This window comes from Anabrus simplex, chromosome 3 (genome assembly GCF_040414725.1).
Source record: "Anabrus simplex isolate iqAnaSimp1 chromosome 3, ASM4041472v1, whole genome shotgun sequence".
In the NCBI taxonomy this organism is placed as follows: Eukaryota; Metazoa; Arthropoda; class Insecta; order Orthoptera; family Tettigoniidae; genus Anabrus; species Anabrus simplex.
In genome coordinates this window covers 53,211,617-53,283,705 of record NC_090267.1, presented here as the reverse complement: position 1 = coordinate 53,283,705, position 72,089 = coordinate 53,211,617, and positions in this window count along the sequence as shown.

The window sequence follows — 72,089 nt, the reverse complement described above, 5'->3', positions numbered from 1 at the left end:
TTATTATTATTATTAAAGTATGTCTCATGCATGTAAAAATGTCAACTTAAACAAGGTTTTAAAGACGTAACGGAATATATTCACACTAATTGTGGGCGATTCAACTGCAACTGACTGCTAAGTCGTCTTTGTTCTCCATTTAGTCAGCAGTGTTTCGATTGGCTGATGGATGACAGTTGTTTCCGGACTCGCCCCACAGAGCCCGAGATTCGATAATAAATTTACCCCCCCCCCCCCACCCGAGTCTTAGTTCATTACTGGTACCGGTGCGATATATTCGCTCCTCACACAGTCTATTTAGTTAGTGCAAAATTAGTGATTGACTAGCTGATGTACCCGTGCTTCTCTACGGAATTCTACATTGTGTGCAGATTTTTTTTTTTTTTTTTGCTAGTTGTTTTACGTCGCACCGACACAGATAGGTCTTACGGCGACGATGGGACAGGAAAGGGCTAGGAGTGGGAAGGAAGCGGCCGTGGCCTTAATTAAGGTACAGCCCCAGCATTTGCTTGGTGTGAAAAAGGGAAACCACGGAAAACCATTTTCAGGGCTGCCGACAGTGGGGTTCGAACCTACTATCTCCCGAATACTGGATACTGGCCGCACTTAAGCGACTGCAGCTATCGAGCTCGGTGTGCAGAATTGTAGGTTAGGTAGTGTACACGTTCTGAGCAAGATTGTATTAAAATGCATAGCTCTTAACGTTACCCTAGAAACGCGACGGGGAATTCACCAAACGTCTTTTATCATATGTAGACTGGGTTAGGGATTTTCATTGTATCAGTCACAATCAGGTTGGGGAGTTTTCATTATAGTGGCAGACACTCACTCTCCACCTGCCTTTTTACATCCTCAGAAAGACTGTCTTAGTGGTTTTCCCAAGTGAAATGAACATAGGTCATTACAATGACGTCAGTAGGAATGGCGGGATTAAAAGCAATGCTTTCATATGAAATACTCGATCAAATGAAAAACCACACATTTTCTCATTTATAATCAACAGTACTACGTTGCCCATCTAACCGTCCAAAGTTCCAGAGCTGGAATAACCAAGCCACAGACAGCCGTGATCCGTGAACACTGTCTGTCTTTTTCCAGCGGGGGGGGGGGGGGGTGTCGAATAGTTGAGATTACCAGGGCAAAAACTATGCTATTCTACTAATCTGTTTCCTGGGAGTACCCGACGAGTCGGAAAATCTCAATAAACTACACTGGCGGTGGAAAAATCTGACTTTGAAGCAAATTTTTCCTCAAAGTCAGAGGAGAAATCCCCTCTTCACTGCTAATTTGGAATAATATGAATTTAGAATTTAGTAAAAGTTAAGAGGAAGAAGCTTTTCTTAAAACGGCTCTTTTCAGGGTCGAACAAAAATTGAGGTGCTATAATTTGGAATAGGCCTAAATTGTAATTCTAGACCAGGTCATACTACTACTACTACTACTACTACTACTACTACTACTACTACTACTACTACTACTACTACTAGTAGTAGTAAGTGAGCCTCTGCCTAAAGTGTGCACACTACTAATCCGAAACAGCGTGTTAGAGTAGGGATCGAATAGCTGGAATACTATGATGAACCAGTGTGTTACGTACCAACAGTATCAGAAAATGTATGAACCAGAGAAATGGAATACTAAAGAAGAATGTTTTGTAACTCCCCAGCTATTTCCCGCCAATATTCAGCCAGGCTGTTATACTCATTACGCAGCAGTAATCCCATCTATTGGAGTTGAGTGGCTGCATAATAGACGAAGAACATCACAAGAAACAATGGTCAATGTAATGTTATTCCTGATCAATGTTATGCGCTTTCGATATTGTAGGACTTCACATTTAGTTTTCTTCCGACACTGAAATACCACCCTTATCATAGTCGGTACAGTAAAACTAAACCATAAATGATCGGAAATGGTATTCTTATAACTTTTGTTATGTAGTACTTTTCGATAGGACCAATAACATAGGTATTTAAAAATTAAATTTTAGGCACCTTCCCCTAAACTACAATTTTATCCAGGGTGAATAAAATTGTTTATAGCTTAGGCTATAGTTTCTTATTCCCCGACTTTATATACCGATTTTTATTAAATCCTGTTAATCCATTTTCTAGTGGCTTAGCAACAATAATACAAATTCATGAATATCTGTGTTATTATAGCCGGTACGGTAAAAATGTATGATATAAATGATCAGAAATTTAATAATATGTAACTTTAGTTATGTAGTATTTATCGATAGGGCCACTAATAATATAAATATCTGAGAATGAAATTTTAGGCCTTCCCCTTAACTACATTTCACTCAGCGTCAATAAAATAATGTATAGCCCAGATTGTAGAGACTCATCCTCCAACTTTTCATACCGATTTTCATTAAATTCTCTTCAGCCGTTTTCTCGTGATGCGTGTACAGACAGACAGACAGACAGACAGACAGAAATTACGGAAACATAAAAAGTGCATTTCCTTGTTACTGTGGACATGACCGATACAGAAATTCCTTTTCAAATTTTGAGCAATATAAAGATAAAACTCTTATTTTATATATATAGATACTAAGCAGTAAGCAGTAAACAGAGATGTAAAGTAATTGTTTGAGAGGAAAATGAAATTGAAGCGAAAGTGAAGTTTAGTTTGTTCGAGTTTAGAGAGTTAGTGACATTTGGGAATGACTTACGGATCTTCACGGATACGCAATTACAGACAGCATGACTGACACAGATTTTTAAGTGGTGCGGCGGTATGTGGTAGACCTGAGTAGCCACCGATCCAGGTACTGACCAGGCCCAATGTTCCTGAAAGATGGCAGCTGGGACAATACCGCCCATTTTTTGAGATTTACTAGATTTTTGGTAAGATCATTGCGGGTGTTATAAATTTATAAAAGCATGATGTTTTACAGCTTTTAGTGCAGCACCACCTCGGCTTTCGCTGACTTCTAGTGTTTCGGTAGTGGTGGTGATGATTATTGTTTAATGGCTTGGTAAGGAAGTGAGAACAATTTATGGTGGGTGGTGGTGGTGGACGGGCACCTATCTCTCCGGAGACAGGTTGCTCATACAGATGACGAGGGCCTCACAGAGTTCCTTCCAATGAAGAAACTTCATTCTGAGTTTTTAAAATGTTGATCCAAGTAAAACGAGAATATAAAGAAAAGACAGGTATTACGGCGAAAAGAGGCTCATCCAGGCTTGTTACATCACAATGGGACTGGTGGACACGATGATTATTATTATTATTATTATTATTATTATTATTATTATTATTATTATTATTATTATTATTATTATTATTATTATTATAGCAATGAAATTATCATGAATAATTTAAGCAGAGGTGGTAGTCAGATAAATCTGATTCGAAGACCAATGTCAAGACTGCATTTACCTTTCAAGCCATAAATAAGTTACTTTGTCGATGACATCTGCAGGTGGATAAACACCAAATGAAGTAGTAGATAGTGGATCCCACGAAACTGGATAATACTGCTACTGTGTGTTTTACTTCAGCTGAGCAGGAATTTCGCCCAGCTGTACAGGACCTGGATTACACAATCTTGAGCACAGCAGGGGGCCTACGCTATTCAGCCGACTATAAGCGACTGATTAACGGCTGAACATTTAGACGCAATACTATCGAAGTCTTCAGTCCCATGACGCAAGAAGCCAAGCGATGAGTTCTGAAACTCTCGAACAATGAGGACATCGCCTACGGAATGACAAGATTCGTAGAAGAAAGTAAAATAAATCCTCCAAGCATATAATAGGGGTCAGGCGACAGAAACGAAAGCACAGGCAGAAAAGACAATATAGGCCTACTAGCCCTAGCTGCCAACCAAACTGGCTGTCTACTGTAGCTATGCGTTTGATTTTTGTATATTTAGTCGCATTAACTTTTATACTTGCTATTACAGTATGAACTGTGTTGCACGAACGCTTAATGAAACTATGTCCGTATGAAAGTGCAAATCAATCAATCAATCAATCAATCAATACATACATACATAAATATCTCTTTGTACACCGTTCAGATTAGGATTACATCTATATTTTACCCAGTTCATCCTCCAAAAGAATTCCCTTTTATGACTGTAACGATATGTCAGACATCTCAGGTCAACAGATTCATTTAAGAACTTGTTTTGTAGCAAAATTCCGCTAACCCTAGGCGTCATAAATTTATTACCATGTAAGTGGTATGTCAAGGTATTATTATTGCGGAAGTAATCTATTCGGATCTCCATGTCGTAAGATATCTCGTGACACATTTGGTGTCTAAGAGACAAAATCAATTAACTCAGCCATAGGTCGCCTGGCGGCCATGATTGTCAAGGCGTGAAGTGTAAATGGGCCAAGTGTGGTTAACCTGTTTGAATCCTGTTGATCGAAAAAAAATGTCACCATCAGAATGTTGGCCAGCACGGTAGGAGAGATGGCGGTTTACAATTTTTAATCACTACACAGCGTGCCAAAAGCCCGGATTCATTTCCAAATCTCTCCGCAATGGTCATATGGAGTAAGTGCGTATGACGCCGCTGATGGTGATTCGTCCGTTGGATGAGACGTTAAAGCCTTGGGCGGACCCCTTGGTGCTTTTCGACCAGGAGAAGGCTATATATCGGCACCGAGTTTCACCCTCTCTCTTACTACTATCAGATCATGGCATTCATTTCACCTCATAAATTCATCTGAACAGGTTGACGTGGGAAGTGCATCCGATTGTCAAAACTCGCTACCAAGGTTTATCCACGGTAGCTAGAAGAGAGACGGTAGGTGTCACTGTAGACTGCCGTGGTCGTGACGTCACTGGACTAGCGCTCCCATTGTTGGGCGCGTTAATATCAGTCTATATAATCTTTGGTGTCCGTGATTTCATTCTAAGCAGTGAATTTCAGTGCATTGCTGTTCGTCTGCGGTCTGCGCATTGTTTCTTTAATTATTTAATTACTTTTGAGCCTTGCGAATATTTTGAAAGTCGTGAACTTGTGCATTTGTTCGTGAATGAAGTGAATTCCAGTGTAAATGTCGTGTTTGTACTGTTAAAATGCCGTGCTGTGGCAGGATGTACAAACCATCCCACCCCTAATATACTTTTGTCAAATAAGGCTTATGCTCTACTGGATATTATTGGGGCCATCAAGGACCACGTTAAGTCTTGTTGCATTTGACACTGAACATGGCCTTCTTTAGAGCCCAAATTTCCCTCATTCTTTGTGAGTGGGCAAGCTTACGCTCCTCTGTCCAAGGGGCACAGTGTCTTCCCTTCGGTTGCTCGTCTCGGTTTAGCCCGTTCGTCAATATTATCTTGCGAAAGAGATCTCTGTTAAGGGCGTCTTCAGCTGAGATATGTAGCATTTGCAGGTCTTCTTTGGTATTTCTAAGCCAGGGAATTGTGGTTTCGGGGTTTGAATCAAAAAAGTGGAAGATTTCTTTAGTTAACTTTCTTCCGTCCACTCTTTTCACATGACCGTAAAATCGTGCCCGTCTTTTTCCGATTGTGTCGGTAATTTTCTCTATTTTGCTGTAGACTTCCTTGTCTTTTGATGGATTCCATTTCTGTACTTTGATCCCAAGATTCCTCTCACAATTTTGCGTTCTCTTTTCTCCAGTTCTTCAAGGAGTCCTTTGTTGGCATTTAGAGACAGGGTTTCGGCTGCATATAGAACTACTGGCTTCAGAACTGTTTCATAGTGACGTATCTTGGTGTTTTGGGAAAAGCATTTTTTGTTGTAGATTGTGCGGAATGTTTGGTAGGCTATTTCCAGTTTGCGTACTCGCTCCTTTAGTGCTTCTTTGTCCAGTCCATTTTTCATGATGATCTCACCTGGGTATTTGAATTTGTCTATTCGGGTGATGTCCCCGTATTTCGTATGGAGTTTTGGTGGAGCCTCTTTGATGTTAGTCATTACTTCTGTTTTCTCAAACGATATCTGCAAACCAGTTTGTTCGGCGATTTCGTTTAAAATTTCACCTTGAGTTCTAGCGGTTTCTATGTCGTTTGAGAGAACAGCAATATCATCGGCAAATGCTAAGCAGTCTGTTGCTATCCCCTTGGATTTGGTTCCTATTCTTAATGGACTGTAGTTGGTTTCCTGTAATCTCACCCACCAGGTTCTGATGATCTTTTCAAGAACACAGTAGAAGAGTATCGGGGATAGCCCATCACCTTGTCGGACTCCTGTTTTGATGTCAAAGGAATGCGAGACATCCGTGGAACTTCACCTTGGATTTTGTATCGGTCAGGGTGGCTCTAATTAATGCCAGCAGTTTCAAATCAACTCCAAATTCATTTAAGATGTTTAACAGGACTTCCCGGTCAATGGAGTCGTACGCTTTCTTAAAGTCACAAAGACAGGCACATACTGCTTGGACCTTAGTGATGATCGTTTTGAGATTTTGGATCTGTTCAGCTGTTGAGCGACCTTTTCTGAACCCTCCTTGGTATTCACCTATTTGATGTTCGACTTGTGCTTCCAAACGCTCCAGGATGGCAAATGATAGAATTTTGTAAGTCACGGGTAGCAAATATATTCCTCTGTAGTTGTTGATGTTCTTCATGCTGCCTTTTTTGTGTAATGGATGGATCAAAGCTATTTTCCAATCTTCGGGTAGGGTCTCCTTGTTCCAAATTTCTTCTATTTGCTTTTGCAAGATATCAAGTGATTCCTCAGGGGCATATTTCCATAGTTCTGCTACTACTGAGTCTTCCCCCGGCGCTTTGTTATTTTTGAGACGGGCAATGTGGCGCTTTATTTCATCTCTGTCGGGTGGTCTGGAATCTGGGTACCTGAGTAAGGGTTCCTTGGTCTCAATGGCGCTTTACGGTTTAGAGCGATTAAGTAAATTCTTGAAGTAATCTGCCAGAATGCTGCAATTTTCTTCATTTGACGTCGCCAGTGTGCCGTCCTTTCGCTCAAAGCATAGAGATGATGGTTTATAGCCAGTGAGTTTGCGTTTGAAGGCTCTGTAGTACTGTCTGCTTTCATTCTTCCTAAAGTTTTGTTCTATCTTTTCAATGAGAGATTTTTCGTATTTACGTTTCTCAGTTCTGAACACCCTAGCTGCTTGGGCACGTTGGGTTTTGTAGGTTTCCCAATCATTTTCTGATTTCGTAGAGTAGTACTGTTTCCACGCATTGAGTCTTTCTTGGAGGACTGATTCGCAGGTACCATTCCACCAGGCATGCTTTTCGCTTCTCTTGATTTCTGCAACGTCTTTGGCGGCCTCAACAAGGAGACTTTTGGCGTTGATAAAGTCACAGTCATTTGGTCTAGCCTTCTCCTGGAACTCGTCGACCCTTTGCCGAAGTTTATCATTGTCGAAGCGTGTGATCTGTTTGGTTGTCTTCCTTGTGTTTGCGGGAATTGGTTTGAATTTGATAAGAGGCATATACTGATCTGAGGTCACATTGATGCCTTTCTTTACCTTGACATTCATAATCTCAGGGCTGTTTCTCCTGGAGATTGCAACATGATCAATTTGGAACTCTCCGAGAGCTTGGACAGGAGAACGCCAAGTCATTTGCTTTCTGGGTAGATGGCGAAAGTGGGTCGACATGACCTGCAGCTTGTGATTTTCGCAAATGGACACCAGTCTTTTGCCGCTGGGATTGGTTCTTTTGTGAGCAGGGTAATTTTCTATAACTTTCTTGTACTTCTGTTCACGTCCTAGTTGGGCATTGAAGTCACCCAAAAGAAGCTTGACATGGTGTTTGGGGATTTTGTTTAATTTTTCATCCAGTAGGTCCCAGAAATTATCAACTTCGTCTGGATCAGACTTGTTCTTATCGTTTGTAGGAGCATGTGCGTTAACTAGGGCGTAGGTTTTGTTCGCGCATTTAATTGTGAGTATAGACAATCTGTCATTCACAGGTTCGAAATTTGCAACCGATTTAAGGATCTTGGTTCTAACAGCAAACGCGGTTCCAAGCATCACAGCTCCATTGAGGATTCCTCTTTGCGCTTTGCTCTTGAAAAATCGGTAGCCTTCGGATTCAAAAATCTCTTCATCTGGGTACCTTGTTTCCTGTAGGGCCATTATGGATATCTGTTTTTCGTGCAGAGCTTTGGTGAGGGTTTTCAGCTTGCCAGTTTGTGTAAGTGAATTTATGTTGAAAGTTGCTAGAAAGGTTTTAGATTTTGGCCTGAGTTTTTGACTCTTCGGGGTACACCGAGACGCTCCGACTCGTCTCTTGCATGATGTCGAGTCTCCCCCAGAATCCGAATGAGACTCGTGCGCCGTGGCATTCACGACGAGGGATTTATCCGAAGATTTACCCCCTGGGGTATGTTTCTTGAAATGTTGTGCCATCATGCTTTTTGACTTGACTTTGCTTTGGACGGGTACCCATCCTTTTACAACTAGGGTTGTTAGCCCTAGAGGTTGCTTCAAGATGTTTTCTGGCTTCTGGTCATTTACCAGTCTTCGCCGTAACCCTGGCAAGGGACCAGTTTTTTTTTTTCACGGTGGTATTTTATTTCCCTACTACCCTCTGACTCTGCTGGCGGCAGAGCCAGCGAGCTTCCCCAATTCCAATGGGACGCGCCCGATGGAGGTTACCGGTAAATCCCCAGACGGGTATTATTATTATTATTATTATTATTATTATTATTATTATATATTTTTTTAGGAATAAAAAAGCAATAATGTTAGTACAGCACTTACAATTTTCAGGAAAAGTAACAACATGCAGTATTTAATTTTGTGTATTTAGACTTTAAAATCCACAGTCTGTTTCGGTTAATATTATTTCTTGATTGTTAAGCTCTGATTTATTTAATCTGTACGTGTATAGGATCGGGAACTGTAAATACTAACATTTCCGGTATATTGGAAAATTTAAAATTGATTTTTAAACATATTAGCGAAAGGTCTCACTATTCTGGATTTCAAACTATATCTGCAATATTTACGAATGCACACAAATAAAATAATAAAAATAATAGTGTATGCAATAACTTGGTGGTTTCATTACAACATAAACGCAATTGTGATAAGGAACATAAGCGGGGTGCTCGGCACGCTGATCTGCAGTAAGTTACAGCGCCTGGCAGACGGTCCGCGGTCCGCTGACGTCACACGCTCCTGGCTGGCTGCGCGTGACGTCTACCGTCTCTTTTAGCTACCGTAGGTTTATCTCTCTTCATATCCGAACCCGTAAAAAAAAAAAAAAAAAAGGACAACGGTAGAATACATGCATATAGTAAAATGCTAGTCGGTTTATGTCGCACCGACACAGGTAGGTCTTATGGCGACGACGGGATAGGAAAGGCCTAGAAGTTGGAAGGAAGCGTCCGTGGCCTTAATTAAGGTAAAGCCCCAGCATTTGCCTGGTGTGAAAATGGGGAAACCACGGAAAACCATCTTCAGGGTTGCCGACAGTGGGATTCGAACCCGCTATATCCCGGATGCAAGCTCACAGCCGCGTGCCCCTGACCGCACGGCCAACTCGCCCAGTAGATATAGTAAAATGGAACATGGAAATAAACATTAAGGCAGCCTAAATGGCGTGAAAAATCACCTGCACAACGTAGCCGAGGCCATATATTATTATTATTATTATTATTATTATTATTATTATTATTATTATTATTATTATTATTATTATTATTATTATTCCCTTGCGGACTACGTGACCTTGGCGCAGTGGAGAAATTTGCGCGTCCCAGTGAAGCAGGTAGCCGAGCCACAGGTGAAACTATATCGGATGCATCGAAAGGGGAGTAGCAGCATTTCGGAAGTTGCAAGGGCGGCAGTCTAGATGATTGACTAATACGGCCTAGTAATAATACTAAAAATTGCTTAGCTATATTGATAATGCTACAACGATGAAAGCAACGGGAAATGACAGCCGTACTTAACTCTCGAGAACATGCAGCTCTCTCTGTATGATTGATGTACCGGTAATGGCTACCTCCCGGGTAAATATTCCGGAGGTAAAATAGTTCCCAATTCTGATCTGCGGGTGGGGACTACACGAGAGAGAGGGCAATCATCAGTAAGATGGATACTGACGTTCTGCGAGACGGAGCGTGGAATGTTAGAAGTTTGAATCGTTGTGGTAGGTTAGGGGATCTGAAAAGGGAGATAGAATAAAGTTAGATGCACGTAGTTAGTATTGAAGTACGTTGGCAGGGGAGCAGGATTTTTCCTCAGGCGATTGTAGACTTAACACAAAGTCGAACACGGGAAATGCAGCAGTTGGTTTAATAATGAATAAGAAAATAGGGTAGCGGGTAATTTACTACGACCACCATAGTGAAAGAATTATTGTAGTCCAGACAGACACCACACTAATGCCCATCACAATAGTGCAGGTCTGCAGCGGATGATGAAGATGAAATGGAAAGAATTATGAACAGAGAGAAGATTTAATGAAAATGAAAACCTACAACCTGTTTTCCAGTCATTTGACCGGGTGAAGGATGTAATGAATGAAAGATATATAGGCTGTTATTACAATGGGGTCGCCACTCCAAAGGTGATTTACTAATGCGTGATAAATGCTATGAAATGATAATTGAGAGTGTTGCTGGAATGAAACATGACAGGGAAACCGGAGTACCCGGAGAAAAACCTGTCCCGCCTTCGCTTTGTCCAGCACAAATCTAACATGAAGTGCCTGGGATTTAAACCATGGTATCCAGCGGTGAGAGGCCGACGCGCTGCCGTCTCAGCCACGGAGGCTCAGAGAAGATTTAATACAATATGTAAAAGATGACGATAATCTAATTGTGATGGGAAACTGGAATGCAGTGGTACGTCAAGGAAGAGATGGTAATGCAGTAGGAGAATATGGATTGAGACAAAGGAATAAAAGAGGAAGTCGGCTGGTTGAGTTCTACCACCGATCATAATTTAGTTCCTCGCTAATACTTGGGGTTCAAACACCCACAAATGAACGGCTGTATACGTGGACGAGACCTAGAGACACTGGAAGGTATCAAACACATAATTATTAGGCAGAGATTCAGAAACCAGGTGTAGGATTGTAAGATTCAGGAGCAAAAGTGAACTCTGACCACAACTTGTCGCCATCTGAAGTTAAAGAAATTGATAAAAGGAAGAAATGCAAGGAGATGGGACTTTTTCTTTTTACAATTGCCTTTTCGCCGCACCGACACAGATGACAACGATGGGGCAGGAAAGGGCTATGAGTGGGAAGGAAGTGGCCGTGGCCTTAATTAAAATACATCTGCCTGGTGCGAAAATGGTAAACGAAGGAAAACCATCTTCAAGGCTGTCGACAGTGGGGTTCGAACCCACTACCTACCGGATGCAATCTCACAGCTGCGCGCCCCTAACCGCACGGCCAACTCACCCGGTCCAGTGGGGTTCCAGCCCACTGTCTCTCAAATGCAAGCTCACAGATGCGCGCCCCTAACCGTACGCCCAACTCGCTCGGTATTATTATTATTATTATTATTATTATTATTATTATTATTATTATAATAACTTACGTTTCGCTGCAAACTGTAATCAAATCAGTGTCACATATCAGGTAATGAGTGATTGTCTTAAAACTAGGGAACGACTTAACTGGTTTATAACGTCTACATTGCCTAACCACATACTAGATGAACTCAAATTGTATTACCAACGCACTCAAATGTCAAACAATATATCGACGAATAACTGCGAGGTTTTATGACATAAATGGGTGATTCCATTATTCACGATCTTCTCTTTTTCTTCAAAGGCCGTTGCTGGCTGATCTAATGCCACAAGCTACAGAATGGGTACGTGCAGTTTCTATTAATGGAAACGTAACCATACATGAAGAAGCCTTTACTCCATCATTCACTGTTCAATTATAAAAATGCAAAAGTCACACATGCCGTTAGTTACATCTCCAAAAAATACACAGTTCAAGAAATTAGGGGAACATGTTTTTGAACGCTTGCCATGCTCCACAAAACAATATCTCACACCCAGGTATATTAGCAACTAAACCTTCATTCTTTACCGTTAAAGTATACAAAATAACATCGATGGATTCGCGTTCATTTTCAGAGCACAAACGGAAATGTCCAAACAGGGGCGACAACAAAGTGATAACTAGTGCTCGGATGTTTAGGAAAAGTCATATTTTTTCTTTGTCTCTATTTTCTTGCCTGATTGGATTTTGGTGCAAATCAGGTGATTATTGTCACAATTAAGTGACTTATTAGTCATATAATAGCATATTATGGCTATTTTTGTCATAAGGTCATATTTTGAGCTATTTTCGTAGAAACGTCTACATTTCGGCGGTTTGACGACAACTAATAATAATAATGTTATTTGCTTTACGTCCCACTAACTACTTTTTAAGGTCTTCGGAGACGCCGAGGTGCCGGAATTTAGTCCCGCAGGAGTTCTTTTACGTGCCAGTAAATCTACCGACACGGGGCTGTCGTATTTGAGCACCTTCAAATACCACCGGACTGAGCCAGGATCGAACCTGCCAAGTTGGGGTTAGAAGGCCAGCGCCTTAACCGTCTGAGCCACTCAGCCCGGCTTGACAACTGGAGCTGTGCAGAGTCATTTTCATCTTGTCGAATGCGAAGTAGTATTAACAAAACTCCTTCTCGGTATCACATCTGCAGTTAATACAAGTGGAATACTCTGCCTCTTCTATCACGATTGCGGGGCGTCGGGTTCGATTCCGGTACTGCCAGAAATTTAAGAATGGCAGGAGGGCTGGTATGTGGTTAAAGTGGTGCATGCAGCTCACCTCCATTGGGGGTGTGCCTGAAAAGAGATGCACCACCTCGGGATGAGGACACGAGCTTGCATTTTGCATCGAGATTGCGCAGGAATTGATTTCCAACAATTTGTCAGAAAGTCTGGCATATATTAAGTCGAACATTGGAATTATATCGAGTGCAATTACTCGCTTAAAGCTGCTAGCTTAGACATTCATGCAGGTATTGAAATTGTGAGAAGTGTTGAACTTTCAGTACAACAATCACATGGACTTCTAAATTTTGTGTGATCTGACAATCGTTATAGGTATGCATTCACAAATGTTTGGTAAGTGAATCAAGGACAGTAGACTGTGAATAAATGCTAAAGATGTATATTCATATAAATTAATACGGAAGTAAGAATCAAGAATTTAGTTAACAAATATGTCTCAAAGGAATTGCCGTTTCGATTTATAACTTATTTTGAATGGCCATATTTAGATTAATAATTTTGGTGTCATATTTCGTCACTTTTGAGGTCATATTTTGTCATTTTTACGTCATATTTCGTCACTTTTAAGGTCATATCTTGTCATTTTTACGTCATATTTCGTCACTTTTGAGGTCATATCTGCTTGCTTATTTGGGATATTTTTAGGTCTTAAACTTCTGAGCCCTAGTGATAACAGTCCTCCAGGGTGGATTTTTATCACAGTTGGAGGGCTTCAGTATGGTGTATGTCCTCCACGAGGATTTATCACAGCTTGGCACCTACGTGGCATGCTCATTATAAGTCGACGGAGGTCAAGTTGCGGTATCAGGTCCCATTCTTCAATGAGAGCCTGTTCGAGGTCTTGAAGAGTCTGTGGTGGAACAGGACGCCTACGAACACTTCTGTCAAGCCTATCCCACACATGCTCGATGGGATTAAGGTCAGGACTCACTGCTGGCCATTCCATCTCTTGAATGTCCAGTTCTCGCAAGACAGCTCTGGCGATGCGCGCTACATGAGCCCTGTCATATGTCATGCATGAGTACGAATTCAACGCCAACAGCGTATGCAGCAACCAACACATGCTGTAGCAGTATCTGCTCGATGTACCCTACAGCGGTAGGATCATCACGGACGACGACGAGATCCGTACGGCCATCATTATGAGCATGATAAAGATCGTCCAATGGTTACTGATAAATAATGAAAGAGATCCACTCAATGCGAATACGGAGAGAAAAACGTTCAGAACTAGTTATATATGGCAGATCAAAATAGTCAGGAAAAAAATAATTGCACAAATCTGTCGAATTATTAAATAAGGAATGTAACACACATTGGAGAAAATTATTCCTACGAGGTAGGAAAAATAAAACAAGGAAAAAAAGATACGAAGCAACCCACATATAGTCCAAGAGCACACAATATGGTTACTTCAACTTCTGATGACATTTTTATAAGCGTCATCTGGGCCCTGAATTAGTTACAGGACTTAAACATTAGTGGGCCGTGATTAGCTCAGTGGCTTAGCTGCTGGTTTCCCACCCGGAAGGCTGAGGTTCGAATCCCGGTCGATTCTGGATCGAGATTCTCATCTCAAGAATCACATGGAGTCCGGAAGGGCATCTGGTCTTAAACCGCCGGCAGAAACCAAAATGAGCCCGGCTGGCACCAGCGACCGCAAGAAACAACTAGGGATAAGCTGAAGAATGTTTTTTATATAACATATATTTATAGATAATAAAGTGAATGCCGACCGACACAATATGCATGGACTGTAAATTCAGAAAAGTATTATTTTCTCACCAATTGCTGGTAACTCGAAAGTAGCCGGAAATGAGAATTCTAAAGAAAAAGAATACTGTCCACCTCCAACAACGCTATCAGAGCGCGTACAGTATACTGTACTTCCTGACTTAACTGCCATTACAATGGTATCAATGTATAGAAATTACTCTCAAATTATTGCAGACATTTTCGAAGTAAAATGCGGTGCAAGAACATTACGAGTTACACTGTACTTAATAATAATAATAATAATAATAATAATAATAATAATAATAATAATAATAATAATAATAATAATAATAATAATAATAATAATCGTACGGGAAGGAGGTGGTTGTGTTTCTCCTATTCTGTGGTGTGATCAATTTCGACGTTATACAGATAGATATAAACGAGCAGTAATTCCTGTAACACCTCCACCCCCATACAAGGAAACATTGCGAGGCCAGCTGTCTGTGGTCTTAAGGTGTACGTCACTTCTGTTTCCTCATATTGCGACAGACGACTCTTTATTCTGCCTTCACAGTCGTGCGCAATTCCATTTCCAAGTTTTACAGTTTCTCTTTACACTTATATTAGGGATACGTTGGGATAGTCTTCAACGATAAAGAACGGGTTATATCGCCTTTTAGAACTTGCGTACTTCAGTCGCAGGAAACAGTAGAAACGAGGATACCAGAGAATTCCAAATTTCTTAAGCAGAAATAAATATCCCATGAAAAGAAAATCTATGAACTATTCTCGACTGTTCGCTCGGAAGAGAATGAGGTCAGAAAATACTTCTACGTCGTTTTCGGGGCAGGCTTTTGTTAGCAGTTCAAGATTTGTCTGTACCGACCTTCAGTGCAAAATAAAGGACGGTCTCAAAATCTCAGCCTCAAAATATATTCCACCCATGAAATTACATGGTTAGATGGGAACTTTACCATTACTGCTACATTTTACAATTATGTTTGGTGGTGCATGTACTCTTATTGTTCAGCCACACGTTTCCTAGATCTGCTATTATTTAACCGCGTATATAAGTACAGTTATTTCCAAGCATACGCGCCAATAAGAGAAGAATTCGCAGTGTATGAATGGGTGGTAGAGGCGACTGTACAACTGGCTCTTTAGTTTTCTCACATGTAGTCCTGTTTTCGGTAAGTTCGTATTTAAAACATTGGATCTTTATTGTCCCGTCAACATTATTACTTTTAACGTGCTCATTTATTTCTGGGACAAACGTCCTTGCACGCAACGTCCATTTTTTGACACATACTTTGTAATATTTCGAGGAGATGTCCTGTAGCGTTATTTGAAGGAGACAAAAAATGCGTTACTAGCCTTGAAAGACTTCGCATCTAACTCCATATCAGTTTGGACACCTATTGCTTCAAGTGCCAAAAATGCAATGACATTCCATTCTTCCTAGTATCTTTAAATTTTCTAACTATAATTTGCTGCTGTCTTCTTAATTTGGTTAGTGGAACGTAACCGACCCTTGTTCACGAATGCAATTATTTCACGCAGATTATTCCGAAATATCTTGTACACACGGGCGGTTGCAGCCATGCTCCTGTTCAATTCTTTAATTTCCCAATAGATATTTGTCATTTTGACGATTAAAAATCGTTCTTCCACACCGCGACGATCTTTGCTAGGCGGTGAAGTTTCACGTGCATTTGGAACTGACACCATCTTTATGCTATGGTGAGTCACATGTAGATGCATCATTATCATACCGAAGTGTGTCACACTCCTCCAGCACAACAAGCCCTCTAGTGATAGCTTTCAATATTCTGAATAATTCATGTGTAACATGTTCATCATCAATATAGATTTGTTTATCGTTATACAGGAATTCATCCTTTACCTTTTCTACCAAGAAATTTATCACAGCGAATGGGCCATGCCCCTTTTAATACGCACGCAATAATAAAATATACTGCCTTTCTTCTGTCAAGGGATTATAGGGGTTGCATACGACCTAGGGGTAACATACAATGTACTCCCAAATATCTGGCTTTTTGAGAGGTTCCGATATCTAGTGCTTCATGCATGTTCATTTCAACCTGATCCAAAGCCTCTGCCGCAGTATCACTGCATTTTGAAGTGGGAAAGTCAAGGAGTTTCCTTTTTAGTTCAGAAGGGGTCTTCTGTTTACATGTAAAGAAAAGCAAGAAAGCATGTAGTTTTTTGGGCCACGGGATCCGTTGAATAATAGTGAACCACCGGGACATGATTTAACCATAAATTTTCATATATACATTCGAACCGCACCTGTCTTAGTGACAAGCTATGTCAGATATGGTGATGATTATGATTATTGTTGTTCAAACGGGCCTAAAATCTAGGTCATCGGCCCATAATGGTACGAAATGAGACGAAATGTAATAATTTAAAATTTCGAAATTCATCCACTGACCAGAATTCAAAACTTGATGATGAAGAGTGAATAAGAACTTAAAATAATCAGCGATTCCACCATATTGAAAGTTAAAAATAATTCCAAAATCAATCCACTGACTAGAATTCAAAAAGACGACAATGAACAAAGATTATGAACTTAGAACCATCAGTGGATCCGATCCGCAATGCTCCACCTTTCCAGGCACTAAAACAATGGTACAGTATATACTGACCAAGGGGCTGCTTACAAAGCACAATCCTTGTGTTAAGGGGTCCAAAATCCAGGGCAATGGCCCCTCATAATGGTACTTATAGCTAGTAAAGTAGAACCATAGTATTTTTCATGTAGCGGTAATAATCACAAGTAACGTAGACTCGTGGTGTTTGGTGTTCCTCACATCGTGGGTACTAATCACAGGGACCGGTACAATACCGTGGTGTTCCTCACATAGTGGGTACTAATCACAGGCAACGCAGACCCATGGGTCGCTAATCTACTGGTACTAATCACAGGGACCGGTACAATACCGTGGTGTTCCTCACATAGCGGGTACTAATCACAGGCAACGCAGACCCATGGTGTCGCTAATCTACTGGTACTAATCACAGGGACCGGTACAATACCGTGGTGTTCCTCACATATTGGGTACTAAACAAGGCAACGCAGACCCATGGTGTCGCTAATCTACTGGTACTAATCACAGGGACCGGTACAATACCGTGGTGTTCCTCACATATTGGGTACTAAACAAGGCAACGCAGACCCATGGTGTCGCTAATCTACTGGTACTAATCACAGGGACCGGTACAATACCGTGGTGTTCCTCACATAGTGGGTACTAATAACAGGCAACGCCCAGACCCATGATGTCCATAACCAGATGCCGAAACACCCCAGAGAGGATAGTCTTTTAACTTCTTGAGGAGTTCAACCGAATCTGGACAGAGAATGAGCCTCCGTCATAGTGGCGAATACTAAACACGGGTGCTGTAACCCCATAGTGATCTACCCTCAGACCCATGGTATTCCGCACATAGTGGTACTAATCACAAGAAAAATCGACTCATTGTGTTCCTCGCGTGATGGTACTTATAGGTAATCTCACGGGTCAATATTCAACAGCCCTTGGTCACCCCTTACAACATGCAGGCGATACCGTGGGTGCATTCTTCGTCTGCGTCCTCCAGCCACAGAGAGTTATGTCAGTACTGACACCGCCTTCTTCTGATATATAAATTTATTAATTAAATCATGCCATTCCACGTGGGCAGCCCCCGTGGTTGGCCCAGACGAGCCCCGGGCTCTCAGAGCTGAGAGCAAGCTCCGAGGAGAGAGACAAAAAGCGAATGAGAGGGAAACAGACGGAGAAGAATGAGGTGTATGGATGGCTCATTTTATAGAACGAATTCAAGTATTACAAAATTCAATCTTTACAAGAATAGTACAATAAAATAAAAGCAATCCTTTTTTTCTGCATTTAGGACGACACCTACATTTCACCAATTTAGTGATGCCAGGGAAATGTTATTTGAGCATAATGAATGTGTAATCCTACTTCCAAAACAACGCTGGACAAACATGATGATATATTTTACATTTAATCAGGTTCATGACTCAGAACATATGTTTGAAAAGGTATATCGAGCCAAACGATAACTAACTTGAAGGTCAATCCATGGACATACGGGAACTATTGTATTGTATGCACTATTTTTGTTCCAAGTTCTCATAAAATTCAAGGGGACTGCCTGGAATACTGTAATACCTATCTTTCAAACATGTGTTACACTGAAACTTTATCAGTTCTATTTGAAATTTGACTACAGCCTGGTGATAATTTAAGGTAAATGCCGTGATAAAAATGTTTAATGTTTAATTCAAGCGACATGTCTTCGATATTTCAAAATTATTATCGAATTGTTTAAGGGCTTTACAGCAAATGTCAGTGTTGCAATCAGACAAGTCACATTATTTCCAAGATGGAGAAATCATTTTCCTGTACTTTATAACATCAAAAGTTCCACCTTAAAAGCACTGATCGTAACATTATTTGCTTTGCAAACAAACCAAACATTTAATTCATTCAAATGGTCTGTAATATCAGCTATAAAGGTAAGGTCAGCAACCCAGTGTGTGCATTCTTACCAGATGTACGCATACGTCTTTTCCGGTTTTTGTGGTAAAGAAAACATGTCATTTTCAAGGGAAGTTCATTTTTTGTTTATTCAAAATATTGGCTATCGGCTTCTACGCCCTTCGCCCATCTTTCAGGAAAGTTATGAATACCAAGCCAGACGAACAAACTGGCATATGTGTCAAATTCATACGCTGCGCAAGGTCTGTCTAGGGAGGTCTGGTCACGATACCACAATCCTTTGCGGTGACGACTATACTGGGTCTTGAATACTGTTGTTATGTGGGCGTGCCCGATGTGATGATTTGAGTTAATACTTGTATTCTGAAGGAAAATGGGATACTGTGCCACACCAAATTGTCAAAATAAGACAACTGACGGAATTAGTGTGTTTCGCTTCCCGAGAGATAAGCAAAGGAGAGCTCAGTGAGTACAAAACTGTAGGCGTGACAAATGGCAGCCTACAGATAATCCCGTCTTGTGCGGGGTTGGTGAAGTTATGCTCGTATTACTCCTGAATAATAATATGTTTATATGAACGATATCGATATTTTATGGGTCTTATTATGCATTTTTGTTGTTGCTATTTTGCTTTACGTCGCACCGACACAGATAGGTCTTATGGCGACGATGGGATAGGAAAGGCCTAGCAGTGGGAAGGAAGCAGCCGTGACCTTAATTAAGGTACAGCCCCAGCATTTGCCTGGTGTGAAAATGGGAAACGACGGAAAACCATTTTCAGGATTGCCAACAGTGGGGTTCGAACCCACTATCTCCCGGATGCAAGCTCACATCCGCGCGCCCCTAACCGCACGGCCAACTCGCCCGGTATGTATTTTCTTCTAGCATCATTTTGAAACATCGCAATTTGAACTAAAGAGGGCAGATAGACGGATGCTACTCAAGTGGAATTCCTTCCCAACAATTTTTAACGTCTCTAATCCTCTCAAGTCTTTGACATATAATAGGAAACCTTCCAAAGAAAGAGAATTGTCTTTCAAAAGAAGCAAGAAAAGTAAGAGGAAATGTGTAATAGTAGTATTGATGTTAATGAAGATTTCCTTTTCATGTAAACAGACAGTATTTTAACCCTAAATTCAATTGTGTTTGTAGAATTGTTACAAAGATATTTGAAATGCCACCATGCCCCAAATCTCAAACGGAATTTCCGGATGATCGGTTCCGATTGAGGATTTTAGCCCTACGAGCGATGAGGCCTTGAGTGGTATCCCGTGACATTTTGGCTTGACTGCATTGCTTGGGGTGGAGGGGAATCCTGTTGTGCGGGGTTCATTGCTGGTCAGGATATGACCTGGGCCCCTTTCTTAGGGGGCGACTAACTTCTGGAGATCCTGGATTTGGGTCCAGGATTACGTTGCTGAACACGTAGTGGATGATGATAGTCGTTCGTGGCTCAAGGCGGTAGTGAGCAAGCAGGTGCAGTCGTGGGTCACCCATCCAAATGGTAACTACGTCCGTAGTTGCTTAACTATCAATGACGCTTTCCAGACTAATTCAGTGCTGTGAAGAAGAAGGTTCAGAGTGGATGTCAGCAAGGCGATTTGCTGGGGAAGGGGGGGTTGCTGGTTAGGGTCTCTGGTAGGGGATAAAATTGATTTCACGGCAGCCTGGTTGAGGGGGTGTTTTTGTGCACGATGAGCTGTGTATTGGGCATGGTGGGGAGATATTTGAGGAGAGAGTAACTTTAGAAGAAGTTGGACGAGGGTGGAGGTGTCTTGGCTGGGCTGGTAGGGAGTGGGGGTGATGGTTTGATTGGTGAAGGGGGAGGGATTTTGAGATTTAAAAGCGGGCGAGGTTTGTGTGTGTTTATGTGGTGAGCGTGTTTGTAGTGTGTTCTAACTGCTCGTTTGAAGAAAGGGCAGTCAGGGAATGAGGCGGCATGGCTGCCTTGGCAGTTGGCACACCTCGCCTGGTCCCTAGGCACCTTACAATCTGAGTGGCGGTGAGGGCCACCTCACCTGTTGCAGCGGGTAGATTCCGTGCAGGATGCAGTGGTATGATTGAGCTTTAGCCAGTTAAAGCATTGTGTAACAAGGGAGGGGGTTTATGTGTTCGTGATTGTGTAGGGGTGTTGGTGGGTGTGGTAGGCTTAGGAGTAGGTTTTCTACGCCTACTCCCAGTCTGAGTGGTTTTGTTCAGTGTGTTTGGGATTGGGTCATTAGGCCCAGATACAGTGTCTGATAGTGTGGGTGGGTTTTTTTTTGGACTTGAATGGACTGAGTGGGTGGTGGAGTGGGGGGTACTGAGATGTTGGTTTCGGCACTGGACTTGGGGGTGGAGTGAGTGGGGGTGTGTTGAGGTGGTGAGTCAAGTTGGATTGCAGTGGTATTGACAGGGTTGAAGATAATTGGGGGGATTTCAGCGTGCTGGAACATATTGAGGATGGTTGATAATGATTTGTTGTACAAGGGGGTGATGATTAAGTGGTTATTGTGGGTCTCCTCAATGACTGCAATGTGACGGCTAATGATTGGTTCGATTGATTGTATAACAGATTGGCGAGTGAGGGGATGGGCCCTGGGTTGGTGAGTGAGATGATTAGGAAATTGCATTTAGGGGATATAGGGAATGAGGCATTTTTCCGGGTGTAGTGGAAGGGACGCTCGAGGGGATGTTCTTCGATTTCTTGAGGTACTTCGGTTTCTTCTTCCACTTGTTTCTGGTCTGCAGTGGGGTGGGAGGGAGGGACGGAGTTTCAGAGATTGTGGAGCAATGGGAAGGGCTATCAGGGAAGATGTAGATGAAGTTATCTGGATCTTCGTCAAGACTATGGATTAGGTGAGATAGTGGGTGGAGGGTGGTTTCTGTGACGGCGAAGTTAAGATTTAGTTTTGGTGCGTGGGGAATAGATTATAAAGTATTCTTCGTCATTGAGGGGGGTGGTTTGGTTAAATGTGATGGATAATGGAAGGCTGAAGTTTAAATATGGGCCCCAGCTACTCAGTCCACCAGGGTTGTCCATATTTGCGGGTGGGCAGCTGGTCATGGTGTGGTAGATTTGGAGGGTACTTGGTGGGATGTGGGAAATAGCACTAGGGGTCAAACTCCGAAGAGGACCAGCGTTTAATAAGGTACACTCAGTGGGTACCAGTCATGTCAGGTGTAGTTTTATCGGATCGCGCCCATACAAGACACGAACAGATAACCACACTGAGTGCTAGACAAATTTGTTTCTTCTGAGCACTGATGGACTCCGATCCGAACCCGTTTGCTACCGAACTGTGCGCCCCACGAAGAGGCGCCAGTGGTAGGTGTATGGTGGGACCTCCGACCTTATAAGGTCCTATGTCCCATGTCAAGGGGTGGGTATAGTTGCTTGGTGCAAGTTGATGGTCTGCAACGTATTTGTACATATTTAGTGTTTGTGATTTGTTAGTGTTAATATTAATTGTATTGCTCTATCAACATTTAACAAATAACATTCACAACTAAGGGCTATATGTGCAATTACCGGTCTGTTTTTTGAGGTGTGCGAGGCTTGGTATTTAGATACTTCTTGACTCCTGGTCATGTGTCAACTGTGTTTGTCCTTACGACTATGCAACACACACAGCTTGCGATAAGGCAACAAGGTTGAGGGACTAGTTTTGGGTATGTGGAGGTGTTGAGGCGATCTTTTTGCTGAGGTCGTCTTTAGTGGGGGCATGCACTGTGTTTAACGGGAAGTGAGACTTGTGTGCGCGGCAGAGTTTTCTTCAATTTTCTGTGGGTTTATTGTTCCACTTGGAAGTGTTGTAGTATGTCATTTGCTGCTGGTGGACAGTTAGAGTAGGGTGGTGTGTTGGCAAATAATTGCTTGCTTTAGTGCTAAGTTTGGTAGCCTAGGGTATTTTACATTATATACAGTGTTATACACAGTTTCTATTTACAATTTTACCTCTGGCAGTGCCAGGCAGTAATACCTATAAATTTATGATTATTTACAATGTTATTAGGTATATATATATTTGTTAACATGTTCATTTGCCAATTTTGGCATTGTACGTTTAGTATACCGTACATCATTAAGATTGTATTTAGTATGTGATTTGAGTCTGAGCAGACCTTTGCTGCGTCGTTATTTTTTTTGGAGGCTAAGTGGCAGGGTTTGTTTTTTTGTGGATTTTCAGTAGTAATTCGGTATTTAACACCATATGTTTTAGGCCGAGGTATGATAGGGAGTGCACGTTGGTTATGAAGTATGATAGGGAGCGCATGTTATTTATAAGTGATACGCTGGTCTTTGTACTATTTGTACAGGTTGAAATTTCTGTGCATCGTGCTGTGGAGTATAATTTTCTGCAATTTGATTACTGTAAAATTAGGGTTTTGGGGTGCTTTTTCTTAAAAAAAAACACATTTTTATCCATATCGTGTAATTTTACTTCGTGGATTATGCGTTTTAGGCGCTGTCTTATAGAAGCTTTTTGCCTGAGATATAATTTCCTCTTTAATCGTTCTGATGTTGCACTTATTTCGAATATCTGTATTTCGGGTGTAAAGAGGGGCATTATCGATGATTCGAAGAAGTTTATTTTGTTGTATCAGTAACCAGTTAATTAGCAGTCTTTTGCTGTACCCCATGCAGGAGCAGCGTGCAGCATGGTAGTTCTTATTAGGGCTTTGAAGAGTAGCAGTTTATTTGCAACTGATAATTTTGATTTTCGTGATATTAGACTAAATACTGTATGTAGCTTTTAGGGCGTTGGTTAAGGCATAGTCTATGTGGCTGCGGAATTTAAGTCGCTTGTCCAGTATAACTCCCAGGTATTTGGCTTCAGGGGACCGACGGATTTGCGTGTTGTATATAGTTACAAAACTGGTAGGCTTATGATGCCATATGATGCTATGAAGTACGACGGTGGTCTTTAGCGAGTTTACTTTGATGCGCCATTTTTCTAACCATGTTACTAAGGTATCGATGGCATTTTGGATTTTGTTGACTGCTACTTGTACCTTAAACGACTCTGCTGTTATGAGAGTATCGTCTTCATAGATGGCGATCTCAATTCCCTCAGCTTGTGGGATATCGTGAACAAATATGAGGTAAAGGAGTGTGCCTAATAAGCTACCCTGAGGAACTCCAGCCTTGATTATTCGTGAAGTTTAATCTCTACCATTGACTTGCGGTTGGTTAGATAGCTATCAATTATCTTCCAAAATAGGGGTTCTATTTGAAGTTTCTTCAGTTTAAGTAGTAATCCGTCCATCCACGCTCGATGGAAGGCTTCAGCAATATCAAGATAGACGAATGGCCTTGCACGATGATGATTTAAGGATTTGGTGAGCATGTTGACTACTCGGATGAGTATATGTTGTTGCGTAGTGGAGTGATTTTGTCTAAATCAAAATTGTTCTTTTACGACCCCGACGGTATTAGAGCATTCGAGGCCTAGGGAGTCTTTCATTTTCACGCCCTTCGTGGTCTTTCTTCGTCAGTTACTTCATTTTTCGATGTGACGGATCCCTTCTTTTTCCTTCTTTTTCTCTCTGTCTACCCCCTGTGGGTGGGGGATGCAGATTCTACACATGATGGCCGGTGCCCTCAAAGAACGAGGCTATATGGTTTACGAGGAAATGTCTGGATTGGTGGCAAATAGAAGCAGCAGGCGGATAGGCCTATCATACCCCTTAAACCGGAAAGCAAGAACGGAATTATCATTGACCTAACTGTGCGATTTTGAAAAGAATTGTTCTATCCACGGAGTCGTATGCCTTCTGGAAGTCAACAAAGGTAACTACCCACTGTCTGGCTTGCTTTTTGCTATATTGGAGAATGGTGTTGAGATTTTGTACCTGTTCAGTACAGGATCTTGATGCTCTGAAACCCGCTTGTCAAACTACTAACTCGTTGTCCAGCTGCCACGTTACATGCCATTCTAGGATCTTGGAAAAGATTTTATGTGACCGCAAGGAGTGATATTCCTCTGTAGTCGCCGGGGTCTGCTCTCATTATTATACCTTCTTTCATACACAGTATAGACAGAAGACGGAAGCCATGAAATTATCAGCCATAAATTATAGAACGAAAACCAAAGCTCGTGTTCATAAGCATGTAACAATACGGCTAATGCGCAGGGTAAACGCTGTGTAGTCGAAAGTTTCGGCATCTTAAATTGCCGCTCACACAAGATCCAAGTACGGAGAAACAATCTACTGGGCTCCAATCGCTCTCCACAGTAACCATAGTAACGCACTGTACCCCACCAACAAAGGAAAGCAGGCACAATATTTAGTCTACATGATCGATCAGCTGCCCTTGAGCCTCGACAAGCACATCACACTAGTGAATATTGATTATGCGTAACGAGCCGTGGCAGACCGGAAGTCGCAATGCGTCTTCCCTCTAGGAAGATGGCGGTCGAGCTCGCAGCACTGCACTGGAATTTGCTCAAATTCCTTTCTTAAGTTTGACACATGTCAATTATGTTGAAAATAGACTTTACTACTAGACTACTTTAATGCGTCACTTCCAAGCACTCTAGGAACGAAGAACTTACTATTAGATAACCTGATAGCCCCAAGATGCCAAGATAAATAGAACATTTCCATACACTTCCGGGAGGGGGGGGGGGAGGGGTCAAAAGCAAAACAGCCTAAGTACGCAAACATATAGAAAGTCAAATACAATATTAACGTCAAATTCCGAGAAAGTGTTGAGGGAAATTTGGAGATATTAAGGAGTTAATTTGTTCTAATAACACATTTCTTATGGATCGGGTGGATATCGGCTGAGGTCCAGTCATCTTTAAGGCTCTCACCAGCCCCAAGGATCTTTTTTTCTTTCTTTTTTTTTTTTTTGCTTTACGTCGCACCGACACAGATAGGTCTTATGGCGACGATGGGACCGGAAGGGGCTAGGAGTAGGAAGGAAGCGGCCGTGGCCTTAATTAAGGTACAGCCCCAGCATTTGCCTGGTGTGAAAATGGGAAACCACGGAAAACCATCTTCAGGGCTGCCGAGAGTGGGGTTCGAACCTACTATCTCCCGAATACTGGATACTGGCCGCACTTAAGCGACTGCAGCGATCGAGCTCGGTAAAGCCCCAAGGATCACTTCGTGTATGTGCCCGAAGGTGTTTTCTCCTACTTGTTTCAACATTTCTGCTACTATCCCGTCTTCCACAGAGGCTTTGTTGCTCTTGAGGAGTGTTATGATTTCTGTGACTTGCTCGTATGTTGGAGGAGGGATGTGCTGGGTGTTAGAATTATTAGCTTCTCTAACTGGGAGATTTTCCCACAAAGTAACTTTACTCCCAACAAAGCTGTGCCGTAAACAATGAACAAACGATTTATGAAAGTCATGCAATTGGAATGTTCCCAGTTCCTAGCTTTCAGGCGAACATTCAGTATTACTTGTGAGCTTATGCAGGGCTTATGGAATACGTTTTTAGTGCCTTGTGTTGTGATAAGTTGTACATTCAACATGTTTCGTGTGCTTTTTTCATTACTATTTAAACTTTAAACTATTCAGTATATAATTAAACATAACTCTTCTTAACATGGCTAAAAGGCAAAGAAATTATAACTTTAACAGTGAATGGGAGGACCAGTATTGCTTTATTGAAAACAGAGGAAAGTCTGTGTGTTTGTGTAATCTTAGCGTGTCTGTTCCTAAAAGTAAGTAATGTACAGCGACATTTTTTGACTAATCACAAAAAATTGACAGTGAATTTCCTGTTAATTCTGAACTAAGAAAACACAAAGTGAAAGACCTAAAATCTAAATTAGCATTGCAGCAATGTGCGTTTAGGAAGCCAGTTCAGCAAACGTGTAACGTCACAATAGCTTCTTACAAAGTTTGTTACGTCCTAGCTAAAAGGAAAAAAGCTTTCAGTGATGGAGAAGTAGTGAAAGAAGCTATGCTAAATGCCGCTGAATCTCTGTTCAAATCTCACAAAGATAAATCTGAATTGATATCTCCAATCAAAGGACTTCAGTTGTCTCACCAAACTGTTGCTAGGCGGGTTGAACAGATTTCTAATAATATGGAATCTTAATTACATCAGGATTTGAAATCGTGTGAATATTTTTCACTCCAGTTTGATGAAAGTGCTGATATGTCTGACACTGCTGACTTGCGTGTATTTGCTAGAATGGTTTTTAACGATTTTACAGTAAAGGAAGAATTTGTCAAGCTATTGCCACTTCATGGACGTACTAGGAGAGAAGATATATTTAATGCTTTCGTTAAATTCACCAAAGAGAGTAACTTACCACCGTCAAAGCTTGTCGCTATAACAGTCTCTGACTGGTAGAAATAATGGATTTCTTTCTCTTTGCGCTAAGGATTAATCATTTCCAAAATTTCTTTCTTATCATTGTATTATTCACCAAGAAGCTTTATGCGCAAAGTTTTTAAAGTTCGATCATGTCATGAAAATTGTAACTCATGTCGTGAATTATATAAGATCGTGATCTACTCGTCATCGATTGTTCAGAAATATTTTAAGTATGTCAGATCCGGAGTATGGTGACGTCATCCTCCATGCAGACGGAAGGTGGTAGTAGGGGGAAAACACTCGAACGGTTTTGCTGCCTGTTGGATGAGATACGAGACTTTATGAAATCATCTCCTGGGAAATATTATCACGAACTTGATGATATATCTTGGCTAATCGAATTAGCATTCTTGGCAGACATCACCTCAAAATTAAATGAGTTAAATCTCGAATTGCAAGGAAAAGATCATAGTATTTCAAGTATGATAAGTACTGGCAATGCATTTGAAAAGTAACTCATGGTACGGATTGACCATTTAAATAGAAATTCCCTTTCACATTTTCCAAATTTGAAATCTATGGCAGATACAGTAAATGGCAAGCGTGATTTTTCATCTCTTGCTAAACATCTTGAAACTCTTGGGTCCGAATTTGGTACAGATTTAGCCAGTTTTCAATGCTTGAACCAGTAATCATGTTTGTCAATAATCCCTTCGCTTCTGTTGACATTTGTGAGCTTGGAGGGAGGGTGTGTGAAATATTCGAAAATTATAATCCTGAAGAATTAGAAATGGAAATTTTAAGCCTTCAGTCAGACCTTTCTTTAAAATCCACTTACGCAACATGTGGCAATTTGTGGACTCAGGTGGGCGGTAAAAAATATCCGATTACCCGCAGTGTTGCTCTGAAGATGCAAACTTGTTTTGGTTCAACCTATCTTTGTGAAGTCGCGTTTTCGACTATAAACATAATAAAAAACAAATACCGATCCTGCCTGACAGACTCACACCTGGATGACGCGTTAAGAGCAGCCTGTTCCAGTTACACACCAGACTTTCCTCAACTTGCAGCGAGCATGCAGTGCCAGATTTCACATTAATTATGTGAGTAAATATATTTTCATATAATTTTAATTCTAGATTTATTATATATATATATACTAGCATGTGCCCGCGGCTTTGCCCGCGTTTAGTAATTCAACTGTTAGATGTTTCTAAACTCTTTATTAAAAACAAATTAAAGCATTATATTTATTAACTCACATCTTTTTGACGTAAATTGCGTGCCGCAGGCCGAAAATGGCTTCCTACTCAATGGACTTACAGTCCGAGGAATACTACTTCGCCCACGGCATGTTCAGTCATGATGGTGGCTTCAATAATATTCGCCATCAGTTTCAGAGCCGTGTTCATTACAGAGGGAAGGATTCATATTCCTGAGAAGGATAATCGGTGCCACAATCATCCACCCCAAGAGGTTCGAGGGTACTCCAGGTGACTCCAAATTGTTCAAAATCTCTGTCATGTAGTTGACAGCCTGATCTGTATGACATGTCGTGTCGATAGAATTGTCAATTTATAGGAAACCGGATAATACTTGTGAGTGTTGCTTGTTGATGACGTTGGCAGCTTCATGTCTTGGTGCAAGAATTGCTCTCAGACACAGCCATGCGTCTTAGGTGAAAACCTGTGCCCACCTACGACAAACATTTTAGATCTTCGTTTGCCGTGGATTTGGCTGGGCATCGCACACATGAACACAGACAGACAGACAGACAGACAGATAGACAGACAGACAGACAGACATGAATTGAAGAAAAATGGCTTCCAATTCCACGGACTTACAATGACATCCTGACTGATATATGTATTATTCCTTGTTTATTATTATCGTCTATCTGGTGTCATATATGTTTCCTCTAAATGTATACGTGTCCAATCCTTGTCCCCTTTCTCTACGGGGTTTAGGTATGAAGTGAGATGAATCTTCGTAGTGAATTTTTACGACCGGATGACTTTCATGATGTCAACCTAATCAAATGAGTTAATGAGATGAAATGAATGACATATGATAGTAAGAATGAAGAGGATGAAACCTGGGGCCGGGCACCGGCACATAGCCCACTCCTCTCGAATAGATCAAGACTTTACGTCCCGATACGACGGATGAATCACAATCAACAGCGCCATATGCCCTCACACCATATAAGACCAAAAACGGTTTCCTACGCCCTGGACGTAAAATGGCTCCTTGAATATTGTGTTCTCTACCCATCTTATGTACGTTGCCTAGCGACAGCGACTCTATGCATTTAATCTTGGTGACAGCACGTTGGATTGTCATATCCCAATGCACGTTTTCCAATGGTTTTAAGTTCCCAAATCACCAACGAAAGCGAAAATGAAAATTCCGGCTTCGAGGTGCATTCAGACGTCTTTCCATCTACCTATGTTCAAAATTTCAAATCTCTGCATGCTGTAGACCTTGCTGGGCATCGCGCACAGACAGACAGACAGACAGACAGACAGACACTTCCTTTTATAATTATAAATAGTCGTCGTAGTACCGATAACAGTAGTCGAATTAGTGGAATCGTACCTGGCGCCCGCATACCCTTAGTTATCATATGAATGTGCTCGCGTAGAAACGAACGTTGGACAGCCCTGCCTTACAGAATCACTGGTTTTACCACAGCGTCATAACGTCAGTTTGGCATTAATGGAAAGATTATTTTTGTTGTAAATGGCTTTGGTGGCAGTGTTTAGCCTTTTCAACTTAAGTCTCCTATTTTCCATGGCTTCCTTATCCACCCCGTTGCTGCTGATAATCTCTCTCAGGTATTTAAACTGCTTTGTGACCTTAACTTCGCCATATTTCGTCTTCATTGTTCTCTTCACATAATTCCTGTCCGTGCTCATCATCCCTTTTTGTGAAGGAGATTTTTAAACCTGTTTCTCGGCTATCTCCTGTAGTTGTTATTGCTTCCTGTTCTGTCTCAGCGAAGAGTGCTAAATCATCAGCAAAGGCCAAACACTTGGGTTTGACATGTTTATTTTTCCTACCTATTATAGCACCTGAGTCATTATGTTTCCACAGTGTTTTCATGACCTTATCTAGAACCACGTTGAAGAGTGTTGGGGATAAGCTGTCACCCTGTCTCAGACCTGTTTTTATCTGGAAGGATTTGCTTATCTCTCCTCGAAATTTCACTTTGGATATGGTGTTTGTTAGTGTTAACCTAAGTAAGTTGAGTGTTTTTTGATCGATGCCATATTCTCTCAAAACCTCCATCAATGTGTCTGTCTATTGAATCGTATGCTTTTTGAAAGTCAACGAAAGAGATGAAGATGTTCTTTGGTCGCGCATTGCAATATTTGATTATCATTTTTAGACTCAAGATATGATCCTGACAAGAGCGCCCTCTCCTGAAGCCACCCTGATACTCTCCCAACTTGTGGTCAATTTGCGGTGTCAGTCTGTTCAATAGGAGTTTAGAAAAAATCTTATACGTGACAGATAAAAGTGATATTCCTCGGTAGTTGTTGACGTCTGTTTTCGGTCCCTTTTTATGTAGCGGGTGTATTAATGCCACTAGCCAGTTTTCTGGTATTTTTTCATCTCTCCAAATATTCCGGAACAGTTCTGTCGCTTCGGTGATAAAGGCGTCGTTGGCTATCTTCCACAGTTCTGCTATTACTACATCTTCACCAGATGCTTTGTTGTTCTTTAGGGAGTGTATTACTTCCCTTACTTCTTCCTCGTCTGGTGGTTCGGAATCTGGGTTCTGGATTGTGTCCTTCTCAATCTTCAATTTTTCCCGTGGCGATTCACAGTTAAAGAGGTCTTCAAAGTATTTTGCAAGGAGCTCACAGTTATATTTATTGTTCAGGGCAAGAGTTCCGTCCGTTTTCTTGTCTTTATTATTATTCCTTTAATAATACGCCCGACTCATTGGCTGAATGGTCAGCGTTAAGGCCTTCGGTTCAGAGGGTCCCGGGTTCGATTCCCGACCGGGTCGGGGATTTTAATTGCCTCTGATTAATTCTTCTGGCCCAGGGACTGGGTGTTTGTGTTTGTCCCAACACTTTCCTCTTCACACATTACACTATCAATCATCACAGAAACACGCGATGGTGATTACATACCTCGATATAGGGTTGGCGTCAGGAAGGGCATCCGGCCGTAAAACAGGGCCAATCCCACATAATACATACATACGTGTGTGTGTGTGTGTGTGTGTGTGTGTGTGACACAGTTCGCACCCGCGACCCCACAGGTGTGGATGATGATGATGCTTGTTGTTTAAAGGGGCCAAACATCGAGGTCATCGGCCCCTAATGGTACGAAATGAAATTAAAAAAAATTCAAATTCATCCACTGACCAAAATAAAATAAAAAATGTCATGAAGAATGAATGGATGGACATGAACCCTACAAGAAAACAACAAACAAACAAACAAACAAACAAACAAACAAAAACAGTGGATCAGACTCAAAAAGAAGGTAGTTAATTAGAGTATTACTGACCAAGGGACCATTTATATAGCACAATGATGCTTGATGTCTGAAGGGGTGCTAAATTCACGTCTAAGGCCCTACAGAATGGTACATGTCGCGAGTAAAGTAGAACCATGGTATTTGTCATTTTGGGGTACTGATCAAAAGTAGCGAAGACTCACGGTGGTCCACACAAGATGGTACTACTCACAAGTATTGTAATTCGTACGGTGAACGCAGACCTATGGTGTTTCTCACACAATGACGCCACTCATAGCCAACGCAAACCGGTAAGGTTCCTCACATAGGTGTACTAGTCACGGGCGCCGGTATTCCCGTGGTGTTCCTCACACAATGGGTACCAATCACAGGCAACGCTGACCCACGGTGCCGCTCATATAGCGGTACAACTGACAGGCTACGCCCAGACCCGCGGTGTTGCTCACATGGGTACAACGCACGGGTACTGGAATCCACCAGGCCAGGCTTTTTACTGCAACTAATCACAAACCTATTTCGTACCAATTTAGTGATACTACTCGCAAGTACATGCAACCCATGGTGTTCCCCGCATGATGGTACGAATCAAGAGTAGTTTCATGGTTCTAATTCAATCATCCCTTGGTCGCCCCTTGTAGTCGCCTCTTACGACAGGCAGGGGATACCGCGGGTGTATTCTACATGTGCGTCCCCCACCCGCAGGGGGTCCACAGGTGTGGGAAAAACGGTAGAAAAAGAAGAAGATTCCCTTAATAACATATCCTCTTAATGACCAAATAATTTAGGTATATGCTTGTACAAATATAGCCTCCGTGGCTCAGGCGGCAGCGCGCCGGCCTTTCACCGCTGAGTTCCGCGGTTCAAATCCCGGTCACTCCATGTGAGATTTGTGTTGGACAAAGCGGAGGCGGGGCAAGTTTTTCTCCGGGTACTCCGGTTTTCCCTCATCATTCATTCCAGCAACACTCTCCAATATAATTTCATTTCATCCGTCAGTCATTAATCACTGCCCCAGAGGAGTGCAACAGGCTCTGGCAGCCGTCACAATTCCAATCCTCGCCGCTAGATGGGGCTTCATTCATTCCATTTCCTGACCTGGTCGTATGACGGGAAACAGGCTGTGGATTTTCATTTCACTTGTACAAATATATAGTACAGTCGTGTACAACTCGCTGTAAAAAGTGGTTAGACGTAAGAGCAGGCCATCTAGCCTTAAATTCGTCAGGATAAATAAATAAATAAATAAATAAATAAATAAATAAATAAATAAATAAATAAATAAATAAATAAATAAATAAATAAATAAATAAATAAATGTTGTGCCATCATGCTTCTTGACTTGACTTTGTTTTGGACGGGTACCCATCCTTTTACATCCTGACGGGCGAGATTAGAGGAAACCAACTACAGTCCACTAAGAATAGGAACCAAATCCAAGGGGATCACAACAGACTGCTTAGCATTTGCCGTTGATACTGCCGTTCTCTCAAACGACGTAGAAGCCGCTAGAACTCAAGTTGAAATGTTAAAGGAAATTGCCGAACAAACTGGTTTGCAGTATCGTTTGAAAAATCAGAAGTAATGTCTAACATCAAAGAGGCCCTACCAAAACCCCATACAAAATATGGGGACACCACCCGAGTAGACAAATTCAAATACCTGGGTGACATCATCATGAAAAATGGACTGGACAAAGAAGCACTTCAGGAGCGAGTACGCAAACTGGAAACAGCCTACCAAACATCCCGCGCAATCTACAACAAAAAATGCCTTTCCCAAAACACCAAGATACGTCACTATGAAACAGTTCTGAAGCCAGTAATTCTATATGCAGCCGAAACCCTGTCTCTAAATGCCAACAAAGGACTCCTTGAAGAACTGGAGAAAAGAGAACGCAAAATTGTGAGAGGAATCTTGGGATCAAAGTACAGAAATGGAATCCATCAAAAGAGATCCAACGAAGAAGTCTACAGGAAAATAGAGAAAATTACTGACACAATCTGAAAAAGGTGGGCACGATTTTACGGTCATATGGAAAGAATGGACGGAAGAAAGTTAACTAAAGAGATCTTTCACTTTTTTAAAATTCAAATCCCAAAACCACAATTCCCTGGATCAGAAGTATCAAAGAAGACCTGCAAATGCTACATATCTCAGCAAAGATGTCCTTAACAGAGATCGCTTCCGCAAGAAAATATTGACGAACGGGCTAAACCGAGACGTGCAACCGAAGAGAAGACACGGTGCCCCTTGGACAGAGGAGTGTAAGCAAGCCCACTCACAAGGAATGAAGGAAATTTGGGCTCTAAAGAAGGCCAAGTTCAGTGTCAAATGCAAGAAGACTTAACGTGGTCCTTGATGGCCCCAGCGAAATAAATAAATAAATAAATAAATAAATAAATAAATAAATAAATAAATAAATAAATAAATAAATCTCTGTTCGCGAGAAGTTCGCTGCTGGCTTTCTACAAAGGTTCGAATCTCTGTGGATGCTTGGATGGAATTTTCAGCTGAAAAATCTCGCAGTGTCAGGAAAGGCATTCGGCCGCAACCTGCCGGTGAAAATAAGGGTAATTCAGAGATAAGATGAAGGTTTCAAAAAAAAAATTAAAAATCTCCAAATAAAGGTTTTAATTTTGCTGCATGAGCTTTGTTCCATGAAATATTGTATTTTCTACCCACATTTTCCACTTAAAACTGAAAGATCTCATCCTTTACAGCTCTACCTTAACACACTGGTTTGTGAATTATGTACTTTAACTGGCCGCAAACTGAAAGATTTAGTTTAATTGTTTTTATAAACCAGTCTCTTCGTGGCTGTGACGCATGCAGTTTTTATCGAACAATCTATCTTCATCGCTTGCTGTCAAACACCGAGTGGCCGCATTTTATTAATTTCTTGTTTACAATTGTCTATGCGTGGTGAATTTTGACAGTTCGGGGATAACATGCTGTGCCGCACGAACGAATTTTGCTCCTTCCGCATTGTTCCCTTTTGACGAGCTGGGATCATGCACAGGGGAGGGTTCTGCTTTATGTGCAGTTAGTGGGTTGTTAAATCTGAAATTAGATACATTTATCGGGACAAATTCTCTTGTGCCCGTAATTTTGGCCGGCACTCGTATCAAGAACTGTGTTGTCCCGTGCCGCTAATCTATTGATACGAGGGTGACGTATTTGAGCACCTTCAAATTTCACAGTACAGAGCTGGGATCGAATTCGCCAACTTGGGCTTAGAAGGCCAGTGCTTCTACAATCTGAGCCGCTCAGTCCGACTTTCCAACGTTTTTATTTCCAGTGTTTGATTTATTTTACGTCGCAGCGACTCCGATAGGTCTTACGGCGACGACGGGATTGGACAGGCCGTGACTGAGAAGGAAGCATAACAATTAATTAATGTTATTTGCTTTACGTCCCACTAACTACTTTTAAGCTTTTCGGAGAAGCCAAGGCGCCGGAATTCAGTCCCGCAGGAGTTCTTTTACGTGCCAGTAAATCTACAGACACGAGGCTGAGCACTTTCAAATACCACCGGACTGAAGGCCTCAACCCGGCTGGGAAGGAAGCGACCGCGGCCTTAAGGTACAATCCCTAGAAACCACAGGAAACAATACTCAGGGCTGCCAATAGTGGTGTTTGAACCCACCATCTAAGATAACAGTTACGTGACCCAAACCATGCAGCCTACTCGCTCTGTTTTTCAGTAGTTTGACAACGGACTAACCTACAGGTTTTTGACGAAGATGGAATAGAAAATAGCTGGGTCTGTAAAGATAGTAGCCGCGGCCTTAATTATGGCACAGCATTTGCCTGGTGTGATTAACGGAAGACACGGAATTCAGGACTGTCGACGGTGGGTTTCGAACTCACCATATCCCCAATGCAGGATTACAGTCACACGACCTGTGCTGCAGAGCCAACTCCCTAGGTTTCTCTGACTTCACAATATACAGGGTGAACTTTAATAAAACCGACAAACTGCAGGGACTTATTCCTGACTGGAAATGGAGGGAAAATGTCCTATGAATATGTGTACGAAAATGCATCGTTGCGACTGTAGAGGGCACAGACGAATGAAATTTTCTCTGACTACTTGCAGTGTGTTTCTTCTGTTGCATATAGAGTGATTGAAGCAGCGTACGGTCGGAAGCAGAATGGTCCGGTATTCAAGTCGGGAACAAGCCGAGATGGTGTTTGTGTACGGCCAAGCCAATGGAAACGGTCGAGAGGCAGCCCGGCTATACAAAAACAAGTACCCTCACAGACATCAACCACATCACACAACGTTTCAAGCCATTTTTGGGCGTTTGTGTGATCATGGGTCCTTTCAGACAAGCGAACGTGCAGGGAGGCGGCGGAATGTGCGTACACCAGATCTGGAGGAACAGGTTCTACAGGACATCGAGACGAACCCTAGTACAAGCCCTTGGCAAGTGGCCCGCCAACATGGTGTAAGTCAGACTACCATTTTGTGCATCCTGCATGACAACCGCTCTTATCCCTATCACCTGCAACGAGTGCAAGGATATTCAGCAGCGGATTTCCCTCTACGGGAAGGATTTCGTCGATGGTTTTTGCACCAGGCCATCACATTTATGGGATTTCTGTCATCAGTCCTCTTTACCGATTTAGCAATCTTTACCAGAAATGGCATCGTCAATCTGCACAATCGTCATCTGTGGGCAACAGAAAATCCCCGGGGAATGGTTGAAGCGTCCCACCAGCATCGGTTCAGCATCAATGTTTGGGCGGGGTTTCTTGGCGACCACATACTTGGACCAGTTATTATTCCTCAACGCCTCAACGGAGGAACGTACCAGGACTTCCTGCAGAATACTCTGCCTGGATTGCTTGAGAATGCGCCTTTGGCAATAAGACAGGTTATTTGGTTTCTGCATGATGGAGCACCACCCCACTTTCGCATTACAGTTCGCCAACACCTCAACATCATCTTCACCGGGCGCTGGATATGACTGGAGGCCCTGTTGCATGGCCTCCTAGATCACCGGACTTAAACCCCCTGAATTTTAACCTCTGGGGACATCTGAAAAGCGTTGTGTATGCTGCACCAGTTCCTGATGTGCAGACCCTTCAACAGCGTGTTCACGACGCCTGTGACACTATTCCGCGAGAGGCCGGAACGTGCGAAAGAGTGAGGCAATCCATGATACGACGTCTGAACGCGTGCATTGCAGCCGATGGAGGCCACTCTGAACATCTGGTGTGACGTGGATGCGATTCAGCTATGTACTGTGTTCCGGGACTATTTGTTGTCGTTGAACGCACACCGTCAATTTCCGGACATTCCAGTCAGGAATCAGTCCCTGCAGTTAGTCAGTTTTAAGTTCACCCTGCAGATATACGCTATTTCCAAACCTACGGCTTGTATACTGTAGCAGAGATGCAAGATAATAGCCTGATAGACCGAACAATTTCCTCCCAAACAGGGTACGGTTAAAAATAGTGTTTCTATTTAAAAAAATTAAAACTTGATATCAATAAGAAAAACGTAATAAAAAACATGCTTGTATTTGGAGATCCATGTAGCTTCAAATAAATACATTTGCGACAGCCAAATACCAACAAATATTCCATAAAGGAGAGTTTACTCAAGTTTGTTGACGTTCTTAATATTAAAACAGGCTTAGCCCAACAGTCTATTTCATAGTCTATGTCTACCGGCGAGTTGGCCGTGCGCTTAGGAGCGCGCAGCTGTGAGCTTGCATCCGGGAGACAGTGGGTTCGAACCCCACTATCGGCAGCCTTATAGATGAATTTCCGTGGTTTCCCCATTTTCACATCAGGCAAATGCTGGGGCTTACCTTAATTAAGGACACGGCCGCTTCCTTCCCACTCCTAGGCCTCTCCTATCCCATCGACCCATCGTCGCCATAAGACCTATCTGTGTCGCTGCGACGCAAAGCAAATAATAAAAAAATAAGAAGTTTATGCCTATTTGCATCATCTTGAAACCCTCCATAAAAATTAAATCTCCGGGTGGGCTATATAAAAACATAAATTGAACTTGGCGTGAAAGCTTTCGCAGGCACATTCTTTTGCCCATTTAACTGGTGGAAATGCTCGATGTCAGTTTATCAGAAGTTGGCATGTTAGCTGTTCTGCGAAACAGTCTTACCATGTTTAGCCTAACGACATGTCCTAAAAACTTCCCTATTTTGGAAAACTGACCCCTTAATTCAAAAATCATGCAGAAACAACATGCAATCACAGGACCTATGACGAGTTCACAAAATAACATTACTCCGAGTACAGAATAGACAACACGGAATACAGTAATGAAAAAACTAAACTATGGATCTGAAAGGGAGGAAATATGATGTTTGTTGTTTAAAGGAACCTAACAGCTGGGTCATTGGCCCCTAATGGTAGGAGGTGAAGGAAATTAAAATTAAAACTTTAAAATGTATCCACTGACTAGAGTCTAAAACGAATGACGATGAAAAAATGATCGTGAAACAAAACAATACAGAACCATGGTGTTCATCACATAGTGGGACTAATCACGGGCACCGGCATTCCCGTGGAGTTCCCCACTTAGTGGAACTGCCGTAATCACAGGCCACGTATACTCCTAGTGTTGCTCACATAGTGCTACTAATCATAGGTAACGCAGACCCACGGTGTGTCATACATTATGGTAACGACCAGAGGCAACACAAACCCATGGTGTTCCTCACATAATGGTATTACTCTCAGGCAACGAAGACCCATAGTTTTGAACACAGTGGTGCCAACCACAGGCAACGTAGACCCATGGTGTTCCTTATAAAGTGGCACTACTCTTAGATAACTCAGACTCATTCTGAGCACAGTGGAACCGACCGGTGAAATGCACACAATGACTTATCACAAACAACGCCCACACCCGTAGTGTTTCTCGCAGCATGGTACTGCTTCTATGTAAAGTGGTACTAGTCACACGTAATCACATGGTTATAATATAATAATTCCTTGATCGCCCCTTTTAGTCGCCTCTTACGGCACGCAGGGGATACCGTGTATGTGTTCTTCGTCTGCGTCCCCCACCCACAGGGAGTGAAAGCGAGGGAAGAGGGCTCCTTGTACTGTATTACTAAATTAAAGTTAGCCGGAAAGGAATGGGGGTATTTCGTAGGACGTTGTGCTGTGGAAACTGGCCACGGGGGACAACTTGCCCACACCCTGATAGTCGCAATATCTCCACGAGAAATATAGGGTTTTATTTGGTCCCGGAGAGATAGCGCATCAGAAGTCGGTCACTAAGAGTGTGTTCGCTAAACATCGAGACAAAATGTGTGGAGGCGAAGAGCATACGAAGTTGAAGAGTGACCTTGCGGTCATTTAGCATGCAGCAACGATCGTATTTAGTGCGCTGCAGATAAACAAGCAACTCATTCGCATCTCCCAGTCAGGGGAGAGTAAATAAGGTTATACGTAACGAGTGGTTACATCCTTGTTGACAGTCTTACGTTCTGTTTGAAGACAGTCTGTTAGTAAATTCTACTACAGTACTAGCACATTTAATTCGTGCCAACGTATAGAAGTGGGAGAGGAGACAAGTGTCGGGTAGGTAGGAGCTAAAGTTCCCACAACAGTAAACACAGCAAGTGGAATCTGGTAGAATATGGCAGGACCGGCGCACCTTCAGTTAATAGTGTAGCTGCCTCTGTGGATCAGTGGCAGTGTCAGCCTCCGGATCCTACGATCACGGGTTCAAACCCTGCAGAGGTAGTCGGATTTTTGAAGGGAGGAAAGAAGTCAATTCGACACACCATGTCGTACGATGTCGGCATGTAAAAGATAACTGGTGACACGTTTGGCGTTCAACCCATAAAATCAATTATAACTAAACCAGAGAGGCCCAAGAGAGATTCGGTTCACTCTGCCATCTAGTAGGCCTAGAGTAAAATGGAAACGGAATGTTGAAATTGACGAGCAGGCAGCCAGATAGCGTCAAATTAAAATGTCTGCACACGGTAGCTGAGACAATACGATTATTATTATTATTATTATTATTATTATTATTATTATTATTATTTCAACAGAAACAACCGTGGATTTCGAACGCACAACCTACATGACATTTTTGTTCTCAGTCGAACATTTTTTTTTTATCTGCTCGCGAAAGGTTTTTCGACCTCAGGCTTCTTTTCTCTCCTTCTGTCCAGATGTCCCACAGTTTAGCAGGTAGTTCCTCAGGATTAACCCTCAATTTCGCAACTGTATTCCGAAAGGCGAATCTCATGACACTTTCACGAAGATCTTTGTTCTTCTCTTATCAGCCAGCGGGGATGGGTTTTCCAATTCTCTTTAAGAATGAGTGTTTTATGAGACATTCCTGTGTCCATCTTCTACAGGTACCTGTAAGAGGTCAACATTATCTTTCTGACTGTAGTGGTGATCTTTTCGCTAATCGCACAGAATTCCTTGTTGGGCCTCACGTGGAAGGTAAATCCTTATCGACACTTTCCTAAGGTCCTAAGGTACTTCCCTTCCTTTTCCTCATTCTTAGAGTCTCCTACTTTGGCCAGTGTCTCCGCAGGGCAGTCATTCTCTTTGAACTACGGTACAGTAGTGTCTCAGTTTTGCCTGGATGTATATGGATGGCACAGTTTTAAAGGCCATTCTTCTGGCTCTTTCCACAGGCGCTTCCTTTTCAGTGCCATATTGGGTAAGAATCTGTCCTCTGAACAACTCCTTGCGATTAAGATCCATCTTATCTGACTTCACATACGTTTTTCCCCTTTTTTCTGAGGAAAATCCAGTGTTAGCAGCAACGTTGTACAGTTCTGTAGTTCAATCTGTCTTATTGCCGTTTGAAAGCTGTGGGCAAGGAGAACTACTTCGTCAGAGATGGCCAGCCATTCAGATGTGATCCCAGTGTTTCGCAACCAACTTGCACTCCGTCTCTGACGTCCATTCCGGCCAACTTTTTCTCTCATTCCCGGGTGACTTTCTAGCTTTCTTGAAGTTCACGAATGCCATATTCATCCTGTTCTACTTTATTTTATTACTAGCTGATGTACCCGTGCTTCGCTACGGGATTCTCAGAAAGACTGACTTGGTGGTTTTCATAACTGAATTCAACATAGGTCATTACAAGAACGTCAGTAGGAATGTAGCGATTGAAAGCACTGTTATCATATAAAATACTCGATCAAATGAAAAACCGCACACATTCTGACTTTCAACGAACAGTACTACGGTGTCGATCTAACAGTCCCAAAGTTCCAGAGCTGGAACAACCAGGTCGCAGACTGCCATGAACACTCCTCTGTCATTATTCCGTTATATGCACACTACTCATTCCAATCAGTGCCTCAGAGTAGGGACTGAATAGCTCGAATGCTATGATGAACCAGTGTGTTACGTACCAGTAGTATCAGAAAATGTATGAACCAGAGGAATGTCATGCTAAAGAAGAAAGTTTTCCAACTCCCCAGCTATTTCACGCCAATGTTCAGTCAGGCTGTTATACTCGGTACGCAGTAGTAATCCCATCTATCGGAGTTGAGCGGCACCATAAGAAACGAAGAACATCACAGCAAACAATGGTCAATGTAAAGTTATTGTTGATCAGTGTTAAGCGCTTTGGATATTGTAGGCCTTCTGAAATACCACTCTTATTATAGTCGGTAAATTAAAACTGAATGAAACATAAATGATCGGAAATTGTATTGTCTATAACTTTTGTTATGTAGTACCGTACTTTTCGATAGCACCAATAACATAGGTACCGGTATTGAAAATTAAATTTTAGGCGCCTTCCCCTAGACTACCATTTCATCTCGGAGAAAATAAAATTATTTACAGCCTAGACTGTAGTTTCTTATCCCCGACTCTATATAGCGGTTTTCATTAAATTCTGTTAACCCATTTTCTCGTGGCTCGGCGTTGCTATGGAGTTAGCAACAAAAATACAAATTCATTAATATCTGTGTTATCAGAGCCGGTACGGTAAAAATGTATAAGACATAAATGATTGGAAACTGAATTCTATATAACTTTAGTTATATAGTATTTATCGATAGGACCACTAATAATATAAATATTCGATAATTAAATTTAAGGCCTTCCCCTAAACTACCATTTCACTCAGCGTGAATAAAATGATTTATAGCCTAGATTGTAGCGGCTCATCCCTCGACTATACATACCGATTTTCATTATATTCTCTTCAGCCGTTTTCTCGTGATGCGTGTACAGACAGACAGACAGACAGACAGACAGACAGACAGACAGACAGACAGACAGACAGACAGACAGAAATTACGGAAAAGTAAAAAGTACATTTTCTTGTTACTATGGACATGACCGATACAGAAATGCCATTCTTTTCAAATTCTGAGCAATGTAAAGACAAAACTCTTATTTTATATAAAAGATTTGCTTTACGTCGCACTTACACAGACAGATAGGCTATTACCGATTGTCCTCCAAGTGCCCCTTATGAGTTCATGGATGGCTAAAGAGACGAATTCTAGAACCACTAGTTCTGCCACTATGCTGCCACATCACACCTACCAAAGACTGTTGTTGTTATACAATTCGGCGGTTATTTCTTGTCTGATTTTCTCGTTTCTTTGTTTTTTTTACGTACTCGTGCTTTTTGTTCAAAATGTAGTGGGGTTCCGTGGACAACAAGTCGCAACATCGATCGATCAAATCATACATCTTGATTATGATGCTTGTTTTAAGGAGCCTAACATCGAAGGTCATCGGCCCCTAATCATACATCTTCCCAGTTACCGGCGTCAATCTGGCATTTCTGGTAATGTATTTTAATTCCCTCTACAAGATTACCGTATTGGTGTATGTTTAAGGCAGAATACGGGAAGTCAATCTTCCAATATTAAAAATGCAGGGTTATTGAAAAGGTAGCGCATAACTGACCATTTACTTTTCTAGTTAATTTCTTTATCCAAAATGTACTACATTCTTAAACAAATCACAAATCAATGAAATGATAGTCGCTTATATGAAGTTGGTCACTTCACACCTTTCTGTCATTCCCGACATGATCAGGCTTGTCTAACTCAGGGATTCGTCCTAAGCTACACGTTTCTATTCGGAAGTTGTTGTACTTCGATTCCTTTGCGGGCCATTTCAATTTCTTCACGACTTTGGTTACTTTGTGAAAATACGAATATTGTTATTATTCACGAACAAGATCTCTTTTCGAAGATTGCGATAGTAAAAAAACCTCAAACTTTTTTCGAGCCTTAAATCCCATCATTGTTATGTTTGTTGTTTATATAGGAATTTAAAACTAGTCTGTTGGGTAGGAATGAAGAGCACTTAGCCTCGGGAATATACAATGACAAGAGAAGTAATTTAGCATTCCACACTCGTTGTTCGGATTCCACGTGAAACTGGAGGTCTTACGGCTATGGACAGTCTCGTTAAATCACAAGTTTGTTGCATTTTTCGGTAGTAAGCACACACTGTAGTCGGTCGCTTCATTCCCAAAATGAATAAAAACCTACAACCTGTTTTCTAGTCTTTGACCGGATCAGAGACGTAATGAATGAATCATATATAGGCTATTAGTACAATGGGGTCGCCACTCCTGAAATGATTTATTAATGACTGATAGATACTATGAAATGATAATGGAGAGTGTTGCTGGAATGAAAGATGACAAAGAAAACCGGAGTGCGCGAAAAAAAAAACCCGTCCCGCCTCCGCTTTGTCCAGCACAAATGTCACAAGGAGTGGCCGGGATTTGAACCACGGTATTCAGCGGTGAGAGGCCAACGCGCTGCCGTCTGAGCCACGAAGGCTCTTCATTCTCAAAAATGTATTAAAATTAACATATCAGTACAGACATCACAAGAAAGAAAGGCCGAGACTCCGTACAATGGAACTGTGTGGAATGGACCAGACCAATTGCAATGTAATTTGGTAGGATGATCAATTTAGAAACAAGATGTTAATAGTCATTATGGCGTAAAATAATATTTACATACTTAGAAATACTGCAGTAATTTGTTGCTGCAGTTTTAAATTTTTTAATGGAACGTGGTGTAACGAATGAATCAATTAGCAATCGTGAGATGGTCAATTAAGAATATCGTTCCAAAACCAGCTGTTGTCACATAGGCCGTTCACAGCATGACAAAATAAGCGAACCTTAATAGGAATCCAATAGTTTCATGTTAATTTGTTTTTCTACTGCTTTAAAGTCGCACTAAGATATCGAAGATTTTCAGCGACGCAAGGATGGAAATCTGATAGTATTAGTCATCAGGTACAACCCCAGCATTTGCCTGGCTCGAAAATGAGAAACCATCGTTAGGGCTGCCGAGGCCGGGATTCGAACCCACCATCTCCCGAATGCAAGCTTAAAAGCTACGCGCCCCAAACCGCATGGCTAACTCGCTCAGCCATACTAATTTAGATTTAGATTTAGATTTATTATTTTTCTTTAGATCTACAGTAATAATACCCATTTGATCCGTTATAAAGAAAAATAACAATGTCCAGCCTAAGCCAAATTACATACTACTAACTTGGTGGACCCTACACAGGCGGAATACCGGGCAACCATGCAAGGTTCCACCCCTAACTAAATCTGTTAAGCTGCCTCTAACATGGACGGATGACCGGCTCACATGCTAGGGCACCCCCTATCTCTAAATTAAGCCTATAACTAATTACAACATTAAATCTATACTAATCTATCTTACGCTGCCTCTAACATGGACGGATGACCAGCTCACATGCTAGGGCACCCCCTACGTCTAAATTAAGCCTATAACTAATTACAACATTAAAGCTATACTAGTTCTAAATCTATACTAATCTATCCTAAGCTGCCTCTAACATGGACGGATGACCAGCTCACATGCTAGGGCACCCCCTACATCTGAATTAAGCCTATAACTAATTATAACATTAAATCTATACTAATTCTATCCTAGTACCTCTTATCATTAACTAATAAATCAAAACCAATACTGTCTCAATACACATAAGTACACCTTCACTTGCATAAATACCCTCTAAACTTCGCTATCTTTCCTAATATCCATAAATACACCTTCACTTGAAAAGATACCCTCTAAACTTCGCTATCTCTTTTAATATCCATCCATCGAACTCAACAATCATTCACTTCATTTCCATGCCACATATCATTACATATCTACCTCTTATCATAAAGACACCTTTACTAGAATAAATACCCACTAAACTTCGCTATCTTTCTTATCATCCATTCGCCACCATGCCCCTGCTGAACATACACACAAACCTTTGCACATTCCATTCCTCCTACATTTCCTCTACTTGTCTCTCTCAGGGTTGCTGATTCCATGCTTCAGCGGTATTATGAATGTCACAGACCCCATACACGCTAACCTTAGCACATTCCATTCCTACTACATTTCCTCTACTTGACTCCCTCGTGGTTGCTGATTCCATACTTCCGTTACACTCACATTCTGCTAATACGTACTTTAACCATTACAATGCCCTTCGAACTCAACAATCCATCCATCTTATATCTCAAGACACCATTATATGAATAAGTGCCATACAATTACAGTACACTTAAAAACACCTTATCACCTCGCTACCTCTCTTATCATTCATCCATCACATATCTATTATCATCACCTTTCATATTTAACACTTCAATTCCAGTAGATACCATCCAACCTCCTTTATATCTCCAAACTCGTAACAATTACACTACACATATAGACATCATTACTTGAGTAAGTACCATCTAAACTTCGCTACCTCTCTTATCATCCATCCATCTAAACTCTGATCCAACTTCTAAACATCAATACATATCTACCTCTTATCATTCTTCACTTGAATAAATACCCTCTAAGCTTCACTACCTCTCTTATCATCCATCCATCGCACTCCGCAATCATTCTCTTCAATTCCATACCACATATCCTTACATATATACCTCTTATCATTAACTAATAAATCACTCACCAATACGATCTCCGTCATGCCATCACTTGAATAAATACCATACACTTGGTCTATCCATCTTCTACCTAAAGACACCATCACTTCAATTACAATTATACTACACATACAGGCACCATTACTTGAGTAAATACACACATACAAACACCACCATAACTACGCTTCTGTCCTCCATCATAGGCAAACTATGTTACTTACTACTGTTACTTGACTTTTTACTTCTCGTAATTATTCCTTCCATTTTTCCTTTTTTGTCCCATAGGTCCTTCAAACTCAAGCTTCTCCCTTTGATCACGGCACTTCTTACTTCTGCTTCCTCCCTCAAACCATTATTCTCGCTCCGATTCTGTCCGCTTGTCTTCCCCTGTGGTTCTTTTTCTTCCCTCGCGCAGACTTCCGACACTAATTCGTCCATTAAATTCCTGACTACTTCCATCCTTCTTGCATTTACTTTTTCTTCAGCTCTTTTCATGATCTCTTCCCAGGAACCCCATCTACTCAGTGTTCCTTCATTTACAGTATGTACATCAGCCCTGGTAGTTTCTTCTTGCCTCGAACTGTCAGCCCTGCTAGTTTCTTCTTGCCTCAAACTCTCATCCATTAATTTCAGTTTCGATATTGTCCACTTACGGGTCCAATTCCTGTCGCTCACCACGAGTATCTGACCACTAATATACGCTTTCAATCCCTGAATTTTTGCTTTCACAAGATGTTTCTTAAGAATTTTAAAATTTCTACTCTCTTCTCTTCCGAAATCTCTCTTAATTCTAATGTTCTCACACTGTAGATTACCAGCGTTCCTTATCACTATGTCTGCCATCAATGAAGATAACAGCGACACTTTTATGGGCCTGTGCCCTCCCACCTTGCCAACTCTCTCCACATTGTCTATATCTACCTCACTGAAATTTATTTTCATTTTTTTTTGTATAACATCTACCACTTTGTAAATAATGTCCACTTTAGATTCTGCCTTGTCTTCCTCCACCCCATAAATAAATATGGATTTCTTCTTGCGCTCCTGTCTGCAGAATTCGATTTCTTTCTTCAGGTTTACCATCTCTTCATCCATATTTTTTATTTTCTCTCTTAGTGACACCAGTTCTTTCTCGCTGCCTTCTATCATCGCCTTCGTATTCTTCATATAATCCTGAATCCACTGTCTCGTCTTTTCTTGCTCCTGGCCTTGTTCTTGAAGCATTTTCTTTAATTGTTCAAACGGACATACCTCCTGTATTACTTCTCTTACTACTTTCCTCATAACCTCTACGTCTACCCAATTCATCGTATCTATCTCCTTGCCGACCGCTTGACCTTACCGCTTCCTCACTCTTAATCCACTCCACTCAGCAGGCGCACGCCACACGAGACGTCCGTCCTCCTCACTGGCTTAAGCTAGACTCCCGCCATACTAATTAAAAGTTATATTAATAACAAGCACGTTTATATATAGATGACCAAGATTTCATACTATATACTTCGTTAGCTACTATTATAAACAATACAGAAGTACCAAAATCCTAATATTGTAGTATATGCATATACAGTACTTGTTAGTACAGTAGGTTTATGGAGCGTGAAATTCTGCTCATACGCTAATTTGTGAAAGGAAAAAATCCAACATGACTGAGCCATCGCAGGGCTCGTAAGTGGGTACAGGCACAGGACATGGTAATACAAAGAAAGCATCAAAATATTGTACCATGCCAAGTCTTTATTTCAGGGTAACAAACAGTTTTGCAGGATACACTTAGAACGGTGTCGTACCACCATCACGGAGATAGGAGACGATACGGTCGGGCGAGGACGTATATAAACGTCAGATGTTATGAGAATATCGTGTACATCTAGTGCAACTGACCCTTCAAATTTGCTGCAGTTGCCACCGGCCGAAGTTGTCGCCCTACATGGTTCCAAACGCTTTCGACGGGCGAGAGGTCTGGAGACCTTGCTGGCCAAGGAAGCATGCTGACATCATAAAAGTAGGCAGAGAAACCCCTGCTGTAAAATGGGGCACGTTATAAACTTCATATCAGAGCCCGTATTGTCAAAGTATCAACTTCAATTCCTTCAATCACCACGGAACTGTAGGAAAAGTAAGTACCTCATGCCATAACACGTCTCGCTGGGGGCAGTGTGCGTCTCTTCAATAAAGCGAGGACCACAGACATGCCAAGAAGTCTCCCGACTCGAATTCGGCGGTCGTCTGTATCGAGGCAACCGTGATTCGCTGCTCAACACCATTCGTCGCCAATTCCCAAGCTGCTATCTGACCGTTTCAGACAGATGTTCAAACGTGCTCGGTGATGTTTAGGTCATAATGGAAAACGTCGTAAGAGACGCTGCGACGACAGCCGCCTGGATATGGTACTGGTGGGTGCAGGTGTCTCCCCAGCCGACATATCGTGGATGGAGAGCAGCGACGCCCGTGGAATACTTACAGCCTGTCGCACTATGAAACGATTATCTCTGCTGGTGGTCCGCCGCGGTCGACCCGAGCCTTGTCGACGCGTGTGTATACCCTCACGTTCCAACTGCGTCTAATACCTACGCACAGCTTAGTCAAAAGGGTTCAAGTGGTGACCAATGCGCTGAAATGTCTTAACCTCTTTACTTAGTCCGACGACACGTCCACTCTAACTCATTTAGCTGGTCAAAGGCTTGTTGAATGTCGGTGCTGCTGTGGCAAGCTGCGTGTTTGCTCAACTTAGCGTTGGCACTCACACTGCTACTGATGTTCTGTTCGGTGTCTTGTATCAATGAATGAGGGAGACACATGCACGCTCTCCTAACAGTACTTCCGGGCAAGCGATCAGCATTAAACGCAAATGAGACCCTTGTCAGGCTATGACGATACCGTTGGACAACCTTAGTAGTACTCACCCAATACGTTCATGGTATGCGTTATTTCTTCTTCTTCTTCTTCTTCTTCTTCTTCTTCTTCTTCTTCTTCTTATTATTATTATTATTATTATTATTATTATTATTATTATTATTATTATTATTATTATTAAAAATGAATGTATTTTCAGTATAAAGTGTTTTATGTAACTTAACATAGAACTCTCGGTTTATTTATACAGTGTATGATACTACAGGTCACTGTACGTCACCACCACCCAACTGCTTCGAAATACCCAGTAATTATTATAACATGGTAAGAAAATAGTACGGATAAAAGAAAGTGCGTGGAAATGTAGAAATCAGTTTGGCCTATGCCGACGACTTGGGCATACTTGGCTGGCTTGAAAGAAGGTACGGGCATGGTAAAAAATAAAATTAAAAAAGCACTTGTAATAATGTTATTTGTTTTTACGTCCCACGATGTTTACGATTTTCGAGAAGAAAAAAAAAAGCATTTCCTGTACTAAAGTGATGTCAGCAGGGAAGAAACGAATAAGGATTGAATGTCAAGTAGAAAATACAAAACTAGAGCAGATGGATCATATTAAGTACAGTAGTGAGGATGTATTTTCTTCGAGAATGGCAGTACTACAAGTTACACAATACTACATTTAACTGCATCATGGTGCAGCAAGTCCAACGTAGTGAGCTTTGTTGTGTGTACGAAAGAAGTCCGTTCCCGGACGAAACTTTCTTTCAATCGGTCTGTTTTGAGATAGACGTTACGGGAGTGAAAGCTGGGTAGACTCAGGATACTTTATAAGTTAGAATTAACTTTTTTTTTTGCTAGTGGCTTTTACGTCGCACCGACACATATGGGTCTTATGGCGACGATGGGAAAGGAAAGGTCTAGGAGTTGGAAGGAAGCGGCCGTAGCCTTAATTAAGGTACAGCCCCAGCATTTGCCTGGTGTGAAAATGGGAAACCACGGAAAACCATCTTCAGGGCTACCGACAGTGGGATTCGAACCCACTATCTCCCGGATGCAAGCTCACAGCCGCGCACCTCTAACCGCACGGCCAACTCGCCCGGTGTTAGAATTAACGGGCATGGATTGCTCATACAAACAGGTGGGAACAATGACAGGAAAGTGTTAAGAAGGCTAAGTTAGGAATGAACTCAATGGATGAACCTGCACGCATAAAGGGGTGTCGATGGGGCGGGGGTTCATGTGAGGCGAATGGAGGAGGATACGCTACGTAGGAGAATAAGGTGGCGTCACTTCAGGTGACAAGTTAGCTAGGACAATACGGGACTCGGCCGTGGAGGGTAAGAGAAGTAGAAAGAGTAGACTCGGAGGTGTGGAACTACAGTAAACGAGGCCATACTGTTGGTTGCAAATAGAGGATTGTCGAGGCGAATAGTTAATTCACAGAAGTTGCAGACTGAACGCTGGAAGGCATTACAATCTGTAATGTAACTATTAAGAATGTTGTTGATTTAACATAAAAATGATTACCATTAAATTAAGGTATGTAAATTACTAATTCAACCAAATTTTATTGTCATCAGTCCGGTCCACCCCGAAACAGTTTCCTTGTAAGTACAGATGTCACTACTGATTGTGTCTATTCGAATTTCCATGGTTAAAAAAATGCACACACATCCCGCTTAAAGAACAACTTTTCAAAATCCCTGAACGAGAACATTTCTAGCCGTGTCAGACATGCATTACAAAACTTCAGCATAAATCGAACATTTCTGTGTGCATTTACATTCTACATTTCATCAAAAAGGGTGTTAACGAGATTTACTTGACGTGAAATGGAAATCTACGTGATTTCAGAGCAGCTTTCAGACGTCAGGTTAAGCTTCCATGACGTGAGTATATAGAATCGGGCAGGGGTGGGTGTAAGCTAATACACTTAACGTGCCAGCACTCTTGTCCTCCCTAGGGAAATGACGGCCCGTGGTACTCGAGAGACGACAGCAGGAATCGAAGATACCATCTGTACCGTGTCAGAGCACCTGAAAAAAATGTCAAGAATGGCACGGTGGTCGAAAACATTTCCCGTGAAAGAACAATTTGTTCGCACAATCAGTTCCCATAAACATTACACATTCGACTGTCCAGAAAATCAGTGTGAGAAAATCTCTGTGAGAGTAATTTCAGAGCTGGAGTTTACATAGAGTAGAATAGCCAGTTTCTTTCAGTTGGTACAGCTTTTTTTTTTTGCTAGTTGTTTTACGTCGCACCGACACAGATAGGTCTTATGGCGATGATGGGACAGGAAAAGGGTAGGAGTGGGAAGGAAGCGGCCGTGGCCTTAAGTAAGGTACAGCCCCAGCATTTGCCTGGTGTGAAAATGGGAAACCACGGAAAACCATTTTCAGGGCTGCCGACAGTGGGGTTCGAACCTACTATCTCCCGAATACTGGATACTGGCCGCACTTAAGCGACTGCAGCTATCGAGCTCGGTGGTACAGCTTCAGCCATGTTCACCATTATCCTGAGGAGACTGGACAAAACCGAGTTTACTGTGACACGCAAGTGTATTACCTATTCTTGTCATGAACTACCGATTAGAAGGTTAGTCTCCTCTCCCCATTAATATAAATAACTCTTCAGCCAGGCATTGGTTCGAAGCCCACTATAGGCAGTCCTGAATATGGTTTTCCGTGGTTTCCATTTTCACACGAGGCAAATACTGGGGCTGTTCCTTAATGAAGGCTACGGCCGCTATCTTCCCACTCCTAGCCCTTTCCTGTCCCATCTTGGCCGTAAGACATATCTGTGTCGGTGCGACGTAAAGCCAAGAAGAAGTCACCCAGACATTGCACACGACTTTCATTAACAAGTCACCAGTTCAGGAATTAAAACTCCTCAAGTATTGCCTAACGATAGGAACATCAAAAAGGACAGGAGTGGGATGAGGAATGTAATCCGGTTCTTTAGTCGCTCTAGCAAACCATGGTGACAACACTACTCGTCCGTAACTGAGTCTATGTTTATGATTAGCTGTTCCACGAACCTACTACGCTGGCGTAGCACGGGGAGAGGCGATAATCCTAAGTGGCGCGCCCCAGGTGGCGGATAGGGGGTCCTCACCGGCTTGCCGGCCGACTAGAACGAAATAAAATAGCTCTCCCGGACCAAACACATATCCCCCTGTGGGTAGGGGACGGTGGCAAAGAATACACCCACGGTATCCCCTGCCGGTCGTAAGCGACTAAAAGGGGCGACCAAGTGGGTGATAGAATTAGAACCATGTGACTACTTGTAATTAGTACAACCACGCGGGGAACACCATGGGTCGCCTTTATTTGCGTGCAGTGCTACTACGTTAGGTACACAATCGGTCTGTGATTAGTAGCGAGTGTGTGAATCAGGGTGTGTTTTACAGTACCTGTGATTAGTACCACTATATGAGCGACATCATGGGTCTGCTAGTGGCTTTACGTTGCACCGACACAGATAGGTCTTATGGCGACGATGGGGTAGAAAGCGGCCGTGGCCTTAGTTAAGGTATAGCCCCAGCATGTGCCTGGTTTGAAAATGAGAAATCACGGAAAACCATCTTCAGGACAGCCGACAGTGGGTTTCGAACCCACAAGCTCACAGCCACGCGCCCCTAACCACACGGGATAATACGAGTCCCTGTGATTAGTACACCTATGCGAGGAACACCATAGGTTTGCGTTGCCTGTAAATGGCGCCGCAATGTGAGAAACACCATCGGTCTGCATTACATGTGCGTATGTCATTACCTGTGAGCAGTACCATAATGTGTGGAATACCGAAAGTCTCCGCTATTTTTGATTAATGCCGCAACATGACAAATATCGTGGTTCTACTTCCCTAGCGATCAGTACGGTGCCTCATCCAAAATACTTGGGTGTTGTGCTGGATCGCTCTTTGACGTATAAAGAACACCTCTGCAGAACAGCAGCAAAGGTTAAAACAAGTAACAACATCTTTCACAAACTCAGTGGCACTACTTGGGGATCCAATGCTAATGTCCTCCGAACAACAGCTCTTGCCCTAGTATACCCAGTTGCAGAATATCGCAGCCCTGTATGGATCAACAGTGCACACACAGGAAAAGATGATGTCCAGCTGAATGATACCATGAGAACAGTGTCTGGCACACTCAAATCCACACCACTTAAATGGCTGCCAGTATTAAGTAACATCCATCCACCTCACCTTCGAAGCCTAACTGCTCTGAAGAAGGAATGGTTAAAATGTACTGCAAATACACTCTTGCCGAATCATCAGGACTGCAACCCTCAGAAGCATGGAAGATTAAAATCTCGACATCCATCATGGCACCCAGGAAAGAGCCTGGTAGAGTCACAGTACAACATGAATAATGCCTGGAGGGAAGAGTGGGCGCTTAAAACCCTGACCAGCTAGGGTTGATATCTGACCCTTGTAGGAAACTTGCTGGGTTCAACTTGCCAAGGAGAATCTGGGCTTCGTTGAATAGAGTGCGGACCGGTCTTGGAAGATGCAATTTCTGGCTCCACGAGTGGGGAAAAATTTCCAGCCCTCAGTGTGACTGCGGTGAAGTGGCTCAGACAGTCCACCATGTTGTAATGATGTACCCACTTCGGAGCTTCCAGGGAGGATACCACGAACTTCATGCGGCAAGTGAAGAGGCAGTGAACTGGGTAAATTCTCTGGACATTAAATTATATTATATTAAGTCATATTACCATCAATTGATCCCTTGTACGATTGTTGTTCTACCTACTTTAAGTGTGTATAGTTTTAAGTGTGTGTGTGTATATAGCTTCCCTGTACCCTCTATACGCCATACGAAATAAATAAAAAGTACCAATATGAGGGGCCAATGACCTGGATTTTGGACCCCTTTAGACTACAAGCATAATCGATTCAGGACTGTACTTTAGAAGCAGTCCCTTGGTCAGTAATACTATTGTTTAACGCTAGGTCGGTTCCACTGATTGTTTTAAATTCATATCCATCAATTCATTCTTCGTCATCACGCTTTGAATTTTGGTCAGTGGACTATTTTGTACTTTTAATTAGTCATTAAATGTCGCGTCATTTCGTACCATTAGGGGCCGATGACCTAGATGTTAGGCCCCTTTAAACAACAAACATAATCATGATCATGATTACCTGTTGTCTATCCGTAGCTGACGTGCCCGCAGTGAGACATAAGGACGATGCAAGATGAGAGTGGTAAGAGGAAACGTTTACGGTACATTTGACCCGGAATGGTCGCTCTGTTTCCTAAATCGCGAAAATGAACGAAAAGCTCCGTGCTTGGTGAGTAAAAAAGTATTTCGTCCGCAAAATGTTTAATGTTAGACGTCATTATGAGCTGTATCATCCACATCACTACAGTGATGAGAGGCTGAAATTAACAGCGGAATTACGAAGTATTTTGAAAGCTATAAGTAGGCCTATACTTAAGTGATGTGTTTCAAAAAGTAGTTTGTAAGGAGAACACGAAATCGTAACGTCCAAACAACATCAGTTAGAGTCCCAAATATCGGTGTTTTTGACGTTCACATGTCGGTCAGCTCATTAAAAACACTGTTTTCAAATATGCTGAAAAGTTACTTGCAACAACAGAACAAAGGAGTTTCTGTTATTGCTATTTAATTATGGTGATTACTGGGTTGATAAGGTGAAGAATGCTTTAGATCAACTGGGTTTAGGTGAGTGTTATAATAGTGAACGGGAGAGGAGAAGGGGTATTTATTGGAAACATGTTATTAATATGGCAAGAGATATTGCAGAACAAGAGCTCGTAGCCGAATGTAGGAAGAGAGCTACCCTAAAGATGTTTATGAGGGTAAAACAGGTGTTGAATTTGAAAGTGACAAATGTGAATAGGACGGTGAGAAGAGGCTTAATATGGTGGGTTTTAGGAATGTATATGAATAAAGGTTGGGTTAAGTAAATTCGATGTATATATTATGTGGTGATGAGAGAGCGGATTTTCATTTATTTATAGTATGTAAGGAAAGGGTTGAAGAGAGACGCATGTTTATGAGTGAGCAGCTGTTGAAGTTGACTGATGAACCGTGTAATGGAAATAAGCTTTTAAAGCGGTTAGTGACACGATGGAAGTGTGCGAGAAATTAGTGTAAGTTTTTGAGCAGAATTAGGAGTAGATGTACAGCCGCTTTAAAAGCTAAATCTCAGGTGTGTCAAGTGGAGACAGACAATAAACTAGGTAGTGGGTAATCCCGACGCATGGAAGGTGGAGAATAACACTCGACTCAGTGAAGGAGAATGAAGGTCTTCTTCACTACTGGCATCACTTAAACCGCAGTGGTACGTGTAAGTTCGGAATTTTTTGGAAGGGTAATAGGGAGGTACATTCAGGGAAACGGGGTGGCCTAGGGAGCGGTGATAAGGGAACAGGGAATGGAAATCAAGTAGGGATGATATAAAAATGTTAGTGTTGAACGGTAGAAGTACTGTAAAGAAAGGAATAGAATTAAGTAATTTAATAGATATATACCAGATATTGTAATAGGAGTTTAATCATGGCTGAGAAATGATATAATGGATGCAGAAATTTTCTCACGGAACTGGAGTGTGCATCGTACAGATAGGATAGGAATGGTGGGAGGGGAGTAATTCATTCTGGTGAAAGAAGAATTTGTAAGCTACGAAAAAGTTAAAGATGACAAACATGAAATTCTAGGTGTAAGGCTCGTTTCTAAAGATAATAGGCAACTTGATATCTTTGGAGTGCACAGACCGGGAAAGGGTAGCGCTGACACGGAATCAGCATTATTTAATAAGATAATCAGCTATGTGGGAAACGAAATTAAAAGGAATGTGATTGTAGCGGGAGATCTGAATTTACCAGATGTCAATTCAGAAGGAAATTCGAACGACAGGAAGTATGACCAACAAATGCCAAATAAGTTAATATGGGAAGGACAACCGATTCAGAAAGTGATGGAACCAACTAGAGGGAAGAATACTTTGGATGTGGTGCTGGTAAAACGAGATGAGCTCTATAGAGAAACCGAAGTAATAGATGGTATTAGTGATCATGAAGCTGTTTTTGTCGCAGTTAAAAATAAATGTGTTAGAAAGGAAGGTATTAAAAGTAGGACTATTAGGCAGTACCACATGGCTGATAAACCAGCCATGAGGCAGTTTCTAAAAAGTAATTATGATCGGTGGAAAACGGTAAAAAACAGTGGGATGGGTTTAAGGTAATTGTTGAGGAATGTGAAAACATGTTTGTACGTTTAAAGGTGGTAAGGAATGGTAAAGACCCACCTTATTATAAGAAAGAAATAAAGGAACTAAGAAGGAGGTGCAGACTGGAAATGAATAGTTAGAAATGGCTGTGAAAGTAGGGAGAAATTGAAGGAACTCACTAGGAAATTGAATCTAGCCAAGGAGGCAGCTAAGGATAACATGATGGCAAGCATAATTGGCAGTCATACAAATTTTATTGAAAAATGGAAGGGTAAGTATAGGTATTTTAAGGCAGGAACAGATTCAAGAAAGGCATTCCAAGAATAATTAACGAACAAGGGGAGTGTGTATGTGAGGATCTTCAAAAGGCAGAAGTATTCAGTCAGCAGTATGTAAAGAATGTTGGTTACAATGATGATGTCCTGATAGAGGAGGAGACTAATGCTAAAAAATGTATTTAAATTTACATATGATAACAAGGTCATTTACAGTAAGATACAAAAGTAGAAAACAAGAAAAGCGACTGGAATTGATAAGATTTCTGGGGATATACTAAAGACAATGGGTTGAGATATAGTACCACATCTGAGGTACTTATTTGATTATTGTTCGGTTGAGGGAGCTATTCTGTGTCACCACATAACCTCGGACAACACCAAACCGACAAACAGCAATTTGAGGGACATTCAACAAGATAAACCAAGCAGCAGCTTTCAATACGAACGTTGATTTACGTCCCTTTCAATCATCCTTATCAAATCCATTACTTCAACGAATGGTCATTGACATCTATAAGAACATATCTTTTCAACAGCATTCACCGAGGTCATATGACAACAAGCATTTAAATTTCTTGAAGACCAACATTTATCCTGTTACAAGTTCAATCATCAAATTGACGAAAAATTTGAATCTTTATAGACTCTTATCCACAAGGGATAAATAACTTTTTTAACCAGATCTCATTGCTAAGAAAATCCTCAAATTTAGCTCCTAAGATTGATTTTCACGTCTTTCTAAGATTTTGGACATGATCTATTTTATTTAATATTTTAGTACTCTCTCTTCCATAATTTTAATGTATCTTCCAATTAAGCACATGTAATTAAGCCATGTATACAAAGATATTTTATATTTTATGATATTCTAATAGAGTAAGTTTTAAGTCAAAAATGTTGTAATAGTTCTTAAGTCATTATTTACGCAAATAATTATTCGAGATTCAGATTTGGCTGATGATGCTCTATAAGGGAGCGAAACATGTCCCATATATAACTTTTTAACTAATGAAGTTATTTTAAATGTGACCACATTATAATGTATTGAACAGGTGGGTTCATAATAAAATATTATTGTATATGAAGGAGCTATACCAAATGAATGGAGAGTTGTTATAGCAGCTCCTGTGTATAAAGGAAATGATGATAGGCATAAAGCTAAAAATTACAGGCCAGTAAGTTTGACATTCGTTGCATGTAAGCTTTGGGAAGGCATTCTTTCTGATTATATTAGACATGTTTACGAAATTAATAACTGGTTCGATAGAAGGCATTTCGGTTTTAGGAAAGGTTATTCCACTGAAGCTCAACTTGTAGGATTCCAGCAATATATAGCAGATATCTTGGATTCAGGAGGTCAAATGGACTGTATCGCGATTGACCAGTCTAAAGCATTTGATAGGGTGGATCATAGGAGACTACTGGCAAAAATGGGTGCAATTAGACTAGACAAAAGAGTGACTGAATGGGTTGCTATATTTCTAGAAAATAGATCTCAGAGAATTAGAGTAGGCGAAGCTTTATCTGACCCTGTAATAATTAAGAGGGGAACTCCTCAAGACAGTATTATTGGACCTTTATGTTGATATATATATAAATGATGAGTAAAGAAGTGGAATAAGAGGTAAGGCTATTTGCGGATGATGTTATTATGTATAGAGTAATAAATAAGTTGCAAGATTGTGAGCAACTGCAACGTGACCTCGATAATGTTGTGAGATGGACAGCAGGCAATAGTATGTTGATAAACGGGTTAAAAGTCAGGTTGTGAGTTTCACAAATAGGAAAAGTCCTCTCAGTTTTAATTGCTGCGTTGAATGGGTGAAAGTTCCTTTTAGGGATCATTGTAAGTATCTAGGTGTTAATGTAAGGAAAGATCTTCATTGGGGTAATCACATAAATGGGATTGTAAATAAAGGGTACAGATCTCTGCACATGGTTATGAGGGTGTTTAGGGGTTGTAGTAAGGATGTAAAGCAGAGGACATAAGTCTCTGGTAAAGGCCCAACTAGAGTATGGTTCCAGTGTATGGGACCCTCACCAGGATTACCTGATTCATGAAGTGGAAAAAATCCTACGAAAAGGAGCTCGATTTGTTCTGGGTGATTCCAACAAAAGAGTAGCCTTACAACAATGTTCAAAGTTTGGGCTGGAAAGAACTGGGAGAAAGAAAACGGGCTGCTCGACTAAGTGGTATGTTCCGAGCTGTCAGCGGCGAGATGGCGTGGAATGACATTAGTAGACGAATAAGTTTGAGTGGGGTCTTTAAAAGTAGGAAAGATCACAATCTGAAGATAAAGTTGGAATTCAAGAGGACAAATTGGGGCAAATATTCATTTACAGGAAGGGGAGTTATGGATTGGAATAACTTACTAAAGGAGATGTTCAATGAATTTCTAATTTCTTTGAAATCATTTAAGGAAAGGCTAAGTTAACAATAGATAGGGAATTTGCCACCTGGGCGACTGCCCTAAATGCAGATCAGTATTGACTGATTCATACTAACAGTGGGAGGGGAAGTGAGACGGTGAGCGTATGTGTTCCCGTGGAGAGGATCCTAGCATACAGGTATTATGCTAGGTCAGGATGGAGAGTGTAACACATGCGACCACTCACCCAGGAAGTAGGGATGTCGTTAACCTTATACTGAATTTTTTGCCATGTTGCCATTTTTTTTTGCTTTCGTGTTTGTTTTGTTTTTCTTGTATTCTATTTGTATTTCTATTTTCTTCATAGAGGACATTAGGTTCAATAACTGTTATTGCTACTTACGTATCTATTTACCTAATAGTATTACTATTTGTATTTGGTATTTCCATGTTCCACAGGCTGAGGTGAACTCGGCCTGCGAGGTTTCTAATGAGCCAGCGCTGCGAATTACGTATGAAATGTCCCATAAAACTGCAGTGAATAGACATTCCTTTAAGGACAGCGAGTTTATTAAAGAGAGTATTGTGGCTGCGGTACAGATGTTATCACCTAGCGATGTAGAAAGGTATTAATCAATCTGTTTATCACGAAATACGAATTCAAGAGCTTGCAGACGATACAGCGTTTCAGCTTAGAAATGGGAAACCATGGGAAACCATCTTCAGGGCTGCCGACAGTGGAGTTCGAACCCACTATCTCCCGGATGCAAGCTCACAGCTGCGCGGCCCTAACCACACGGCCAACTCGCGCGGTGTAATGGTATTTAACGGGGATGAGTGGCAGAAGAAGGAACGGACCACACCTCAACTAACAAGAACACCCAGTGAGCGTAATTTTACTGTCGATAAGTTTTAGTAGGCCATTCCCGCCTGGTAGCCGTGATCGTTAAGGCGTGAAGCCTGTATGGTATGACACTATGGTTCGAGTATCGTTGGTCGAAAAAACGTACACTCCATCGAGAATGTTGGCCGGCAGGGTAGGGGAGGTGGTGGTATACAATATATAATCACTAGATTGCGTGCCAAAAAGCCTGGATTAAATTCCAAACCTCTCTGCAACGCTCATATAAAGTGAGGTGAGAGCATATCGCGCTGTTGATGACGTCGGATGAGGACGTAAAACTTTGAGCAGACAGGAGTAGGCTACGTGCCGACACCGTGTTTCACCCTCTCCCTACATCATCGTCCCACATCACCTATGGGCGCCAAGTAAATAGACATGCACCACGCACACTCCCGGCACTAAAAGCCATACGATAAATAATAGTAGGCCAACACGTCTTCCGGCTCGGCGACGTTAGGAAATTCAAGATCAATATAATTTTTCCCCGCCTTTCTGTCACCACTTCTTTTTCTTTTTACTTGTCATTTCAATGGCCATTTTCGTTATCCTCTCGGTCAATACTGAGCTGATATTGATGCGATCTTGCAATCACGACAACAACGACCATCATCGCCAGTTAACTCGTCACCTAGACGCGCAAGTCGCCCAGTCGTCCTTTCCGGAGGCCACAAGACGTCACATCACAGTGTTAACTCGTTACCATGTCAGCGATGTTCGGTTTAATGGACTTAGTACTAGAACTTTAAATGATGTTATCATAGCCCGTATAATAATGTAATTAATAATTCAATTAACGTTATTGGCTTTTAAGTGGCATTAACTACTTTTTATGGATTTTTTTTACGTGCCAGTAAATCTACCGACACGAGGCTGTCGTATTTGTGCACCTCCAAATACCACCGGACTGAGCCAGAATCAAACCTGCCAAATTGAGCTCAGAAGGCCAACGCTTTACCGTCCGAGCTACTCAACCCGGCCGCTAATAATGTACTGCGGCATAGTGGCCGGAAATTGTACTTTCTGCAACTTTTTTATGTACAGTTTTATTTAAAACTAGCAAATGTACCCGTCCTCCGCAACGGTATTCTAACATGAATACGAATTTCTACGTAAATTACTGTACGCGCAGTGAGTAAGATGTATTAAACTGCATGTCTCTTAGGGCTATCCGAGAAACAAAACAGGGAGGGCACTATAAGATGTTTTCAATGTGAGATGGGCACTGGGAAAGTTTTGATGAAAATGGCAGGCCACATTTCCTACCGTCATTCACAAACGAGTTCGGGAGTTCCTACTACAACGGCAGGCTCGCTTGCCAACTGTCATTCACAACAGAGTTGGAGACGAAAATGACATTTATTATAACCTGCTGGCAAGCAAGTCCTAGACGTTGCCATGGTAAGCGGTAAGTTCGTTGTCGGTCTGTCGGTCACTCAATCCAGAGCATGAAAGCCACAGAAAATACTCATTTTCTCCGTCATTTGAAGAGTAATTGAAATTATGTACACAACAAAAGTTGTTTAAAATGAAGGGACGTTTCATATACAGACCACGGATTTTACAGAAAATCAATAGCATAAGAGAAAGTGGAAGGAAACTGTTCTGGTTTTCCTATAAACCCCATCTATTCAGTTATTTTCTAATCACGTGCATATCTAAACCTATCCCTGGACGAGTGTACTCGAGATATGAAGTTTGGTCGAGATCTATCCAAACCGTTTCGCCGTGATGGTGGAACAAACTGACAGACACGAAATATAAGAACCACTTACACGGTCTTGAGTTGACCTAAAACGGATAAATATCTGAAAAATCGTCAAAACAAACGAAATTACAGACAGCGGACCTCCTACAATTTTTTTGTATACAGATTAGTATTCTCGAATGTATTTGAAAGTTTGAGAAAAATGTAATAATCGAGAATAACTTTCTTAATATTCCTCGTACTGTAAAAAAAAAAAAAAAATCCGACATAAGAAAGATTGGAAATTATATTTTGCATAACTATTACTATGCCCAGTTTCTCGATACAGATAATATTAACGGATAAATATGTTTCCTGTTTTGGACTGTTTAATATTGCTGCACCACTGTATATTCAGATAATGTATATAATATCCTAGCCACACCTCCGCTATCAAATAATGTATATAATATCCTAGCCACACCTCCGCTATCGAATAACGTATAGAATATCCTAGCCACACCTCCGCTATCAAATAATGTATATAATATCCTAGCCACACCTCCGCTATCAAATAACGTATAGAATATCCTAGTCATACCTCCGCTATCCCTGGATTTAAATGTCGAAATTTCCGAGAAACTCTGCTGAGCCACTTCCCTATGATGCCTAAACCCAGAAAATGAACAGACAAAAACTGAACTGAACCCAGGTTTCAATTTTTGTACACCTTATCTATATATAAAATAACTTCTCCTGACCGATTCATCACCGCCAAGCCAGAACTACTCGACAAAAAGAAATGAAACTTTGGGGATATATTCATAATGCAATGTAGGTGCTCACAAAGGGAGAATTTTTGGATATTCTGTCGCTAAGGGGGGTGAAAAAAGGGGGTGAGTTTTAGAATGAGTGTATCTCTCTCTCGAAAACTGAACAGATTAAATACATGAAAATTGGTATTTGGAATCTCCTTTAAAAATAAACACGTATTTTTGTTTTCGGAAAATCCTGTTAACGGGGATGAAAAAAATGTGAAGAAGGTGTTGAATAACTTTTATGAGGATACTTATATCTCAAAAACTGAAGATGTTAACAGTCATGAAAATTAGTATTTGAAATCTCCTTTAAAACTACAGAAACATGTATTCTTTTGTTTAAAAAACTACTTAAGGGGTGTTGAACAGGAGTGACAATGGGGATGAATTCTTAAAAGGAGTACATTTAAAAAACGTAACATGTTACACACGTGAAAATTGGTATTTGGAATCTCCTGCTGTAAAAGTAAAGGAACACTCATAATTTATTTTTTGAAAATCCACTTAAGGGGTAGTGTTAAAGAGGGTGAACTTTTAAAATGAGCACATATACAGTATATATCAAAAACTTAACACGTTACGGACGTGAAAATTGGTATTTTTAATCTCTCTTAAAAATAAAAGTACCACGTATTGTTTTGTTTTTGGAAAATCCTGTTACCGGGGGTGAAAAAAAGGCGAAGAAGGGGTTGAATAACTTTTATGTGGATACTTATATCTCCAAAACTGAAGATGTTAACAGTCATGAAAATTAGTATTTGAAATCTTTAAAAATAAAGAAACACGTATTTTTTGTTTTCAGAAAATCCACTTAAGGGGCTGGGGCGGGTGAAAAGAAGTGAACTTAGCTGAATTCTTTTTATGGGGATACTTGTACATCAAATATTGAAGATGTTACAGACGTGAAAATTGGCATTTGGAATCTTCTTTAAAAATAAGGAAACACGTTTTTTCCCGAAAAATCCTATAAAGGGGTCAAAAAAGGCGAGAACGGAGTTGAATACATTATTGAGGATACTTATATCTTAAAAACTAAAGATCTTACAGTCATGAAAATTTTTATTTGGAATTTCCTTTAAAAATAAAGAAACACGTATTTGTTTATGTTTTTGGAAAACCTACTTAAAAGGGGGGGGGAGGGGTTGAACAGGACTAACAAAGGGGGCGAATTTTTAAAATGAGTAAATCTCAAAAACGGAACATGTTACAGATTTAAAAATTTGTATTTGGAATCATCTTTAAAAATAAAGATACACGTATTCTTTTGTTTTCGTAAAATCCCCTTAAAGGAGGTGCAAGAAGGACTGAAAAGGGATTGAATTATTTTTATGAGGATACTTATATCGCAAAAACTGAAGATGTTACAAATATGGAAATTTGTATTTGGAATCTTCTTTAATAATAAAGAAACACGCATTTTTTGTTTTCGGGAAATCAAATTAAGGATGGGTAAATGAATTGAAAAACGAGTTTAATTCTTTGTATGATGATACTTATATCACAAAAACGAAGAATGTTACGGGCGTGGAAATTGGTATTTACAATCTCCTTTAAAAATAAAGAAACACGCATTTTTTTGCAGGGGGGGAGGGAATCAACTTAAAGGGATTGTAAAAGGAGTTGAATTCTTTATCTTTGCTTTGCTGTAAAGTCGAAGTCTATACCATAACATCTCTGGAATATACCATAACATCTCTGGAAACAAAGATGGCTATCATGAATACATCCTCCTACTTCGTATGTGCAATTATTACCAATATTACCCAGAAAATCATTAATAATGCAACATTTCGGGACCTACTAATATTCAAAATGGAGTCCTGAACACCTGTGAGTAATTTTCAATGCAATATTATTAATATTTCCAGTCCCCTACTTCTTTACCAGAGTCAAATAATCATTCCCCCAAAACCGTTTGACGTACGAAATGAGGACGTATTTTACAGGCTCGGCTGACAGTGGACTCTCCAAAACGTAAAACTTTGAATAATAATTTTCATTTTAAAGCCGTAGCGACGCCCGGATATCTTGCTAGTCTAAAGATAAAACGAAATATGAGAAAACAAACTGAACTATACAGATTTCTTCTATTTATATAAAATCCCTAATTTTGTCTTCACTCATAGCGATATTGAGAAAACGAGGTGGTTTCGACAGCTGAAATTGGTACTAGTTATAGACTGCTATGTCTTCTTTACAAGAAAAATAGGTCTTATGGCGGCCATGGGATAGGAAAGGCCTATGAGTGGCAAGGAAGCGGCCGTGGCCTTAATTGAGGTACAGCTCCAGCATTAATTTTGCCTGGTGTGAAAATGGGAAAAATGGGCTGTCAACAGTGGAGTTCGAATGTAAGCCAACAGCTGCGCACTCCCCTAAGTGCATAGCCAACTCGCCCGACAGAAAAATACGTTTCTTTAAGCAAAGTTATAGTCTCATTCGCCGTAATGACGTGGCAACACAGCTACATCCATCAGCATGAGGTCGAACTACGTACATCGTGACTTCTGTTCGGTAGACTTAAACGATACATGGGTTACAAGAATAATGCATTGGCCATTATACTTCAACTATTTAATGAAAAATATTATCTTTCCGTGAGATGAATGAATATTTTTTCCCCGTTCTGGGGTATGAAGACACTTAACTTCCATGATCGATAAGATGTGCACTCAAATTGATTGGACACTATGATTAGACGGTTCGAGTACCGTTGGCCGGGAATATTTTTACCATTAGAATGTTTGCTGGCAGGACAGGGGAGGTGGTAGTATACATTTTCTAATCACTAGATTGCGTGCCAAAAGCCTGGATCAAATTCCAAACCTTTTCGCAGTACTCATATGGAGTGAGGACATATGACGCTGTTATGCCCTCTTTGCAAGAAAAATGCTGATAAATATCGTAGCCGACCTCGTACTCATGGTAACTTATATTTTACTTAATCTGGTTCTCTTCAACTATCCGTTGTCGAAGTTTCTTTCCTCTTTAAAGATGACTGCATGGCTCCCTCCCGCCCAGACTCTCCAGAACTTCTTGTGCCATGTTCTCCCAGTTTATCATTTTCACCATTTCGGTTTGCTCTCTTTCTTTGCTTTTAAACATTTTGCTTCGAGTGTGTTGGGAATTGGCCAATATCACTCTAGCGTACTGGAGGACCTGCCTTCCTCTGCCCTATGCAGCAGTAAGCTTGAGTAATCAGCTCTGACTGATGAGACATCTCTCCATAACCCTACTCTTTTAACCGGGCTTGGGACAGGCTCTAGTACCGTACCCTGCATAAATGAAGTTTCCCACAGCAACGACGTAGGGAAATATCAACATCATAACTCGTCCTCGGGAATGACTAGGATTCAATTACGTAAATATAAAGTCACATAAGTTCGTCGACATATATATATATATATATATATATATATATATATATATATGTAAATATTACAGTAAATATTGATTATCAAAACAGCAATTGCGGCTTTCATAATGATGTTAAACTGAACGTCCGACTTCGCAGTACTGAGTACCCTATTCCACATTAACTGATAACATATCAAGATATGACGATAGAAGTCGCAATTTTGGAAATTTGTCAAGAACACTTAGGGCTATTAAGAGGATCAAACGGTGTGTTATTATTTTACAGAGTTTTAAATCCAAGCTTCTTTTCACAGCGGGCCGAGAAACAGGCTCATTTTCCGCTCCGATTATAATAGTTAACTAGCTGATGTACCCGTGCTTCGCTACGGAATTCTAAATTTTATACAGAATTCTAGGTTAGGTAGTGTAAACCTTGCGAGCAAGATTGTATTAAGTTGCATAGCTCTTAATGTTGCCCTAGAAGCACGACGGGCAAGTCACCAACGTCTTTTCTCATATCAAGACTGGGTTAAGGAATTTTCATTGTAATGGTAGGCCAGCTTGCCTACCGTCAGTCACAATCAGGTTGGGGAGTTTTCATTATAATGGCAGACACTCACTCTCCGCCTGCCTTTATAGATTCTCAGAAAGACTCTCTTAGTGGTTTTCCCAACTGAAATGAACATGGGTCATTACAATGACGTCGGTAGGAATGGCGCGATTAAAAGCAATGCCTTCATATGAAATACTCGATCAAATGAGAAACCGCACATTTTCTCACTTTTAACGAACAGTACTATGCTGCCGAACTAACAGTCCAAAGCTACAGAGCTGGAATGACCAAGACGCAGACATCCGTGATCCGTGAACAATTGTCGCCCTTTTTTTTCGGCCGTGGGGCGGGGGTGTGTGTTCAAATAGTGGATAGTCCCACGGCAAAAACTATGCCCGTTTACTTATCGGCTTCCTGGGAGTACCCGATGAGTCGGAAAATCTCAATTCACTTCACTGGCGGGGGAAAGAACTATCTGACGAGGAGGCAATTTGCCGGAGAAGAAACCACATCTTCGCTGTTAATTTGGAATAAAATTAATGTAGATTTAATGAAAGTGAAGAGGAAAAAGCTTTTCCTAAGAAACGGCTCTTTTCAAGGTTGAATTTTGAGTTATTTAATGAATTCTGGTACTATAATTTGGAATAGGGCTAAATTGTAATTCCAGACCAGTTCCTACTCCTACTCCTACTACTACTACTACTACTACTACTACTACTACTAACTGAGCCTCTGACTTAAGTGCGCACACTGCTCATTCAAAACAGCGCGTCAGAGTAGGTATCGAATAGCTGGCATACTATGATGAACCAGTGTGTTACGTACCAGCAGTATCAGAAAATGTATGAACCAGAGGATTGGCATGCTAAAGAAGAAAGTTTTCTAACTCCTCAGCTATTTCCCGCCAATACTCAGTTAGGCTGTTATACTCGGTACGCAGCAGTAATCCCATCTATCGGAGTTGAATGTCAGCATAAGAGACAAACAACATTACAACAAACAACGGTCAGTGTAATGTTATTGTTGATCTATGTTACGCGCTTTCGATATTGTAGGCCGTCACATTATTAATTGTCTTCTGGTTCTGAAATACCACTCTTATCATAGTCGGTACGGTAAAATTGAATAAAACATAAATGATCGGAAATTATATTCTCTATAACTTTTGTTATATAGTACTTTTCCATAGGACCAAGAACATAGGTATTTAAAAATTAAATTTTAAGTGCCTTCCTCTAAACTACCACTTTACCCAGGGTGAATAACATTGTTTATAGCTTAAACTGTAGTTTCTTATTCCCCGACTCTATATACCTATTTTCATTAAATTCTGTTTACCCATTCTGTCGGGGCTCGGCGTTGATATGGACTTGGCAACAAAAATCCAAATTCATGAATATCTGTGTTATCATAGCCGGTACGGTAAAAATACATAAGACGTAATTGATCACAAATTTAATTCTGAAAGTTATGTAGTATTTATCGATATGACCACCAATAATATAAATATTTGAGAATTTAATTTTAGGCCTTCCCCTAAACTACCATTTCACTCAGCGTGAATAAAATAATGTATAGCCTAGATTGTAGCGGCTCACCCCCCGACTCTACATACCGATTTTCATTAAATTCCCTTCAGCCGTTTTCTCGTGATGCGTGTACATACATACATACATACATACATACATACATACATACATACATACAGACAGACAGACATACATACATACAGACAGACAGACAGAAATTACGGAAAAGTAAAAATCGCATTTTCTTGTTACTGTGGACATGATCGATACAGAAATACCATTCTTTTCAAATTCTGAGCAATGTACAGACAAAACTCTTATTATATATATATATATAGATGAATTGAACATACAAAAAAAATGTATACCGTCCTTTAACGCAGAAAGAATGCAGCTATAATTTGGGGTTGCGAAAGTTTATAATAATAATAATAATAATAATAATAATAATAATAATAATAATAATAATAATAATAATAATAATAATAATAATAATAATAATAGGGTTACACCTCCGTCCCGTTGAACTGCGCGTCTTCTAGAAGGCCATCTGTGCTATGAATCGTGAACTAATGCAATACAAGATACTTGGACCTTCAACCATTAGATGTCTATCATCGGCCTATGTGCCCCCTCCGGCGGTATTAAGGACAATTAAATTTCAAGGGAATCAGGAATTTCTGGTATATTTCTCTAGCTAAAGTAAAATTGGGGGTTGCACAGGCATCCAGCCTATATGTAAAGAGTTCTGGAAACTTCCCCTCTGACATGTTATAGAAGCTGAGCGCTTCAGGGCCATATTGCCATCTCCATCGCTTTGGTATAGTGAGTGCGGCGTGTTATTCGGAGGCAGGGGCCACCTGTCGTCGTTGGAAGGCCCATCTACTCAAGGTAATGGCAGAAATGTCTTAACATGTGGTAGCTCCAGGCAGATACCTTGAGGGGAAGGTTTCAAATTTCTTTTCTCAATGTAAAGTTCTAAAGTCATAGTTTGAATGTAATTTTCGGCAAGTCTGAGGACTCTGTTCAAATCCCTGCCGGGAAACATGTAAACTAAGGGAACAAAGAGTATTCACTCTCTGCTGATTCCCATTCAACTTGGCATGGGGTGACTAACATTTTATAAACCTATAAATTCTTAAGACTCCTTCGGCATTTAACATTTCTAGTTTAGTCACCCCTGTGTAGTATAGGCTTAGCCTCTGCAACTTCGGACCATAAGCCCATTTAAGGTTTTAAGAGTTTTTCTAAAGGGAGTGCAGTGTGTCGCCTCCTAGCTTTTTGTTCGTAGTCGATTGTGTTAAACCCTTTATTTTTAGATTAAGGCCATTCATTCAGTATGGGCACTCATTGCCCTCGTTCAAATTGTAATTATTGACAGACAAATGTGCAAACGAATGTTGAGCAGAGGTGACTGTAAACACAGTATTTGAAATTTATCAGGCATAACTTTGTAAGAAGCTTGTGCCTCTGAGAGGCTGGACTGTAGTAACTTTTCGAGCTCAGTCTCCTAAATGAAAATGAGTGGAGCAAACATGCTCCTGAAAAACTGTACCTGCTCATCCCTTGTAAATTACTGTGTCGATAATTTTCTCTATTGTACCTGATTTTTGGACTTATAGTCCGCTATTGTTATCAGAGCTGACGAGCTCATTTGTTATTCTATTTAACTGTTATCTATTCCAAATCACATTTTAAAATCAAGAAAGAAAAAGAAAGAAATAAAATTTAAAAATTTAGTGCTTTAACTTAAGCTCTGGTTATTTCCCTGTCCATCCATCCACCCTGGCACCTTCTTTCACCTCTGTGTTTCACGATATTCGTGTATCAATAATAATTGTGACTGGCCCAACCGTTCAATTTTTATTGGAGTTTAAATTCAATACCTACCCAAACATTTCAATCTTTTAGTATCCTGAAGTTACCTTGATAATACAAGGCAAGACACAATGTTTCAGAGTTCCAACATCAGACTAGTCTCCAACTAAAAAAAAAAAAATATATATGCAAGAATATTTGAGGAGTGTGTTCAAAAGGTGCTATTTTCACCTTATGAAAGTTGTGGGAAAAGATCAAGAAACGTAAAATAAAAGGCGCGTGGAACGTACCCATGATCGGGTTAGGCACAAATTTTAAGGAATTACATCTTCCTGGTCTGGATTGCTCCTGGCAATCGACAATATTCAACTACTTTAAAGCAAGTGGACACAATATTACTTTTTGGAAGCAGAAATTGCACCTTCCGAACAGACACTCCTCATTTAATGTAAATTCCAAATAAAAATTAGGCAGAAGGGAAGACGAAAAATCACTCATTGTATTTAAATATACCACAAATTTGCGTATTGCACCGTACTTTGTCAAGGTTAATTAAACTTGATTTTTTTAAAGGAGACTTTTATGTTGTCCTAAAGAACTGCTTTATTTCACGCCTATATGTCAGCAGCACAAAAAAAAAACTGGGACGTGGCGATGGAAAAAGAAACATTTCGAACTTCAACACGAGACATGTTCATGGAAAGAGCATTGTTATCTACCGCCGACGATGAAGTTCGAGTCCACTATGTCCTGAATGCAAGCTCACAGCTGTATCACCCGAAATGCTCAGTCAATTCACTCGGCAGGGAAACTCTTAATTTCAGAATGCTCCTTATTAGCAATAAGGCAAACTGACCGCCTGCATATGGCTTTCTCGAGTGTTGGCCTTTATTTGAGCTCCATGGGTGAAAGCATTTTCAATTCTTTCGCCTTAAATTGACTTATTTTTTGCTACATTTTTACATTGCACTCGACACACTTAGGGCGACTATGGGAGGGTAAGGACTAGGATTAGCAAGGTAGCGGCCGTGGCCATAATTAAGGTGCAGACCAAGGATTTGCCTGGTGTGAAAATGGGAAACTACGGAAAACCATTCATAGGGCGCCGACGGTGGGATTCGATCCCACCATCTCCCGAATGGAAGCCCACGGCTGGAACTAAAAATGAAGGTTACAGATCTCTTGATATGGTTGTGAGGGTATTCAGTGGTTGAAGTAGGGATGTAAAGGAGAGGGCAAGTAAGTCCCAGGTAAGACCCCTGTTAGAGTATGGTTCCAGTGCATGGTCCCTTCACTAGGATTACTTAATTCGAGAACTGGAAAAAGAAATCCACAGAAAAGTAGTTCGATTTGTTCTGGGTAAATTCCGACAAAAGAGTAGCGTTGCCAAAATGTCGGAAACTTTCGGGCTGGGAAGACTTGGGAGAAAGAAAGCGAGTTGCTCGACTAAGCGGTATTTTCCGAGCTGTCCGTAGAGAGATGCCGCAGAATGACTTTAGTATAAAAATAAGTTGAGTAATCTTTTTTTTGGTGGGGGGGAATTACAGTATGAAGATGAAGTTGGAATTCAAAAAGACAAACTGGGGGCAAATATTCGTATATAGGAAGACGAAACAGGGATTGCAATAACTTTCCAAGGCAGGTGTTCGATAGTTTTTCAAATTCTTTAAAATTATTTAAGAAAAGACTTGTTAAACAACTGATATGAAATCTGCCACCTGGGCGATTGTCCTATATGCACATAAGTGGTGTTTGATTGATTTACATACTTGAAGCTAAAATCTAATATCGTTCCTGTTGTTGCGTCGTCGAAAACCTTCGATGTGTTAGTGCGACATTAAACCAGTAGCAAAGAAATAATAAGAATCCCGTTTATGTGATAACCCCGATTATTTCCTTATATTAACACCTAGGTAATTACAACGATCCCCATAAGGAACTTTCACCCCATGAACTCGACAATTAAAACTGGCAGGACTTTCCCTCTTTATAAAACTCACATCTGACTTTTCATCCCGTTTACCATCATAGCTGTTTACCGTCCGGCTCCATGGCTACGTGATTAGTGTGCTGGCCTTTGGCCACAGGGGTCCCGGGTTCGAATCCCGGTAGGGTCGGGAATATTAACTATCATTGGTTAATTTCTCTAGCAGGAGGACTGGGTGTATGTGTCATCATCATAGTTTCATCCTCATCACGATGCGCAGGTCACCTACGGATGTCAATAAAAAGACTTGCACCTGGCGAGCCGAACATGTTTTCGGACACTCCCGGCACTAAAAGTCATACGCCTTTTATTTTTTTTATTTTTTTGCTGTCTATCCCATAACACTGTCGAGGACTTTTCGCAGTCGCTCAAAATCTCATATCTTATTTATTATTCTATACAGTGTAACATCACCCGCAAAAGACCTTATTCCTGATTCCATTTCCTCACTCATGTAATTTATTATGTAAGAAAACATGAAGGTCCAATAATACTGCCCTGCGGGACACCCCTCTTAATAGTTACAGGATCAGATAATGCCCCACCTACCATAACTCTCGAGTTATACTTTCTAGAAATATAGCCATCCATTCAGTCACTCCTCTGTCTAGTCCAATTTCATTAATTTTTGTCAGTAGGTGCATTTGACCTCTCGAATCTAATATATCACCAATATCTTGCTGGAATCCTACCAGATGATATTCAGTGGAATTACATTTCCTAAAGCCGAACTGTGTCAGCAATTTCGTAAACACGCCCAATATAATCAGGAAGAATGCTTTCCCAACGCTAGCATGCAACACATGTCAAGCTGACTGGCCTGTAATTATCCGCTTTATGTTTATGACCCTTTTCTGTATACACAGGGGCTACTATAGCAACTCTCCATTCATTTGGTAGCCTATAGCTCCTTCATGCAAACAGTAATCAAAAAAGTACTTCAGATTATAGTCCTACATTGCCTTTAGCATATCCCAGGAAATCTCATCAATTCCACCTGCTTTTCCAGTTTTCAACATTTTGTATCTTATTTTAATGTCGTTATTGTAGGTAAATTTCAATACTTCGGTAGTATTAGTCATCCCCTCTATCTGGATATT